We start from the raw sequence: 72,089 nt of genomic DNA, 5'->3' as shown, positions 1-72,089 counted from the left end.
CTCGCCTCTGCCCACCGCCGTCGAAGTCGCCCGACGCCGCCCGACGGACGCCACACCACCGTCGATGACCCTTGTCATTCCGGTAGAAGCTATGCTGGGATGCTAGTGTTACCGATCCTCCGTGCCCTAGATATCCTCACCACCCGATCTCCTTCGCCCTCTCCTTTCTCCTCTTCGGGTCGCCACCAACTAACACGGCCGACGCCAACCATCAGCTGCCAGCCGCCAACTGCCGTGAGACTTGACAGTAGAACACCGGTGCCCTTGGTTTTCAGCTACCTCGCCTGATTTCGTTGCCGACGCTGGAAGAAAATGAAATCAACAAGGGGATTAGGGCAATCCTATCCCCTTTGCTCGTGGAATCGGGAAGAGCCATCACCTCTTCTTCCCGACTACAGTCGTAGGCCACATCTCCCTCCACCTTTCTGCATCATCGCTGACCACCACACCCGACACTTTTCTTCTCCGATTATCCTCTGGTCAGTGCATACGCTTGTTGGTATGATTTGGGTACATGAATCAGATTATGTGAAATTGGTTTGAAATGCTTGTAGCTTTTGGATCAGCCACCCTTCTTCTGGCAACAGCTTCATAGTAGCTCCGATCAGCCTACCTCTATGAACCACCACCACTGTGTGTTGCTGCCATTGAAGCGACCACTATCGGCCAGAATCTGTCACCGAGTTAGGGTTATCATTAGCCCAGGTATTGCAGACACAAATCTGTGGTAAGGATATAGATTTAAGCTTGATTTGAATTTCAAGACTAATTAATGAATTCATAATGGTTACTGTTTTGATTTAGGGTTGATGTAGATTGAGGTTTGTGGTGGTTTGGGAATGTTTGTGGTCGCTGGGACAACTCTTGTAGTAGGCCGTCACTGTTTATAGTTGATCCACAACTTCAAACATCTTTTCGGATGTGAACTCCTTCGGCCATGAGCCGCTAGTGACTATCATTAAAATTTGGTGAGTACTGTTTGAAATGCTAGTTTAAATGTGTTAGAGTGTATACTAAAAGCCTAGCTTTTTGTATAAACATTTATTTAAAAATAAGAATCACATTGGTCAAATATCTACATTTATATGGTAAGTGTAGTTGTTCAATTAATTTATATTATAGATAACATGGTGTGTGGTGTCACACACAGAAGAGTATGTTATCAGTTCTTTATAAATTATAAACAGTTGCTCACGGCTAAGATGGAAAGGAACAAACTGTTGGAATAGTCGTAGTGTAATTAGGTATTAGTTTATCTTGACTAATAAATTACACTAGTACACTCTGAGTGTATTGAGTAGGGCCATTTAAGGTAAGCTCTTTTTGTACTGACTTAATAAAAGAACAAGATCTTAGTTATTATGGAAGTGTGTGCTCATAATCCTAATATAATAACAAGCACATATATTTAGTATTTATTTCTTTGACTTATCAAAGGGTGAGATTTAGCTCGATAAATTAAAATGCCTGATAAGTTGGGAAATGATATTACTTATAGTGTGTGTTGTTGATTATACAAGGAAACTGTGTCCTAGAAATCTAGGTTGATAACGCCCCCACGAGGAGTTCATAAGGATTGACATGTTAAACCCGGCAGATGGACTTAGTCCGACATGACGATAAGGTTGAGTGGTACTACTCTTGGACTAAGATATTAATTAAAATGAGTTGTCAGTAACTCAATTAATTAGTGGGCATTCAACATCTTAAACACAGGGATATTAACACACTCATAATAAGAAGGAGCCCAAAATGTAATTTGGAATTGATGCGGTAGTTCAATAATAATTCTTTAGTGGTATGAATTGTTATTGATGAAATTAAGTTGGGTGTTCGGGGCGAACACGGGAAGCTTAATTTCATCGGGAGACCAAAACCAATTCCTCCTCTCGGTCCCTATCGTAGCCTCTTATTTATAAAGTATTATATCCACATTTACCCACCTTCTTACCCATCCTAATGGGGCAGACCAAGTAAGCTTGGAACCCAAGCTTGGGTCGGCCAAAGAAGAAAGGATGAGTCAAGTTAGGGGTAGGCCAATGCTTGGAGCACAAGCATGGTGTGGCCGGCCCTAAGAAAAATAAAAGTATTTTTATTTTAAAAATTTTTCTTATGTGGATTCCATGGTTTTAAAAGAAAGTTTAAAATTTAAATCTTTCCTTTTATAGCTTTCTACAAAAGATTAAGAAGAAATTCGATATCTTTCTTTATTTGTAAATTGATAGGAAAATTTTAATTTTGATAAAACTTTCCTTTTTTGTAACCATGTTCATGATTTAAAAAGAGAGTTTTAAAATTAAATATTTCCTTTATAGTCTTCTACAAAAGATTAAGAGAAAGATTAGATATATTTCCTTATTTGTAGGTTGAAAGGAGATTTTAATTTTAGAGATAACTTTCCTTTTTGGAAATCAACCACATGTTTAAAAGAAAGTTTTTAATTTATAAAATTTCCTTTTATAACCAACCATGAAGGGAAAAATTGTTAGAGAAATTTTTATTTAAAATTTCTGGAAACAAATTAGGAAGTTTTAATTCTTGTGATTAAAATTTTCCTTATTTGGAGTTTTAGAGTGGCCGACCATATAGTTTAAGAAAAGGAATTTGATTTTAAATCAAATTAAATTTTCCTTTTCATGGCAAAGTAATAAGAAAGTTTTTATTTAAATTTTCCTTATTTTCCAAGACCAAGGATTATAAAAGAGGGGGTAGGGGTGCCTTCATGGTTAAGAACTCTATTCTATTTCTCTCCCTCTCTTCCTTGGTGGTGGTAAGCCATATTGCTTCTAGCTCTTCTCCTTTTCTCTTCCTCCTTTGTGGCCGGCGGCATCAACACAAGAGGAGTCCTTGGTGGTCGGTTCTAGCTAGGAGAAGAAGGAGAAAAAGGAGGCTTTGTTTCTAGCATCCCTTGGAGCTTGGTGGTGGTGGCCAGTGTTGGGACCGAAAAGTAGCTAGAGGGGGTGGGGGGGGTGAATAGCTCGGCGTGTTCTTCGTGTGCTTCGTTGTTGTTTCTTCAAAGATGTGCAACGAAAATACAAGAAACAACTACAACAATGCTAACAAATGGATTTTACTTGGTATCCACCTCACAAGAGGTGACTAGTTCAAGGATCCACGCACACACACACACCTCCACTAATAAACACTCCTTTTCGGTAACTACCGAAGGCGGAGAAGCCCGACAAGACTCTCAATACAGAAAGAAAGGAAAGGGAACAAAAGTATAAACAACGCTTACAATGAATACAAGAAACCCTAACCCTAGCTTTCTTCTTCTTGCTTTTGATCCGCCTCTTGACTTGGAAGAGCCTCCAAGAACCTTCAAGAACTGGCGATCTGGAGCTTAGAGAGAGATGTGGAGTTGCTGTCAAGGAGCTGAGATAAATCGGTGAAGCGCTTCCGAAGGAATCGAATGCCTGCGGCTTAAATCGACACTAACGGTCGGATCCCGATCGATTGGATTGCTCCCAATCGATCGGGAAGGCTTTGGATCGATCCAGAGCGCCTCTGTGCTCTCGGGAAATGCCTGGATCGATCCACGGATCGATCCAGGGCTTATCGCGACAAATCGCAGCTTCCCAATCGATCCACTGATAGATTGGGGCCTTTGGATCGATCGGTTGATCGATCCAGCAGGCTTCTATGCGCTCACGACTGCCTCCCAATCGATCCGCTGATCGATTGGGGCAAAAGCTTCTCGCGGGGACTCCCAATTGATCGGTCGATCGATTGGGCTCCAGCCAATCGATCGGCTGATCGATCCAACTGCTGGTTTTTGCCCAAAACCAAGTCCCAAGCCCCTCAAACCAACATCCGGTCAACCTTGACCTGTTGGTACATCATGCCTAGCATCTGGTCACCCTTGACCTGCTAGGACTTCCTCACCAAGTGTCCGGTCAATCCCTTTGACCCACTTGGACTTTTCCTCATCATGCCAAGTATCTGGTCACTCCCTTGACCTACTTGGATTTTTCTTCCTCGTGCCAAGTATCCGGTCAATCCCTTTGACCTACTTGGACTTTCACCAGATGTCTGGTCAACCTTGACCCATCTGGATTTCCCCATGCCTGGCTTCACTCACCAGGACTTCCTTTTTGCCTAGTTTCACTCACTAGGACTTCTCTTCTGCCTGGCTTCACTCACCAGGTCTTTCACCTAGCTTCACTCACTAGGATTTTATTCTGCCTGGCTTCACTCACCAGGACTTTCACCTAACTTCACTCACTAGGATTTTTCATCTGCCTGGCTTCACTCACCAAGACTTCCAAACGCCTAGCTTCACTCACTAGGACTTTCACCTGGCTTCACTCACCAGGATTTCCTTCTGCCTAGCTTCACTCACTAGGACTTTTCATCTGCCTAGCTTCACTCACTAGATCTTTCACCTGGCTTCACTCACCAGGATTTCCTTCTGCCTAGCTTCACTCACTAGGACTTTCCATCTGCCTAGCTTCACTCACTAGGTCTTTCACCTGACTTCACTCACTAGGATTTCCTTCTGCCTAACATCCCAATTAGGACTTCCCAGTCAAGTATCCGGTCAACCTTAACCTACTTGACTCTTCTACAACCAAACCTGATCAAGCCCTGATCAGTGGAGAATTGCACCAACAATCTCCCCACATGAACAACTGCACCTGCATTGTTCATGTGTTGTCTGCATGTATTGGCAAACATCGAAACCATGACCAAGACTCAAGCTTGGTCAACCAGGTCAACCTTGACCTAAGGGATATTGCTCCAACAATCTCCTCCTTTTTGATGTTTAGCAATACCTTTAAGTTAGGCTAGCCTCATAGCCTCAAACTTCTTTCTCATGCCACTAGGTAATGAGGGCATAAGTTACAACCTACATTCTCCCTCTAAGAAGGCAGACTCCCTCTTAGATAATGAAGGCCTAACTTAAACCCTATATTTCTCCCCCTATTGGCACACATCAACAAATTCACTTGTTGAAAAACTCTCCCCTTTGAGACTCTCCCCCTGAAGAGTTGCTCATCGTTGTTCACAACTTCACTCGTTGTGATCAACACGATAATGAAGGTCTCATACCCTTCATTTATCCTTAACCATACATTCTCCCCCAATGTAGACAAATGCCCAACCTTGAGCATTTATAACTTAAATAATGAAGATATCCACTCTCCATTGTAATCCAATGCTTAACCTTGAGCATTTTTACTAAAGAAGGTTAACCACCTTCCAAGGTATATGAAAAATAATTTTCATGTCCTTAAAGAGTACCTCCCCCTAAAGACATGGTCGTGAACTTCTATCATTGCACCAACAATGACTTGGAATCCCTAAACCTTTAGGAAACCCAAATTTAGAAGTTTGAGGTTCAAAAATTCAATATTGAAACCAAACCTCAACCTAAACTTCAATTTAGTCTTTCTCAACCAATCCATCCTTGTTTTCAACATGAAAACACCCTTTTTATGTATACAACTGTATTTTGAGGGGTTAGGAATGGTTTCCTAGACTAACTTTGGTTTGGAATGCTGAAATCAGGCTTTCCCAGCCAAAATCAGCTTCCTCAATCGATTGGAGTTAGGTCCCAATCGATTGAACCAGCTTGAATCGATCCACTGATCGATTCAGGAGGGCTGGATCGATCGGTGGATCGATCCAGGAAGCTTCTATTCGCGAGAAGCTTGCTCTAAATCGATCGCCCGATCGATTGAGACCCTTCAATCGATCGGGTGATCGATTGAGGTCAGATAGTTGCTGAAATTTCATTTCAGTCAACTTCAGAAACCCCTAGAAAATTCTACAAAATTCTAAAAATCATAAATATTCGTGTAGACATTATTTAGGGTATATATTATCATGAAAAAATAGTTTTCTAAGAAAATACTTCATATTTTCAAAGATTGACACAAACTAGAAAGCTTGCAAAAACTTTAGTGTTTTCTTCTAGTTTGTGCCTAACTATTCAATGGTGAGTACTATCAAAAGATAGTCTTCACCAAGGTTTTCCAAAAGCATTTTAAAATGATTTTCAAAACCAATATCCCAACATGTTCCTTGGGCTTAATGCACATGACTTGTACATTAGCTTTCCCAATGATGGGAAAACACATAACTATGTGTTTTGATGAACTTAAAACTCAAAAGAATGCACTAAATCAACATCTTGAGTTTTGTTCATCATCCTAACATCTCACTTGTTTCTAATGTGCACTAAAACACATACAAGTCACCTTATGGGTCTTTGTGAGATGTAAAATTTGGTTTTGCCCTAATCTAGGAATCATGCATATCTATCTAGGCATTTTGTTGCTATCGAACATTCACCTAGGATGTCACTTGTTAATGCTTGTTGATAAATGTCATTTGTCCTTAATTTTAAGGAAATAAATATGATGCATAATAATGTTATGGCATACATCAAAAAGAAATAATTTTCAAAAGAAAATTTCCTATAACTACATGATGTATGTATGACATGACATGGTATTTTTATATTTTTCATAGTAAGTCATGAATGCAAAATACAAATAAATAAATATGACGTCATGGCATATCAAGGGCAAACAAAGCATGGCAAATTCGCATAAATAAAATACCTAGATTACCTATCTAAGTGTCCTTAAACCTTAGCTAAGTTGAAACTAAACCTAGATTGCCCTCTAAACATTCCAAGAAAATGTCAAAACCTAAATTGACATTTCTAGTTCTCTTGATTAACTTATGCTAATTGAAATTAAGCTTATTCCTCAAATGTTGGCATATTTCATTTTCCCTCAAGAGTAGCACTAAGAAAATACCAAAATCTCAACTTGGTATTTCTTATGTTTTCCCAATATGTGTCATTTTAAGATAAAATCAATACTTCTCAAATTTGGCACATTTTACTCTTTCAAAGAGTAAATCATAAATCCATTTCATTTTCAAAAGTTAATAATAACCTTGAAAATACTCCTTGAGTGTCAATTTCTTCAAAGTTGGGTTAACTACCCTTCTTCTTAGAGTTGACACTCTCTAACCCATCTATGGGGTAGAGAAAATGCTCCTAGGAACCCAAAACCTATTGGTGCTCCTTGGATACTCTAGGTATTCACTAGGGATAACTTCCATAGATACCTTCCTAGTGACCTTGTTTGGCTTCTTAGAAGTCTTAGTCACATTTTCTAGATCAACTCTAGGGATTGCTTCCCTTGTGACCTTCTTTGTGACTTTCTTAGACTTCTTAGAAGCCTTAGTCACATTTGTTGCAAAAATACTCTTAGAGATAACCTCCCTAGTATTCTTGACTTGACCACTAGACTTAGGGTTTGTTCCATAACTATATGGAACTCTATGGTAAGTAGGTACATCCTTTTTGGTTTTAGGTTTGTATCTCAAACCTCTATGGCCCTTGGATGACCCTTGTTGTCCTAAACCTAGATTTTGCTCATTTGGCCCTTTAAGGATATTTTCCATCCTTTTTAGGGTCTTTTCTAGTTTGTCAAGTCTTGACCTCAAGACTTGATTTTCCATCACTAAGTCCTTAGTTTTTGGTTTTCCATTAATTCCATGAGCATTTTTATTTTTAGGCTTATAACTATGGTCTTTAGTGTTATTGCCTAAATTCTTATTTACCTATCTAAACCTAGGTTGAGAGATTTTAGCATGAAAAGCTACATGATTTTCCTTAACTTTATCATGCCTCCTATTTTCATGGTAAATAGCATTGAAATGATATAAATTAGAATTATCATGCTTTTTACCATTATTTAAGAGGATATGTTGGTGCGGGAAGCATCCGACGATCGAACCCAAGTTTTGATAATGGCAAAGGGTTCAAAGTTAAATCTTGTTGTTATCAAACATGTTGAATGAGTGTTTCAGGAAAGTCCTAACTGCGGTTAGGCAAAGGTGAAAACCCTAGGGGGTGGTAACCCTAGGTCCTAGGGGGCGGTAACCCTAGGTGGAGGAAAGTCCTAGCTGCGGTTAGGTAAAGGGAAAACCCTAGGGGGTGGTAACCCTAGGTCATAGGGGGTGGTAACCCTATGCGGAAAGTCTTGACAGGTCGATGGCTTCAGGCAAAAGTCCTAGGGGGTGGTAACCCTAGGTGGAAAGTCTTGGTGTCGCGAACCAGGTGAAAGACTGGACTAGCCGGGGAAGCGGATGTCCAGCAGAAAGTCCGGAAGCATCGAGTGCTGAGCAAAAGTCCAGTCGATCTGGAGGATCGACTGGCAACAGGTAAATCTCCTGAGTGGAGTAGGTGAGGACGCGTTCCCCGTAGAGGGAACAGTAGGCGTCGGGTCGACCTAGGGTTTCCGGTTGGAAATCCAAAGTCAGACTCGGACAGTCCGGAGACTGTCTATACTTCATTTATTATGTTTATTGTGCTAACTTTGTGCTGCAGGATAGTGTTTGGGACTAACGTATCTTGCAAGTGCAAAGGAGCAACCTAAAGCCTCGGATGAACAGTGTCCGAGGCACCTCCATGGAGCTTGGAGGCGCCTCGGGTGCAAAAGCTGAGCTGGCTTCGAAGCACCACTGGAGGTGCCTTGAAGCAGGCAGAAGGCGCCTTGGAAGGCGCCTTGAGAGGGCTATAAGGCGCCTTGAATGGATGAAATTCGACCAGGTCAGTTTTGATCCACGCGGAAGACCAGGCAGCATGGAGGCGCCTTGAACAGCCTTCAAGGCGCCTTGAACATCCTTTATAAGGGGGTTTCGACCAGCACTTCAAGGAATCAAGTTTGAGGCTTTCCTTCTTCAACGTGCTGCTAACAAAATCATTCCGAAGCGCTGCTACAACATTCCGACGACCCGGAGCTCTGCTTTCTTCTTCTTTAAGTTGTCGGTATAACTTTATTATACTTTCTTTGTAAGAAGCTTGTAATTCTTATCGAGATTATAGTTGTTGCCCACCGGAAGCGATCAAGGATCGCGGGCCTTCGAGTAGGAGTCGATCAAGGCTCCGAACGAAGTAAAAATCCTCCTGTCTCTGTGTGTTTGTTTTGTTTTATTCCGCTGCTTAATTACTCCGATAATTCTTACGTTTCCGATAATCGAACAAAATAGCCATGAGCGCTATTCACCCCCCTCTAGCGCGGTCTCAATCCAACAATTGGTATCAGAGCGGGGTCGCTTCGAATAGGTGAAACCACCATTCAAGCATTTCTTTTGTGGCTTTTTCGTCTTTATACGCCTTTCGTTTTTTCCCTCCAAAATTATTTTTAAAAAATTCATTTTCATCCTTTCACGGTTTATTAGTATTGATAAAATATTGAATTTGGCAAAATTTGAAATAATATTTTTTAAATATTTTTTAATAATATTTTATTATTTTTTTTTCTTTTTTTCTCGAAACTCGTAAATTTCTATTTCTATCCTTCTACCACACTACTAATCCAGGATTAAGTCCTGGGACAAGTTTTTTGCTCACTTTTTCGTGCAAGATTCAATGGCTCTCCAAGAAGGCTATAGCACCACTCGTCCACCGCTTTTCTCCAGCGAAGACTTCGTCTACTGGAAAGGCCGAATGGAGTCGTACCTACAAACCGAGTTCGATGTCTGGATGATCACCAAGACCGGGCTCGAAATACCAACTGACGGTGCCGGCATGCCACTACTGTACGAGAACTGGGACGCGAACCTTATCAAAAAGGTAGAAGCAAACGTAAAAGCAACGTATACACTACAATGCGGCTTAACGAATAAGGAGCTGAATCGCGCCGGCCCATTCTCAAGTGCCAGGGAGCTGTGGGAGAATCTGATTCAGTTACACGAAGGTACCCAAGTAAGTAAGCATAATTTAATAGACAATTTATTTGAATTAGATGAACAGTATGACACTATTCCGTTCGAGGAAGGTGTTACGTTATTTGCAGGAACAAGCAAGACGAAGAAAGCACTGAAGGCAACATGGTCCGAGTCATCAGATGAATCCGAATCGGACGAAGAAGAGCAAGCGAGCCTTCTCGCTCTACCAGTACTGGCACATGTTGTTGAAACCGAGTCCGAGTTCGAGTCTGATTCAGAAACCGAGAGCGAATCAGACACCGAGTCCGAGCGAAGCCACGGATCCGTATCCGTTTCTGAAGGACCCAAAACCACTGTAAGCTCTTTAATGTCTAGTATTGACTTAGAAAATTCGGAAAACTTAATTCCTTACCTGCTTATGAAATTGGCTAAATCCAACATCCGGGTCAAGTCGCTCCAAAAGGAGGTAACAGCCCTTAAGAGGCGATTGACTTGAGTGCTTTAACTGAACCAGCTCAAATTGGAAATTCAACCTAAGTCCAACAACTTGAGGAAGAAAATTCCAATTTGAAAACTCAAGTTAAAGAACTCAAGAACATGTTGGAACGATTTACTTTGGGTTCCAAGAATCTAGATCTGATTCTTGGAAAACAGCAAGCCGTTTACAACAAATCCGGACTTGGATTTAAAACTAAAATAAAATACAAATCGTATTTATCATTAGTAAATAGAAATAATAGAAAGGTAGTCCAAGCATGGGTACCTAAGTCCAACTTGGTCAATCAAGTTGGACTTGGTCAATATTGGGTCTCCAAGGATCAAGTCTATTACCTTGATAGACCTTATCGAGGCTATGATCCAGGGGGAGCAAAAAGAAAAACGATATTAATAAAACGAACATAATAAAAAAAATTCATCAAAAATCAAAATCAAATTAAATTCGAAATTAAATTATAAATTCAAAATTCAAAAATCAAAATCAAATTAAAAAAATTCAAAATTAAATTATAAAATTCAAAATTCAAAAATCAAAATCAAATTAAAAAAATTCAAAATTAAATTATAAATTCAAAATTCAAAAATCAAAATCAAATTAAATTCAAAATTAAATTATAAATTCAAAAATCAAAATCAAATTAAAAAAAATTCGAAATTAAATTATAAATTCAAAATTCAAAAATCAAAATCAAATTAAATTCGAAATTAAATTATAAATTCAAAATTCAAAAATCAAAATCAAATTAAATTCGAAATTAAATTATAAATTCAAAAATTCAAAAATCAAAATCAAATAAAATTCAAAATTAAATTAAATTCAAAATTAAATTAAATTCAGATAAAATTCAACTTAAATCAAATAGAATGAGGATCCAGAATAGCTGGCACCTCAGAAATTAATCTACCCGACTGGGTAACTGGACTGAATCTACCCGACAGGGTAACCGAACTTTACCTACCCGGCAGGGTAAATAGGTTTAGATTAAAAGGGGCTAGGTTTAACTTGACACACGGTACTGGTGAAGTCTTTGGATGATAGTACGTTAGGGAAGCTTGGGCATCGCATGTCTAGGAAGATATGACTTCGACCTGGTGCATTTGGCCAAGTGGAACTGACCGAAGCTACCCTTAAATGGATCCTAACTAGTTAGACCAAGGTTTAGTATTAAGCTCAATGGGTAGGACTATTTGGAAAACCTCGAAGGCATGGTTACTTTAATGAATTCCTTGTGACTCACCATAGCCCAGAAGTTTATCCAAAGAATGCTTACTTGTTGAACCCAAAGCTAAACCTGAATCTAACACAAAGTTAAACCTTACCCTAAAATTCAACCATAATTCATCTCACAACAATTATAGGGTTCCCTGATTGAAAATTTAGATCGGGTGAGATGACTAAGTAATTAAAATCAAACTGATAATTAATTCAAATCAAAATTAATTTAAAACCTATTTAAAAATCTTTTCAAAAATTACTTTCAAAATCATTTTAAAAATCTTTTCAAAATCAATTTCAAAATTATTTGAAAAATCTTTCAAAATCATTTTAAAAATCTTTTCAAAATCAGTTTCAAAATTATATGAAAAATCATTCAAAATCATTTTAAAAATCTTTTCAAAAATTAATTTCAAAATCATTTTAAAAATCTTTTAAAATTTTGTTTCAAAATTATTTGAAAAATCTTTCAAAATCATTTTAAAAATCTTTTCAAAAATTAATTTCAAAATCATTTTAAAAAATCTTTTAAAATTTTATTTCAAAATTATTTGAAAAATCTTTCAAAATCATTTTAAAATTTTTTCAAAACTTATTTTCAAAATCATTTTAAAAATCTTTTCAAAATTAATTTCAAAATCATTTTAAAAATCTTTTAAAATTTCATTTCAAAATTATTTGAAAAATCTTTCAAAATTATTTTTAAAGTATTTCCAAAATCAATTTCAAAATTATTTGAAAAATATTTCAAAATCATTTTAAAAATCTTTTAAAATTTCATTTCAAAATTATTTGAAAAATCTTTCAAAATCATTTTAAAAGTATTTTCAAAATCAATTTCAAAATTATTTGAAAAATATTTCAAAATCATTTTAAAAATCTTTTAAAATTTTATTTCAAAATTATTTGAAAAATCTTTCAAAATCATTTTAAAAGTATTTTCAAAATCAATTTCAAAATTATTTGAAAAATATTTCAAAATCATTTTAAAAATCTTTTAAAATTTTATTTCAAAATTATTTGAAAAATCTTTCAAAATCATTTTAAAATCATTTCAAAACTTATTTTCAAAATCTTTTCAAAACTTAATTTCAAAATCATTTTAAAAAATCTTTTCAAAATTAATTTCAAAATCATTTTAAAAATCTTTTAAAATTTCATTTCAAAATTATTTGAAAAATCTTTCAAAATCATTTTAAAAATCTTTTCAAAATCAATTTTAAAATTATTTGAAAAATCTTTCAAAATCATTTTAAAATCATTTCAAAACTTATTTTCAAAATCTTTTCAAAACTTATTTTCAAAATCTTTTCAAAAATTAATTTCAAAATCATTTTAAAAATATTTTCAAAATTAATTTCAAAATCATTTTAAAAATCTTTTAAAATTTCATTTCAAAATTATTCTGCTAATCGATCCAGAGAATCAGTCTTCCGGATCGCTAAAAAGTGTGCGGATTTGGTTAATCGATCAACGATTACCCAAATCGCATCATGGCCTCGTCGAGTCCTAGGCAGTCCTACCACAAAATCCTTAGTGATATGCTCCCACTTCCACTCTGGAATAGGGATCCTCTGAAGTAAACCAGCAGGTCTCTGGTGCTCAGCCTTCACCTGCTGACAGACAAGACATCTAGCTACAAATCTGCGATGTCTTTCTTCATGCCGTTCCACCAATAGGAACGTCTCAAATCGCGATACATACGAGTCCCACCTGGGTGGATAGCAAATCTAGAACGATGAGCCTCCTGAAGTAACTCCTCCATGACCGGGTGAGACTGAGGCACACACAATCTGCCTCGGAAATAAACAATACCCTCATCATCTCGTGTAAACTCGGTCTGCTGTCCAGAAGCTATCTGGCTACTGATCTCCGGCCTGGGCCTCTCGAATCCTCATCCTGATCGACGACTGAGCAACCATGGTAACAAGAATACCCTGTTCTGTCCGTCCCTGCTCCTCAAGGCCCAACTCGGAGAATCCCTGAATCAAGTCCGTGACTAAAACTCGGTGACAAGCTAAAGTCCCTCTGGACTTCCTGCTAAGTGCATCAGCAACCACATTAGCTTTACCCGGATGGTAGCTAATAGTACAATCATAATCCTTCAAGAACTCCATCCATCTCCTCTGTTGGAGATTGAGTTCCTTCTGTGTGAAAATATATTTAAGACTCTTATGATCAGTAAGAATCTCAAAAGTAATACCATAAAAATGATGTCGTAAAATCTTCAAAGCAAAGATAATAGCGGCTAGCTCTAAATCATGTACTGGGTAGTTCTTCTCATGCTCCTTCAACTGATGAGAAGCATAAGAGACTACCCTATCGTGCTGCATCAATACAGCGCCCAAGCCCTAAAGAGATGCGTCTGTATAAAGTATGAATCCGTCATCACCAGAAGGTAAAACCAAGACTGGTGCTGATACTAATCTCCGCTTCAGCTCCTGGAAGCTGGTCTCACAAGCCTCTGACCACGTGAATTTCACGCCTTTCCGGGTCAGACGTGTCAACGGCATAGCAATGCTGGAGAAACCCTCAACGAATCGTCGGTAATATCCAGCCAAGCCCAAGAAACTGCGAATCTCCTGGACTGACTTCGACTGCTCCCAACTGGAGATACCTCGGCTAGAAACCACATGTCCTAGAAAACCAACTGAGGGAAGCCAAAATGCATACTTGCTGAACTTCGCATACAGATGATGTCGTCGAAGAGTCTCCAAGACTATGCAAAGGTGCTGCGCATGCTCCTCCTCAGAACGCGAATAGATCAATATATCATCGATAAACACAATAACAAACTAATCTAGGTACTCCAGAAAGATACGGTTCATCAGATCCATAAATACTGCTGGAGCATTGGTAAGCCCAAATGGCATTACCAAAAACTCGTAATGTCCGTATCTGGTGCGGAATGTTGTCTTCTGAATATCAGAATCTCTGACTCTCAGCTGATGGTATCCAGACCGCAGATCAATCTTAGAATGCACTGATGTATCTCTAAGCTGATCAAATAAATCCTCAATCCGTGGCAAGGGGTACTTATTTCTGATAGTCACTGCATTCAGCTGCCTATAATCGATGCACAACCTCAGAGTACCATCCTTCTTCTTGACGAATAGTACTGGAGAACACTAAGGTGGCATACCGTGGGGTTCTCCACAAGGACATCGAAATGCTCCTGCCCGTGCATGCCATATGCAGCTTTTGCAGGAGGAGTTGTCCTCTGCTGACGCTGCGAAGATTGGGCTTTCGGCCCGCCTCGCTGAGTCCCGGATTGACCAAACTATCCTCCCGGAACAGAACTCCAGAAGATACATGCTGAGCCTTTAGCGAACAGTCTCGTCTCAAATGTCCAGGCAGTTTGCAATAATAGTAAACTGACTGTCCAGAGTGCATGTAGAGATGATGTGATCTCGGGATCCGCATCTGGTGCAAAAAGGGTTACCAGTGGACTGTTTCCGGTTCTGCTGAGCAGACCGGGAATGTCCTGCTGAAGATCGTCCAGACTTCTGGGGTCGGCCAAATGACCTAGAAGTACCCTGACCCGTCTGAGGGCGACCGCTCTACTGCTGTCCAGTAGTCTGTGGTTGTTAGGTCTGTCCGGAAGTCTGATCAGTCTGCTTCCTCTTCTTGTCTGCATTCACTCTCTGATGAGCAGAGTCAATCATAAGAGCTCTATCTAGTGCCTCTGTGTATGATGTCATACCAAGACCGACAATCTTCACCTGAAGATGTCCATCCAGTCCTTGGACAAACTGAAGCATACGAGATCTATCCTCGACAATTAACTCAGGACAGAATCTGGCCAACCAATTAAATTCGGCATTATACTCCATCACTGAGCGGTTATTCTATCGAAGACTCAGGAAATCCTGCTGACGTGTCATCTGATACGCTCGGGGAAAATACTGACTCTCGAATGCCTCCCTAAAGCTCGTCCAGGTAATATGCTACTCACCTATAATCGAGCGCTGCGTGTCCCACCAGATCTCTGCCTCATCTCGTACCTCAAGTACGCAGTAGTAGGCACGACTGGAGGGGTGCCGGGTATACGGAAGGTGATACCACTAGCGGTATAGTCGAGGTATGTACCTCGGAAGTCGGAACCGTCGGGATCTTATAATCCGACGTGCCTATAATATCCTGACGAGTCTGTCCCTAACGGACAAGCTCGACCCGAGTAGATCTCTCTAAAGACTCTATCTCAGGAGAATCTATCGGCCTCTTACGTGGACGACCACGTCTCGATACCGGAACACGTGTATGTGTCATATCTGTAAACAAAATGTTACCCAGATATCACTACAGGTATGAAAACTATATAATTACCAATTTACCTATTGCCGTCTGGAGATGTCCTGCCGCTGCTTAGCCCCCAATAGAACCTCGTCAAAATACCTCGAAATTCCGAAACGATAAATCGACAGAATCCGTACAAATCCGAAAATATCCGGATAAGCTCGCAAAACTCGTAAGAACCAGTATCCGATAAGCTCTGATACCAAATAAATTGGTATCAAATAAAATCCCGAAAATCCAGAATACCTAGCAAGTCTCGTGACCTACTCTGATACCAAATAAATTGGTATCAGATAAAATCCCAAAAATCCAGATACGCTAACAAACTCCAGGACACAAAAATCCGAAATCGGAGCCTAACTCTGATACCAAATAAATTGGTATCAGATAAAAAAGAAAATACAGAGCATCGTAACCCATGCTCTGATACCAAATAAATTGTCACGCCCCAGGTAGTCTCTGCCAGAAGAAATTTCGGCAACATCTCCCCTGTACGGCGGACAATATGAATCTCAGTATACATATATCTCTACCTCGGCCACACTCGGCCGGAACAATATACACAAATAGTAAACAATCCACGCAGTTATATTCAAAAAAGATGATATAGAAATCAACGAAGATATACGTACACATCCTACTCCACTACAACGAAGAAACGAAATCCACGAATGTAATGAAAATATCCGCAGCGGAAAACCAAAAGTAGTAAACCCAATGTTCGTCATAAAGTCCACAATACAAACCTACATCACAAGTATACGTATAAAAGCGAATACAGAAAACGATATCTAGAAATCCTCACGACCGAGGGGCTAGCGACTGGAATCTCTCCTGACGGCCTCAACCTAAAAAATAGTAACAACAGGGTGAGTTCAAAGAACTCAGCAGGTAATCCAATAGATATGTACAGCAACATATAACCACCAGTAACAATCCTACGGTACAGCATCCTAACAGTATACATATATAGTACAGTCTGCTAAGTATAACAGGTATGCATAACTAAATAAACTGCAGTAACCAACAATAAGCATGAAATACAATCTACTGCAAGAATATAAGAAGTGCATAACTGAAATAAACTGTACTCACCTGCGAGGCTTGGGCGAATGACTGTGGACATACACAGATAAAGATAGTCAGAGCAAATACGCATGTATCCTGTATGCATGTCAATCATATGCAGTCACCCAAGTGCACCATCCAATATGCAACAATCACAATAAATGCAATTTGTGCATATGATGCAATATGACATGGTCACCCCTGACGCCAGTCAGCATCTCACACACAATGGTGAGACCGCGTGGGTAGGGCTGTGACACCGTGCACTCTGCCGTCACTACCCCTGAAGAGTGGCCGAGTGGACGGGATGCACCGGAGTACACCTATCCTCCAACCTCAACTATAGGAGGGAGCGCGATGCTCTCATCTCCCGGTACGCAATGACGGGGAGGGACCCCGGTGTGCTACCACGCTGCCTATCACACTACCCATGAGTGGAGCCTCCAGCGGAGCACCACCGGGCAACCTACACACCTTGTGTGCTATGCCACTACCCATGCAGTGGTCACGTGGTGCGCAGGTCAATGTAGCCGGCCGACGAGCTCAACAATAATGGAGTCGTCAATCGCCCAGCATGCAATCATGCGATATGGTGCATGCGGCTATAATATGTCATACCTGAACATATCCTCCATATGTGTAGATGCCAAACAGACAAACACATAAATAACAATGAAAATAAACAGCATAAATCCAAAGACATCGCATATAACAATGATGTAAGTATCATGAATCCAAGAGCATGTATCACACATGTAACGCAACTAATACAGTAGAGTAGAGCACTATAGATATGCATCTCTATGAACATATATACACATGGCAAGAGATAGAATATCCAATCCTGAAGTAAAGCAACTAGCAGATGAAGCATGTGATAGGTATCAACTAGCTAAGACCAGGGAAGAAATAAATCTACCATCTATCACTAGTAATTATATATAAACTAAACATATCATAAGACAATATCAAAAGATAAGTCAAAGGGTACCCGCCTCAAAAAGAAGGTACAATCCAGTCCTAATCCGAAGCCGAGACGCCCGTCTCGAATCAGAGTCCTGCGTCAAACAACATATATATATTTTATTTAGCTAAATCCCAAGAATAGCCAAATAAAATCCCTAAACTAAATTAGGGCAAAACCCTAATTCATACAGCTCATCCTACCTAATTAAATCTAACGGTCAATTAGGGTTAATTATATAATCCCTAATCACCAATTAGATTAGAAATCTAACGGTTGACTAGGATTAATAACCTTAACCCTAATCATTCCATTAGATTAATCTAAACAATTACATCTACACACAATTTAGCAACTAGATACAACATGTATCAATTACTCCTACACATACCTCAATCAAGCTACTGTTGATGCTGGTTTGAGTGCTGCCGACAAGGAAACACTACAGCAAGAACAGAACATAACCTCTCAGTCCTAATGTAGCTGCTGTCCACCAACCCGATACCTCTGGTGAGCAAGGGAAAGGAAGAATCGGTCACCCAATCATCTCAATATCCTAAATCAACCTTAGAACAGAGTAGATCACACCATGGAAACCATAGATCAAAACAATACCCTAACCTCACCTCAACCAATTGTCTACACATGATCTACCTCCTGTTCCAATCAAAATTCAATTCAATCATAACCCTAATTCAATTTACACACGAACAGCAATTCAATACCTGTCCTGTTGATCCACAACACTAAGTAATGTTGCTGCTAGACAATGTTGCGGCTGTTGGAGTGTTGTCGAGACTAGAAAATTCATAGAACAACCACCTACTAGATTCTCCACTGATCGGATCAAGAAGAAATCAAGCAAGAAGATGACTGATCAAGAACACCACAGAATAGCACCTCATCATCTACTGGAAACAACCGGATCACACAATAAACCTTCAAGCCTCTGCTCGACAACTCCATTGATCTCATCACCTTCAACCGAAACCTAAACCAACCACAAGAAGATGACCAATCTGATCAGGGCAAGAATCCAGCACAAGAAGAGTCAATTCCAAAAGGAGAACCCTAATCCAGCTAAACCCTTGAATCAACAAGGATCCAGTGATGAATCGAGAGGCAATTCGGGAAGAGGGGTTTTCGGTTAAGGCTAGCTTACCCACGCCGGCGATCGAGTGGCACAAATCCGGACTAGGGCACCTCTCCAAGCTTCGGTGGACGATTGGTTGGGAGTCGATGCGAGATTTGGTCCTTCACCGTGCCCTAGTCACAGCACCTTCGGCGATCGGCCGCAAGATCCGCCGAACAACAACTCCTCGGCCGAATACAGCTTGGATCCCTCCGATTCTGTTGAGCTCCGGCGACTTCCTCCTCAAACAACACCGATGATCGCCGAAGGTCCGTCGGGTTCGACTCGTCCGCGAGAGAACAGAGAGAGGGAGAGGGGAGGTCGCGTCGGGGAAGAGAGGAATAAAGGGTCGGGATCGACGTTTGGGGGAAATAAAAAGAAAAGGAAAATGTTTTATAAATAAAACATTTCCTCCATTAAACGGGTATCCCAAACAGGTTTAATCCGAACCTGAAATTGATCCCCTCAAAACCTGTCTTACGAGCTCCGAAAAATTCTCAGAAAATTTCTAAAAATTTCGGAAAAATTCTATAAGGCTATTTTCCAAATAACCTTATTAATTAAATTTTTCCGAGATCTCACACTTAGGCTCCAAATATTTCACTAACAAAATCTATACATATAGTGTAACTAGCTTTTTCAACTTAGTTAAAGACTATCAAAAGGTTCCACCGTCTAGTGGTTTCCAAAGAGCTAACATCATCCATTCACTTAGCTAAAAGTAAGAAATGAAAAACTGTTAAGTGTTTTCAAAATCTTGTTATCCATCTTTAAAAATCAACTGCCTATTTTTGCTTATTTTTTGATATATGGCAAAGGGGGAGAGTAGGAAATTCAAAATCAAAAGTAAAAAGTGTTTTATTAAGGGGGAGAGTAGGTAATTCAAAAATAAAACTTTATTTAAAAAGGAACCCCTGTATTAAGGGGGAGCTTCACAAAAGTTTAAGTGTTAGCTTAAGTTAGGCGTTTGAATTTACATACTTAAGCTTGCTCACTTAAAACTTTTTAATATACTTATGCATTTGTTTTACTTAAATTTGAATTTGGGTTGCCATAATCAAAAAGGGGGAGATTGTTGGTGCGGGAAGCATCCGACGATCGAACCCAAGTTTTGATAATGGCAAAGGGTTCAAAGTTAAGTCTTGTTGTTATCTAACATGTTGAATGAGTGTTTCAGGAAAGTCCTAACTGCGGTTAGGCAAAGGTGAAAACCCTAGGGGGTGGTAACCCTAGGTCCTAGGGGGCGGTAACCCTAGGTGGAGGAAAGTCCTAGCTGCGGTTAGGCAAAGGGAAAACCCTAGGGGGTGGTAACCCTAGGTCATAGGGGGTGGTAACCCTATGCGGAAAGTCTTGGCAGGTCGATGGCTTCAGGCAAAAGTCCTAGGGGGTGGCAACCCTAGGTGGAAAGTCCTGGTGTCGCGAACCAGGTGAAAGAATGGACTAGCCGGGGAAGCGGATGTCCAGCAGAAAGTCTGGAAGCATCGAGTGCTGAGCAAAAGTCCAGTCGATCTGGAGGATCGACTGGCAACAGGTAAATCTCCTGAGTGGAGTAGGTGAGGACGCGTTCCCCGTAGAGGGAACAGTAGGCGTCGGGTCGACCTAGGGTTTCCGGTTGGAAATCCAAAGTCAGACTCGAACAGTCCGGAGACTGTCTATACTTCATTTATCATGTTTATTGTGCTAACTTTGTGCTGTAGGATAGTGTTTGGGACTAACGTATCTTGCAGGTGCAAAGGAGCAACCCAAAGCCTCGGATGAACAGTGTCCGAGGCGCCTCCATGGAGCTTGGAGGCGCCTCGGGTGCAAAAGCTGAGCTGGCCGCGAAGCAGGGCTGGGAAGGCGCCTTGAGATGGCTATAAGGTGCCTTTAATGGATGAAATTCGACCAGGTCAGTTTTGATCCACGCGGAAGACCAGGCAGCATGGAGGCGCCTTGAACACCCTTTATAAGGGGGTTTCGACCAGCACTTCAAGGAATCAAGTTTGAGGCTTTCCTTCTTCAACGTGCTGCTAACAAAATCATTCCGAAGCGCTGCTACAACATTCCGACGACCCGGAGCTCTGCTTTCTTCTTCTTTAAGTTGTCGGTATAACTTTATTATACTTTCTTTGTAAGAAGCTTGTAATTCTTATCGAGATTATAGTTGTTGCCCACCGGAAACGATCAAGGATCGCGGGCCTTCGAGTAGGAGTCGATCAAGGCTCCGAACGAAGTAAAAATCCTCCTGTCTCTGTGTGCTTGTTTTGTTTTATTCCGCTGCTTAATTACTCCGATAATTCTTACGTTTCCGATAATCGAACAAAATAGCCACGAGCGCTATTCCCCCCCCCCCCCCCTCTAGCGCAGTCTCGATCCAACAGGATAGGCTCAATGAATGATACCTTTCTTTTTACCTTGGAGGCTCCCCCTTGAATTGAGCTTCCTCCTTGAGCCTTGACCACCTTCTTCCCCTTAGGGCATTGACTTCGGTAATGCCCTCTTTGTTGGCACAAGAAGCACACAATGTGCTCCTTGCTCTTCTTTGTTCCGGGGATGGTCTCCTTGGGCTTCTCCTTGCCCTTGGGTGCCACTTGGCCCTTTTTCTTGGCCAAGTTGGGACACTTTCTCTTGTAGTGCCCATTCTCCCTACACTCAAAACATATAATATGATTTTTATTATTAATTGAGATATTTTTACCTTCACATGTAGGGATGTCACTTGGTCCTCCATGTGATGTGGATGTAGAGGCTTCCTCTTGATCCGATAGTGATGCTCCTCCATTTGATTTAGCTGGATTGGTGGAGGTGGAAGCTTCTTCATCCTCTTCTTCTTTTGACCCGGATGTGGAGGCTTCTTCTTCTCCTTGATCCGGTGTCACCGAAATTTGCTCCCCCTCAATCCTAGAGGTGGAGGCTTCATCATCTTGTACATGGAACAAAGAGTATGCTCCCTCCTTGTTCCCTTCATTGCATTCCCTTAAAGATGAAGCTTTTTCTTGGACTTCTTCTTCGGAAGTTGAGCATCTCTCAACTTCGGAGTCCTCCTCTTGGTCTTTCTCCAATGAGTCGCCCTCTTTGGATTCCTCTTGATTCGGTACAGTAGAGGGTTCTTCATGGAGCTTAGCCAACTTGCTCCAAAGCTCCTTGGCATCTTCATATTGTCCAATTTTGCATAGAATTGTGCTAGGCAATAAATTAACCAATAATTTGGTTACCTTGTCATTTGCTTCGCACCTTTGGACTTGCTCCGGGCTCCATTTGCTTTTCTTGAGAACTTTGCCCTCTGAATTCGTTGGAGCTTCGAAGCCTTCCATAAGAGCAAACTATTGCTCTATCTCCACCATTAAGAAGTTTTCAATCCTTGATTTCCAAAGATCGAAGCTTGTAGATGTGTACGTGTTGGGTCTTTCGGGCCGCGAAAACTGCTTTTCGTGTCGCGGAAACCCCGAATCACCCAAAGCCGTAGATCCGTGCAAGGAAAAATCGAATGAACTTACGAGTACGAGTTTCAAAATTTTAGATCTACACTAGATGAGAGTTATACCTTCGAAGCGAGCCCTTTCACGTTCCCGCTCGTCCAAGGAGTTGCCGGATCTCGAGAGTGTCAACGTAGACACAACTCTAATGATATCCACACGAACAAGGAGTGTCTCTCACACTCAAATGATGGAGAAGAGAGCCCCAAGTGTGCTATCACTTTCTAGAGCTCTCGGATGGGATTGGAAAGGAAGAAAAAGAGAGAGTACAAAAGAAACTCATACACTCAAGTAGTAGTATCCCTCCTTTGTGACCTTCACTCTTCCTTTGCTCTTGGAATTCACTCAACCACCTTCTCCTCTCTTGGAAGTTCACGGCAACAGCAGCAAGGAGGAGGAAGAAAGCTAGGAAGAAGATGGAATAATTACCACACATCAATTGCCACAAAATAAAAACTCCTTTGCATTAGTGTGGCCGGCCACAACATTGTAACCTCCCCATTAATGTGGCCGGCCACATTAAAGCCAAGGGGAGAGTGTAACCCCCATGAGGTGGCATGTCTCATGAGGTGGAGGTGATGTGGCAAGGATGAGTCATCCTAATAATGTGGCAATATATCAAGTCAAACATGATGTTTCAACTTCTACTTGGTCAAGTCAAACTTGACCGATTGTCTTCCTTGTTGAGTTAAATTCAACCTTTGATTCAAGTCAATTTTAATTTAATGAATCTCAATTCATTAATATAAATTAACTCAATGAATCAAATCTAAATTAGACTCATTCAACAATTGAATCTAATTGAGTCTAACTCAATAAGTCTAATTTGAATCCAATCTTTGGTGCATCATATGAACCTAATCCAATTGGTTCATCATATGAACCTAATCTCCATCCACTTGTTCTTTGTGTGTGACCCAATAGGTTCTTGTAACGTTGGCAATGCCCTAAACCCATTTAGGAGCATAAGTAATGAGTGGTATCTAGCAACACATCATTACTACCCAAGTTACAAGAAATGTCGAGATCCAACATCACCTTGTGACTACTAATTGTGACTCCTCACAATATGTGACATTGTCCTTCTATCCTAGACATCTAGATTGATCAATGTGAGGCATAGACCGTGTCATCCTCTAATCAATCTAAATCTTGAACTCCAAGTAGACTCACTCGATCAAATGAGCTCAACATCTATTGTTGACTCATTTGGGCATGGCCATGCACTTCGTGGTCTAACTCTATCAAGAATATTGATGTCGCTCCCGTCATATGAGAGGGATAGATCCCATCTACATCACTCACATCCCTCTGCATAATTTGTTACATACCCAGTAATCGCCTTTATAGTCCACCCTGTTACGGGTGACGTTTGACGAAACCAAAGTACATAACTCCTTATGTAGGGATCCATGGTGACTTCAGGTCAAAGGACTAATAGTCATACTAATAGCCACATGAGAAAGTATATGACACTCATATAACGATCCATGATACTTTCTCATGGCGGGTCATTCAGTATACATTCTCTAATGCATACTCATGTGTCAGCTTGATATCTCTATATCCATGACTTGTGAGATCAAGTCATCGAGCTGACCTACATGCTAGTCTTATTGTATTAACATTGTCCCTGAATGTTAATACTCGACTAGGAATGATTTAGAGTAGTGTTCCCTATATCATCTCACTATAGATTCAACTAATCGATTGATATAGGTATGAACCTTCTACTCAAGGACGCTATTATACTTAGTCTATTTGACACTAATACAAATAAGTATAATAACCAAACAAATGCCTTTATTAATATACAAGAATATGATACAATGAGTCTATACAATCATCAAATGATTGGCTCTAGGGCTCTAACTAACAATACGGTGGAGCTACCCTTGTGTCAAATCCAAGTCCATCTTGGAATTGCATCTTGAAGTTAAGCTTCTTGAATTCTTTGACTTTGATGAATTTGCTCCAACTTCTTCACCCTCTAGCTTTGCTTGTTTTGTTTGCCCCTTCCGGCGATGATTCCGGTGAAGAGCGACCTCGCTCTGATACCACTTGTTGGGACCGAAAAGTAGCTAGAGGGGGGGTGAATAGCTCGACGCGTTCTTCGTGTGCTTCGTTGTTGTTTCTTCAAAGATGTGCAGCGGAAATACAAGAAACAACTACAACAATGCTAACAAATGGATTTTACTTGGTATCCACCTCACAAGAGGTGACTAGTCCAAGGTTCCACGCACACACACACACCTCCACTAATAAACACTCCTTTTCAGTAACTACCGAAGGCGGAGAAGCCCTACAAGACTCTCAATACAGAAAGAAAGGAAAGGGAACAAAAGTATAAGCAACGCTTACAATGAATACAAGAAACCCTAACCCTAGCTTTCTTCTTCTTGCTTTTGATCCGCCTCTTGACTTGGAAGTGCTGGTTGCTACTCGGAAAACCTAGAGGTTCCACTGTACAAAAATTTTATACAAAGATCTGAACCTTTTCCTAGCTACCATGTGTTCTTTTAAATTAAATTTTGGATCGCCTGCGGAACTTAACACGTTTGATCCAAAACTTAATCTATTCGTTCTTTTAGGTTTTGACTTGGGTCTCCTGCGGAACTTAACACGTTCGACCCAAATCACCTTAAGTTATTAATTCCATTAAATATTAATTTCCATAATTGGTTCCCAGTACTGACGTGGCGAGGCACACGGCCTTCTTGGATATGGGAGCAACCACCACCGACTAGACAAAACCTTTTATGGAAAGATAATATTTAATTTCCTAAAATAACTTTAGGTTAACCGAAAAGAACAATCAAATCACAAGGAAAAGAAAAACAAAAGAACACTATATCGAAAACAAATTCGAAACTCTAGAATCGTATGCCTCTTGTATTTGGTATTATTTCCAAAAATAACTAGTATGATGCGGAAAGAAAAATTACTAGTTATACCTTTTAGAAAGACCTCTTGATCTTCTACCGTATTCATCTTCTAACCTCGGACGTTGTGTGGGCAACGATCTTCCGAGATGAGAACCACCTAGCACCTTCTTCTTCCTTACAAGTTTCGGCCATCAAAACTTCTCCTAGGATGAAGAGGTTCGGCCACCACCACCATGCTCCAAGGGATGCTAGAAAAGAGGCTTCTTTTCTCTCCTTCTTCTCCTTCTTAGTTCCGGCCACCGAAGCTATCTCCACCATGAGAAAATTTCGGCCACACAAAGGAGAGGAAAGGAAAGAAAGGGCCGGCCACACCCAAGGAAGAAAAGAGGGAGAAAAATAATAGAGTTGTTCACCTTGAAGCCTCCTCTACCCCCTCTTTTATAATCCTTGGTCTTGGCAAATAAGGAAATTTTAATAAAAACTTCCTTAATTCTTTTGCCATTGAAATGGAAAATTTATTTAATTAAAATAATTTTCTCTTTTCAAATTATAATGGCCGGTCACTCTTCTCCCCAAAACAAGGAGAGTTTTAATTAAAACTTCCTAATTTGTTTCTAGAAATTTATAAAAATTTCTCCAATAATTTTAATCCCTTCATGATTGGTTAATAAAAAGAAATTTTATAAATTAAAATCTTTCTTTTAAACATGTGGATAATTTCCAAAAAGAAAAGTTATCTCTAAAAATTAAAATCTCCTTTCAATCTACACATAAGGAAAGATATTAAATCTTTTCTTAATTTTTTTGTAGAAACTAATAAAAGAGAATTTTTAATTTTTAAACTTTCTTTTAAATCATGAATATAATTAAAAGGAAAGTTTTTACCAAAATTAAAATCAACCTTTTAATCTACAAATAAGGAAAGAGATTTTAACTCTTCTCTTAATCTTTTGTAGAATCTTATAAAAGGAAGGATTTAAATTTTTAAACTCTCTTTTAAATTATATTATCCACATAAGAAAAATTTTAAAATTTAAAATTCCTTTTTATTTAATAGGGCCGGCCACATGAATTCACCCATGAACATACCCATGGCCGGCCCTAGCTTGGTCTCCAAGCTAGCTTGGCCGGCCCCTATAGGATGGGTAAGAAGGTGGGTATAGGTGGGTATAGTACTCTATAATTAAGAGGCTACGATAGGGACCGAGAGGAGGAATTGGTTTTGGTCTCCCGATAAAATTAAGCATCCCGTGTTCGTCCCGAACACACAACTTAATTTCATCAATAATAATTCATTCAACTAAAGAACTATTATTGAACTACCGCACCGATCCCAAATTATATTTTGGGCTCCTTCTTATTATGAGTGTGTTAGTCTCCCTGTGTTTAAGATAACAAATGTCCACTAATTAAGTAAGTTACTGACAACTCACTTAATTAATATCTAGCTCCAAAAGTAGTACCACTCAACTTCATCGTCATGTCGGACTAAGTCCACCTGCAGGGTTTAACATGACAATCCTTATGAGCTCCTATTGGGGACATTCTCAACCTAGATCACTAGGACACAGTTTCCTTCTATAATCAACAACACACACTATAAGTGATATCATTTCCCAACTTATCTGGTTTATTGATTTATCGAACTAAATCTCACCCATTGATAAATTAAAGAAATAAATATCAAATATATGTGCTTGTTATTATATTAGGATCAAGAGCACACACTTCCATAATAACTGAGGTCTTTGTTCCTTCATAAAGTCAGTATAAAAGAAACGACCTCAAATGGTCCTACTCAATACACTCTAAGTGTACTAGTGTAATTATATAGTTAAGATAAACTAATACCTAATTACACTACGACCTTCCAATGGTTTGTTCCTTTCCATCTTGGTCGTGAGCTACTGTTTATAATTTATAAGGAACTGATAACATGATCTTCTGTGTGTGACACCACACACCATGTTATCTACAATATAAATTAATTGAGCAACTACATTTATCATAAATGTAAACATTTGACCAATGTGATTCTTATTTCTAGATAAATATTTATACCAAAAGCTAGGCTTTTAATATACACTCTAACAATCTCCCACTTATACTAAAAGACTAAGCTGCCATATCTGCTGCCATACATCTGATTCCCATGCCTTTCAAAAAAACTCTTGCCTTAAGGACCTTAGGTTATCATCTGATGCAATCTAGGCGGCAACAGCTTCTCCTCGTTATACAATTTCTCGTATTGGGTAGTACTTGCGCTCTATTGTGTTTACTTGCCTTATAGACTCATGGTTTCTTCGAGTTTGTTACTGCACTATTATTATTACAATAAATTGTAATAATCTTTGGACAAACTAGAAATCATATCTAAGTCTATCTTGAGGTAATTAAGTCATTCAGCTTTTATGGCTACCTCAGAGGCTTGCCATATACTCAGCTTCTATGGTGGAGTCCAGAAAAACACCTATGCTTATCACTCTTCCATAGTTATGACTTTTCCTTCTAAAGTAAACACAAAACCCCGAGGTCGACTTATTATTGTCCCTATCCGATTGGAAGTCAAAATCCGTGTAACCCACAGGGACCAAATTAACTGCCTTGTAAGCTAGCATAAAATCTCTAGCGCCTCTAAGGTACTTTAATATATGCTTTACTGCAGTCCAATGTCCTTGTCTAGGGTTACTTCGATATCTGCTAACTATTCCCTTGGCAAAACAGATTTATGATCTCGTGCATAGCATATATTAGGCTTCTGATAGCCGAAGCATAAAGAACTGTCTTTATTTCCTTTATCTCCTTTGATGTCTATAGAGACATATCTTTAGATAAAGTTACTCCATCCTAAAAAAGTAAGAAACCTTTCTTGGAGTTTTGCATGTTTAAAACGAGCAAGGATTTTTCCGATGTATGAAGCTTGGAATAAGTAAAATATTCTTTTCTTGTGATCCCTTATTACTTTGATCTCAAGAATATACATTCTCCCAAGTCCTTTATATCGAATTGTTTAGACAACCATACCCTTACTTCTGACAACATTTTGATATTGTTTCCAACTACCAAAAATGTTATCTACGTATAGTACAAGAAATACCACCAGCTTCCATCACACCTTTTGTATACACAAGACTTATCCAGTTACTAAATGAATCCAAAGGTCTGGATTACTTTGATAAACTGGATGTTCCAAGACCTTGAAGCTTTGTATCAGTCCATAGACTGATTGAGCTTACACACAAGATGCTCTTAGCCCTTTGTAATGAACCCTTATGGTTGCTTTATATGGATGCTTTCTTCAAGACTTCTATTAAGGAATGTTGTCTTGACATCCACTTACCAAATAGATAAAAGAATCCGGATAGACTTAAGCATGGCTACCAGTGAAAAAGTTTCCTTTTTCATCTAGCCTTGCTTTGAAAGTTTCTACCTTCCTGTCTATCCCTCTTTTCCTATTATAGACCTTTTTATACCCAAAGGCTTTTACACCATTTGTGTTAGGACCAAAAGTAGCTAGAGGGGGGGTGAATAGCTCGTCGCGTTCGCTCGGTGCTTGGCGTTGCTTGTATCTTCAAAGATACGCAGCGGAAAATACAGAAACAATCACACAACGCTAACACGGTTGGTTTACTTGGTATCCACCTCAAAGAGGTGACTAATCCAAGGATCCACACCAACACACACACCCTCCACTAAATAAAACTCTCCTTTATGGTAACTACCAAGGGCGGAGAAGCCCTACAAGACTCAATACAAGAAGAGAGGGAAAGGATACAAGAAATACAAGCTTACAAGCTTACAATGAGTATAAACCCTAACTCTAGCTTCTCTTCTTGGCTTTGATCCGCCTCTTGACTTGGAAAACTTCCAAGATCCTTCAAGAACTGGCGATCTGAGCTTTGTGAGTGCTGTGGAGGAGCTGGTGAGAAATCTAGAGTGAATCGGAGAAGAGATGCCGAAGGAAATGAACGCCTGCGGCCTTTATCGACGCCAACGGTCGGATCCCGATCGATTCGAATGTTCCCAATCGATCGGGGAGGCTTTGGATCGACTCACGGATCGATCCAGAGTGCCTCTGTGCTCTGGGAAAAATGCCTGGATCAATCAGCCGATCGATCCAGCGCTTATCGCGCGAAGCAGCCGCGTCCCAATCGATCCACTGATCGATTGGAACATCTGGATCGATCCAGAGGCTCTTTGTTCGCTTAGGAGAAGCCTGGATCGATCCACTGATCGATCCAGCTCCTGGATCGATCCACTGATCGATCCAACACTTGGTTTTTACCCAAAACCAAGTTCCAAGCCTCTCAAACCAACATCCGGTCAACCTTGACCTGTTGGTACATCATGCCTAGCATCTGGTCACTCCTTTGACCTGCTAGGACTTCCCACCAAGTGTCTGGTCAATCCCTTTGACCCACTTAAACTTTTCTATTCATGCCAAGTATCTGGTCACTCCCTTGACCTACTTGGACTTCCATCAGATGTCTGGTCAATCCCTTTGACCTATCTGTATTTCCTCGTGCCAAGTATCCAGTCAATCCTTTGACCTACTTGGACTTCCCAACACCAGATGTCCGATCATCCTTGATCCATCTGGATTTTCCCTTGCCTGGCTTCACTCACCAGGACTTTCACCTAGCTTCACTCACTAGGGTTTTCCATCTGCCTAGCTTCACTCACTAGGGCTTTCACCTGGCTTCACTCACCAGGACTTTCACCTAGCTTCACTCACTAGGGTTTTCCTTCTGCCTGGCTTCACTCACCAGGACTTTCACCTAGCTTCACTCACTAGGGTTTTCACCTGGTTTCACTCACCAGGACTTTCACCTAGCTTCACTCACTAGGACTTTCACCTAGCTTCACTCACTAGGGTTTTCCTTCTGCCTGGCTTCACTCACCAGGACTTCCCTGTCAAGTATCCGGTCAACCTTGACCTACTTGACTCTTCTTCAATCAATTTCTTATTGTCAAACATCTAAACTCAAACCAAGACTCAGCTTGGTCACCCAGGTCAACCTTGACCGAGGGCGTCGATAATCTCCCACTTTGATGTTTGACAATACCACAATAACACTTACAATACCACATGTAAGTTAGGCTAATCCTATAGCCTCAATCTTCATGCCACTAGGTAATGAACATATAAATTAAGCTCTTCATTCTCCCCCTACGAGGGCACACTCCCTCTAGGTAATGAAAGCCTAACTTACACCCATTCATAGGTCCTTTCATTCTCCCCCTATTGGCACACATCAACCCATCTTTGGGCACACATCAACCCATGCCCCAATTTTGGGTACACATCAACAAATCCATTTGTTGACGACTCTCCCCCTGAAAAGTTACTCATCATTGTTCACAACATCACTCGTTGTGATCAACACGATAATGAAGGTCTCATACCCTTCATTTATCCTTAACTTCTCCCTCAATGTAGACAAATACCCAACCTTGAGCATTATCTAACCACTTGAGTTCCCACTTGAAATAATGAGGATATCCACTCCCCATTTCAAGTTCAAAAGCTCATACATGAGCATTTTCTTTAAAGAAGGTTAACCACCTTCCAAGGTTCATGAAAAGTAATTTTTCATGTCTTTAAAGAGTCCCTCCCCTTAAAGACATGGTGGTAACTTCTGTCATTGTACCAACAATGACTTGGAATCCCTAAACCTTTAGGAAACCCAAATTTAGAAGTTTTGAGGTTCAAATACTCAAAATTTGAAACAAACCTCAACCTAAACTTCAATGAAGCCTTCCTTAACCAATCCATCCTTGTTTTCACATGAAAACACCCTTTGTATGTATACAAATGTATTTTAGGGGTTTGGAATGGTTACCTAGACTCAAAGAGGTTCAAAGATGCTGAAATCAAGCCTTCCCAGCCAAAATCAGCAACTTGGATCGATTGGAGTTGGGTTCCAATCGATTGAACCTTTCTGAATCGATCCACTGATCGATTCAGACTACCTGGATCGATCGGCTGATCGATCCAGCGAGCTTCTGCTCGCGGGAGACTTGCCTTCTGAATCGATCCACGGATCGATTCGGGCACTCCAATCGATCCATGGATCGATCGGAGCTCTGATAGTTGCTGAAATTCCATTTCAGTCAACTTCAGAAACCCCTAGAAAATTCTACAAAAATCCAAAAATCATGAAATTTCATGTAGACATTATTTAGGGCATACTTAATCATGGAAAAATAGCTTTCTATGAAAATACATCATATTTTCAAAGATTGACACAAACTTGAAAACTTGCTAAAACTTTAGCGTTTTTCTTCAAGTTTGTGTCTAACTATTCAATGGTGATTACTATCAACAGATAGCCTTCACCAAGGTTTTCCAAAAGTCTTTTAAAATAATTTTCAAAACCAATATCCCATCACATTCTTTGGGCTTAATGCACATGACTTGTACATTAGCTTTCCCAATGATGGGAAAACACATAACTATGTGTTTTGATGAACCTAAAACTCAAAAGAATGCACTAAATCAACATCTTGAGTTTTGTTCATCTTCCTAACATCTCACTTGTATCTAATGTACACTAAAACACGGACAAGTCACCTTATAGTCCTTGTGAGATGTGGGATTTTGATTTTCGCCCTAATCTAGGGATCATGCATATCTATCTAGGCATTTTAGAAATATTAGACATCCACCTAGGATGTCACTTGTCAATAAGTGTTGTTAAATGCCATTTATCCTTAATTACAAGGAATTAAATTTAACGCATGATTATGTTATGGCATACATCAAAATAAAATAATTTTCAAAAGAAAAATATTCTATAACTACATGATGTATGAATGTCATAACATGGTATTTTTGGATTTTTCATAATAAAACATGAATGCAAAACTAGACATGATGTCATGGCATATGATGGGCAAACAATCATGGCAAGATTTAGCATACATAAAATATACCTAGATTAACTATCTAAGTATCCTTAAAGTCTTAGCTAAACTTACAACTTAAACCTAGATTGCCCTAAAGTGCTTCAAGAGAATGCCAAAGCCTAAATTGGCATTTCTAATTTTCTTGATTTAATGTATGCCAATTGAAAATAAACATGTCCTCAAATGTTGGCATATTCCATTTTTCCTCAAGAGTGATTACATAAATCAAGGCCCGGATTGCCTTAAATTTCCAAGAGAATACCAAAATCCCAACTTGGTATTTCTCAAGGTTTTCCCAATTTGTGCCATTTTAAGATAAAATCAATTTTTCACCATTAGACACATTTTACTCTTTCAAGGAGTAATCAATAGGTCCATTTCATTTTCAAAGGTTAACTAAAACCTTGAAAATGCTCCTTGAGTGTCAATTTCCTCAAAGTTGGGTTAACTACCCTTCTAATCGGAGTTGACACTCTCTAACCCATCTATGGGGTAGAGAAGATGCTCCTAGGAACCCAACACCTATTGGTGCTCCTTGGATGCTCTAGGTACTCACTAGGGATAACTTCCCTAGATACCTTCCTAGTGACCTTGTTGGGCTTCTTAGAAGCCTTGGTCACATTTTCTAGGTCAACTCTAGGGATAGCCTCCCTTGTGACCTTGTTAGTGACTTTTTTAGACTTCTTAGAAGTCTTAGTCACTTTGGTTGCAAAGATACTTCTAGGGATATCTTCCCTTGTATCTTTAACTTGACCTCTAGACTTAGGGTTTGTTCCATAGCTATATGGAACCCTTTGATAACTAGGCACATCCTTTTTAGCTTTGGGTTTGTATCCCAAACCTCTATAGCCATTGGATGACCTTTGTGCTCCTAGCCCTAGGTATTGCTCATTTTGCCCTTTAAGGATATTCTCCATCCTTTTTAGGGTCTTTTCTAGTTTGTCAAGTCTTGACCTCAAGACTTGATTTTCTATCATTAAATCCTTAGGTTTTGGTCCATGAGCATTTTTGATCTTGGGCATGTGTCTATTTTCCTTAGTGTTCCCGCCCAAGTGTCTATCTACCTTCCTAACCTTAGGTTGGGTAGTTTTGGCATGTAGGGCCACATGTTTTTCCTTAAAGCCCTCATGCTTTCTATTCTTATGATAAATTGCATTAAAATGATAAAAGTTAGAACTATCATGCTTTTCACCATAATGTAAGGGGGTAGACTCAATAAAAGATACCTTCTTCTTTACCTTGGAGGCTCCCCCTTGACTAGTGCCTCCTTGAGCCTTGACCACCTTCTTCCCCTTGGGGCATTGACTTCGGTAATGCCCCTTTTGATTGCAAGAGAAGCATATAATATGCTCCTTGCTCTTCTTTGTGTTGGGGATGACCTCCTTGGGCTTCGCCTTGCCCTTTTGTGCCACTTGGCCCTTCTTCTTGGCCAATTTAGGGCACTTGCTCTTGTAGTGCCCATGTTCCCTACACTCAAAGCATATAATATGATTTTTATTTTTAATTGAAATATTTATACCTTTGCTTGTAGGGGTGACATCTTTTCCTTTGGATCCGGAGGTAGAAGCTTCCTCTTGATCCGATCTTGATTCTCCTCCATTTGATTTTTCTTGACTCGTGGAGGTATAAGCTTCTTCAATCTCTTCATCTCTTGACCCGGATGTAAAAGCTTCTCCTTCTTCTTGATTCGGTGTCACCAAGGATTGCTCCCCCTCAATCCTAGAGGTGGAGGCTTCATCATCTTGAATATGAAACAAGGAGTATGCTCCCTCCTTGTTCCCTTCGTTGCATTCCCTTGAGGATGAAGCTTCTTGGATTTCCTCTTCTTCGGAGGTTGAGCATCTCTCAACCTCGGAGCCCTCCTCTTGGTCTTGCTCCAAAGAGTCACCCTCTCTGGATACTTCTTGCTCTTGTACAGTGGAGGGGATCTCTTCATGAAGCTTGGCCAATTTGCTCCATAATTCCTTTGCATCTTCAAATTCTCCAATTTTGCAAAGGCTGGTGCTTGGCAATAAATTTACCAAGAGCTTGGTCACTTTATCATTGGCCTCGCACCTTTGGACTTGCTCTTGGCTCCACTTGCTCCTCTTGAGAACTTTGCCCTTTGAATTTCTTGGAGCCTCGAAGCCTTCCATTAGAGAAAACCATTGCTCTATCTCCATCATAAGAAAATTTTCAATTCTTGATTTCCAAGAATCAAAACTCGTGGAAGTGTATGGTGGAGCCACCCTTGTGTCAAATCCAAGTCCATCTTGGAATTGCATCTTGAAGTTGAGCTTTTTGATATCTTTAACTTTGACAATTTTTGCTTCAACTTCTTCACCCTCTAGCTTTTCTTGTTATGCTTAACCCTTCCGGCGATGATTCCGGTGAAGAGCGGCCTCGCTCTGATACCACTTGTTAGGACCAAAAGTAGCTAGAGGGGGGGTGAATAGCTCGTCGCGTTCGCTCGGTGCTTGGCGTTGCTTGTTTCTTCAAAGATACGCAGCGGAAAATACAGAAACAATCACACAACGCTAACACGGTTGGTTTACTTGGTATCCACCTCACAAGAGGTGACTAATCCAAGGATCCACACCAACACACACACCCTCCACTAAATAAAACTCTCCTTTATGGTAACTACCAAGGGCGGAGAAGCCCTACAAGACTCAATACAAGAAGAGAGGGAAAGGATACAAGAAATACAAGCTTACAAGCTTACAATGAGTATAAACCCTAACCCTAGCTTCTCTTCTTGGCTTTGATCCGCCTCTTGACTTGGAAAACTTCCAAGATCCTTCAAGAACTGGCGATCTGAGCTTTGTGAGTGCTGGAGGAGGCGAGAAATCTGGAGTGAATCGAGAAGAGATCCGAAGGAAATGAACGCTGCGGCCTTTATCGACGCCAACGATCGGATCCCGATCGATTCGAATGTTCCAATCAATCGGGAGGCTTTGGATCGACTCACGGATCGATCCGAGTGCCTCTGTGCTCTAACGCCGGATCGATCACCGATCGATCCAAGCTGCTGAAGGGCCCCCAATCGATCCATCGATCGATTGGAACATCCGGATCGATCCATGGATCGATCCGAGCTCTGCTCGCTTGGAAGCCGGATCGATCCACTAATCGATCCACTCCGGATCGATCCATCGATCGATCCAACACTTGGGTTTTGCCCAAAACCAAGTTCCAAGCCTCTCAAACCAACATCCGGTCAACCTTGACCTGTTGGTACATCATGCCTAGCATCTGGTCACTCCTTTGACCTGCTAGGACTTCCCACCAAGTGTCTGGTCAATCCCTTTGACCCACTTAGACTTTTCTATTCATGCCAAGTATCTGGTCACTCCCTTGACCTACTTGGACTTCCATCAGATGTCTGGTCAATCCCTTTGACCTATCTGTATTTCCTCGTGCCAAGTATCCAGTCAATCCTTTGACCTACTTGGACTTCCCAACACCAGATGTCCGATCATCCTTGATCCATCTGGATTTTCCCTTGCCTGGCTTCACTCACCAGGACTTTCACCTAGCTTCACTCACTAGGGTTTTCCATCTGCCTAGCTTCACTCACTAGGGCTTTCACCTGGCTTCACTCACCAGGACTTTCACCTGGCTTCACTCACCAGGACTTTCACCTAGCTTCACTCACTAGGGTTTTCCTTCTGCCTGGCATCACTCACCAGGACTTTCACCTAGCTTCACTCACTAAGGTTTTCACCTGGTTTCACTCACCAGGACTTTCACCTAGCTTCACTCACTAGGACTTTCACCTAGCTTCACTCACTAGGATTTTCCTTCTGCCTGGCTTCACTCACCAGGACTTCCCTGTCAAGTATCCGGTCAACCTTGACCTACTTGACTCTTCTTCAATCAATTTCTTATTGTCAAACATCTAAACTCAAACCAAGACTCAGCTTGGTCACCCAGGTCAACCTTGACCTGAGGGATGTTGCACCAACAATTTGGTGGTTCTACAAGCTTCCAGATTTTATTAGAATACATATATTCTAATTCTGTTATTCATTACTCTTTGCCAAGATATTGCATTTTTATCTTGGAGTGTTTCGTCATATGTCCGGAGATCAGGTTCATGTCCTCCAGGGATCGAGTCTAAAAACTCTCCCAAAACATGAATCTTTTTAGGTTGCCTAACAACCCTCCCACTACGACAAGGCACTTTCTGCAATTGTGTATCATTTGTGATACGTGTTGCAGTTTCCTTGTGGTATCTCATCTTGTACAATTGGTACTAGATTAGACATGTCTTTTATTATTTCCTTAAGAACAAGTTTTCTTATGGGCACATGGTTTATTACATAGTCCTTTTTCTAAAATTGGTCATTGATGATAACAATGACCTTCTGATTTTTAAGACTATAAACCTACTTTCATTTCTCTAGGATAACCCACAAACAAGTGAATTCCTGTCCAACTTATCATTGTCTCTCTTCTGCATATGTGTTGGACTACCCGAATCCGAATATGCTTCGAAATAGGCTTACGCCTATTCAGCAATTCTATATGAGTAGAGAGTTCTGACTTTAGAAGGTACTATATTCACTCCCGTTTCCAGAGTATATCCTTAAAATGATTTTGATAATATTCTTAATAACTCATCAATCTACTTATTTCCATAAGAGTCCTATACCTTCCTTTTCCTACACCATTCTGTTGGGGTGTACCAGGTGCAGTTAGTTGGGATTGAATCTCTACTTCTGATAAGTGACTCCTAAATTCTTCCAAGAGGTACTTGCCACTACGATCTTACCGTAGTGTCTTGATACTTTTACTTTGTCGTTTCTCCACATCAGCCTCGTACTCTTTGAACTAATCAAAGCACTTAGACTTGCGGCACATCAAGTAAATATATCCGTATCTCAAATAGTTGTCTATAAAATAGATGAAATATTTGAAACAACCTCTTGCCTGGATGCTCATAGGATCACACAAATCAGAATGAACCAATTCCAATATATCTTTGACTCCATACCCCTTAGACTTAAAAGCTTCTTGGTTATTTTTCCTTCCAAGTAAGACTCGTAGGTTGGAAAGATTTCCACTACTAATGAACCCAAAAGTTCATCAGCTACCAATGAAACCTACTCAAGTTAATATAACCTAGCCTTAGAAGCCAAAGATATAATTGGTTCATTTTCGAAGGTTACTTTCTCTTAAAGTTAGAAGATGTGTTACTAATTTCCATTTGTTGCATCATGAGAGTTATTGGTTCCTTCCAATTTGTTGGTTCACTCACTAGGATTTTCCATCTACCTGGCTTCACTCACCAGGACTTCCAAACGCCTAGCTTCACTCACTAGGACTTTCACCTGGCTTCATTCACCAGGATTTCCTTCTCCCTAGCTTCACTCACTAGGATTTTCCATTTGCCTAGCTTCACTCACTCGGTCTTTCACCTGGCTTTACTTACCAGGATTTCCTTCTGCCTAGCTTCACTCACTAGGACTTTCCATCTGCCTAGCTTCACTCACTAGGTCTTTCACCTGACTTCACTCACCAGGATTTCCTTCTGCATAACATCCCAGTTAGGACTTCCCAGTCAAGTATCCGGTCAACCTTGACCTACTTGACTCTTCTACAACCAAACCTGATCAAGCCCTGATCAGTGGAGAATTGCACCAACAATCTCCCCACATAAACAACTGCACCTGCATTGTTCATGTGTTGTCTGCATGTATTGGCAAACATCGAAACCATGACCAAGACTCAAGCTTGGTCAACCTTGACCTAAGGGATATTGCTCCAACAATCGGACCTCTACATCTCTTGGAGAATTGGTGGTGGCCGAATCTAGTTTGGAGAAGAAGGAGCTTGGTGGTTCTCGTCTTGAAAGATCGTTGTCCACACAACGTCCGAGATTAGAAAAGAAATACGGTGAAGATCAAGAGCTTATTTGCTTACAAAGAAAGGTATAACTAGTAATTGCTTTCCGCATCATACTAGTTTTTCTTTGTATGAATTCCAAACACAAGAGGCATATGATTCTAGAGTTTCATATGTTGGACCCCGTGATAGTTTTGATGTGATCAACCAAGTTGGTTAGGTTCTGCTATGTTTGATCCCTGTGTCTGAGTGTACAGGAGCTTAGGAGCACAGGAAGTCGAGCGGAAGACGCAGCTAGTGAGAAGGACGGCACGGGAAGGGAGCCGACGGGTTCGGTGCGTCCAAAGGACGAGAGAGCTGCGGAAGAGTACTCCGGTGGGCGTGAAGAGTGTGCGCGACGTTCGAGGGATGTTAAGCCGGGACGGAAGGCTGCTCGAGGAGAAGGCCAGGAATTGGGTTCGGGTGAGCCCTATTCCGGTTGGCCGCAATCACCCAAAAGAATGGAGCGTCGGAAGCTGAAGAAACCAAGCTGAAAAATGGAGCTGCCAGCTTGGAGGCACCTCCAGCAGGCTTGGAGGCGCCTCCATCTTGAACGCGTCTTCAACCCTGTTGAAGGCGCCTTCAACAGGTCAGATTTGACCGTTTACGCTGCGGATAAAGTTTTATCCGCTGACCGAGTTGGAGGCGCCTTGAACGTTGTTGGAGGCACCTTGGACCCTCGGGATAGACTTTCCAGGAGCTATAAAAAGACCCCTGGAGCTAGGAATTCAACAACAACTCAAGCAATCAATCTGTAAGCAATTCCTAGCAGTAGTTCTGAGCAATTAGAGTGTAAAAGGATTCTTCGCCTTCAGAGAAGGAGAATTTTCTTAGTGCACTTTTCACTGCCCTAGATTAACAACTCTCTTAGTTGTAACCAGGTTAAATTTCTGTTTCTGCTTCTATTTTCTGTCTCTACTATTTTTTCTACTGCATTTATTCTGAGTTGAAATCCGAGGAGGGTAGTTTCATTTTTGTGTGCATCAATTCACCCCCCTCTTGCCGGTCTCCGCTGCACCAACAAGTGGTATCTGAGCCTGATCACCTCAGAAGGACTAACCGCCAACTGAAGCACTACGATCAAGACGATGGCCGGAGCGAACATCCATCCCCCGAAGTTCGACAGAGACTTCGCCACCTGGAAGCGCAAAATGGAGGTATTTTTTAAAACCGAATTTGACATTCTGTTAATAATGAAATATGGCTATGCAATTCCGAAAGATAAGGAGGAAAATACCTGGACGAAAAAGGAGCAAGCAGATTTCGTCGCCAACGGAAAGGCTGAGTTCCACCTACTCAGCGTTCTACCGCCGCAGGAGGTAAATCGGATCGGAAGCTACGACTCCGCGAAAGATCTCTGGGAAAAATTCCTGGAGCTTCATGAAGGTACTTCCGAAGCGAAGCTAGCGAAGCGCGACATCCTCCGGAACCAGCTAACGAACCTCCGGATGAACCAAGGCGAGAAGGTAATGCAACTCCAAGTGAGAATCAAGGAGCTGATAATGCAACTAACGAACCTTGGAGAAGAGGAAACCAACCGGGATTCTATCCGATACGCGCTCAATTCCTTCCCGAGAACTCCAGAGTGGGCCTCCTTAGTAGATGCGTATTACATCTCTAAGGACCTCGAGGTAAGTACTTTAGAATAATTATTTTCCACTTTTGAACTTCACGAATCTCGAGTTTCAGAACCCAACGGAGCAGAGAAGACAAGTCAGAACATTGCCTTAAAGGCAAAGATGAACAGTTCTGACTCCGAAGCCTCAGTCGACGAATCCGAAGCAGCACTACTGGTAAGACGCTTCAATAAGTTTTTCAGTACTAATAAATTTAAATCGCAGAGGCATCATCGAAAGAAGAGGATGGTTCGCTGCTACAACTGCAACGAAGAGGGGCACATCAAAGATGACTGCCCAAAGCTAAAGAGAAAGGAGAAAGAAAGGGTAAAGTCAAAATACAAGAAGCCAGAACCCTCCAAGCACAAGAACATGAAGGCTACCTGGTCAGATTCGTCAACCTCTGAGTCAGACATCGAAGAATTCTCGGGGTTAGCGCTAATGGCGAACCATCAGCCGAAAGAAGACTCAAGCTCAGAGATGAGCATCGATGAAGGGGGAGGAACATCAGAAGGAGAAAGCAGCAGTGAAGGGGGAGCGTCACCAGATCAGGTAAGTAAGGTACGCAATCTAACCCCTTCCCAGTCTTTTCGGTTTATTAAATCGCTTTCTAAAGATTTATTCGAATTAGAAAAAGAAAATAAAGAATTAAAAATGAAATTAACAAAAGCATGTCCACTTGAAATGTACGATCATATAAAATCAGAAAATGATAAATTAACATTAGAAATTGAAAAATTGAAATATGATGCATGATTAAATAAATTTCCTAAATCAAAATTAAGAACTTATGGAAAATTAAACTGGTACATTAGAAACCATCAGGGTCAACTTAGAAAAGTGCCCAAAATTTATGTACCCCCTAAATATATGATTAATCCAGTAGGAAGGAACCTCTATTGAGTTCCAAAATCTGTGCTAATTTAATCTCTTTTAAGTTAAAAGCTTTAAAGTAAGAAAATTAAACATTGAAATTCTTTATGGAAGCTTTGTCTAATGAAGTGGTTGTTGCTCCAATAACCAAGAAGGCCTAGTGTCTCGCCACAACCTGGAAGCTAAAATATTGAAAGAAAATGTTTAATTAACTTTCTGAAAAAACATGAAAAACAAGAATTAAATAATGTTTTGAAAGTTTAACAAACAATTTTTTAGAATTTCTTTGAAAATTCTTACTTAGATTTTTTTTTTTTTTTTAAAAAAAAACAGTTTAACTTAGAATTTTTTTAACTTGAAATTTTTTTTGGAACTATTCAAGAAAACTTCATTTGACTTAGACTGTTTTTTTTGTGGAACATTTAAAACTTTTACTTAGTATTTTTTTTTTACTAAGAATTTTTTTTAAAAATTCAATTTAACTTCGATATTTTTTGTCAAAAAATTCATTTTTACTTAGAAAATTTTCAAAAACTTCAATTTTATTTAAATTTTTTTTCTTACTTCAAGACCCCATTTTTGCTGTAATCAAAGGGGGAGAGTAAGGTGCAAGTTTAGGGGAAGTAAGGAGAATTAGGAAAATGAAAATTTTACCTATTTTTTTGAAGATGTGTTGCAATTTTATTCATTTCAAAATTATGTTTAAATATGTTAGTTTAGTAATTTTTTCTTTAAAATTACTATTTATGTCTATTTTTACCCTAACTTGAACTTGGGTTGATGCACATCAAAAAGGGGGAGATTGTTGGACCCCGTGATAGTTTTGATGTGATCAACCAAGTTGGTTAGGTCCTACTGTGTTTGATCCCTGTGTCTGAGTGTGCAGGAGCTTAGGAGCACAGGAAGTCGAGCGGAAGACGCAGCTAGCGAGAAGGACGACACGGGAAGGGAGCCGACGGACTCGGTGCGTCCGAAGGACGAGAGAGCTGCGGAAGAGTACTCCGATGGGCGTGAAGAGCGTGCGCGACGTTTGAAGGATGTTAAGCCGGAACGGAAGGCTACTCGAGAAGAAGGTCGGGAATTGGGTTCGGGTGAGCCCTATTCCGGTTAGCCGCAATCACCCAAAAGAACGGAGCATCGGAAGCTGAAGAAACCAAGCTGAAAAATGGAGCTGCCAGCTTGGAGGCGCCTCCAGCAGGCTTGGAGGCACCTCCATCTTGAAGGCGCCTTCAACCCTGTTAAAGGCGCCTTCAACAGGTCAGATTTGACCGTTTACGCTGCGGATAAAGTTTTATCCGCTGACCAAGCTGGAGGCGCCTTGAACGTTGTTGGAGGCGCCTTGGACCCTCGGGATAGACTTTCCAGGAGCTATAAAAAGGCCCCTGGAGCTAGGAATTCAACAAGAACTCAAGAAATCAATCTGTAAACAATTCCTAGCAGTAGTTCTGAGTAATTAGAGTGTAAAAGGCTTCTCCGCCTTTAGAGAAGGAGAATTTTCTTAGTGCGCTTTTCACTACCCTGGATTAACAACCCTCTTGGTTGTAACCAGGTTAAATTTCTGTTTCTGCTTCTATTTTCTATCTCTACTATTTTTTTCTACTTCATTTATTCTGAGTTGAAATCCGAGGAGGGTAGTTTCATTTTTGTCTACAGCAATTCACCCCCCTCTTGCCGGTCTCTGCTGCACCAACATCATATTTGTTTCGATGTTGTGTTTTTTTTTTTGTTTTGTTTTTCGGATTTGTGATTTGATTGTTCTTTTCGGTTAAACCTAATGTTATTTTAGGAAATTAAATATTGAATTTCTATTAAAGGATTTGTCGAGGCAGTGGTGGATGATCCCATATCCAAGAAGGCCTAGTGCCTCGCCATGTTTGACCTGGGAGCCGATTTTAGAAATAAATATTTAATCAACTTTATAACATAGGTGGATTTGGATCGATAGTGTTAAGTTCCGCTTACAATCCAAATCTAAACTATTAAGAACAGATAAGTTAAATTTGGAATCAATAATGTTAAGTTTCGTTTGCAATACCTAATTTAATTTCTAAAGAACACAATAGGATGTTTAGGAAAGGTTCGACACTTGTACAAAATTTTTGTATAATGGAACCGGTACGATCTTCCTAGGACCAACCAACAAAATGGAGTTATTTATGGTATGATTTAATATATGAAAAAGAATTTGGATTAATCCCTGGAAATAATTAATTGATATGAGGTGAGATTTGATGTTATTTCCAGTTATGGTTTGGTTGATTAGTGGATTGGTTAATTTAGAGGAGCACATGAATGTTATCGGAATCATTAGATTGATATTGCGATTAGTGGTGATGGGTTGGATTTATACAGTTTTCTTGTTGGCGGTATTGAATGGATTGTAATTAAGGATTCATGGTTGAGAGTAATCGACGTTAATCATTGATTAAAGATAATTAATAATCGATTTGAATAGGGTTCCTCTATGGGATTGGATCTTTTGATTTAGCTGGTTGTTGCTTATCTGATTAGCTAAATTGTACAATATATGATTTGTAGGACGTTGACTGGGACGAGTGTTTCGATGTGGGGATTATTTATCACGATCATCAGATAAAGGAGGATATTTCTTGCTTTATCTCTTTAGTATATATCGATCTTAGTGCATGAGCTATCTTGGGATAGAAACTGTTTTTACCTTGACTCCACTCTTATTTTTCCTGCGTTTGATACTTCCACTCAATCTTTGAGCTACTCGGTTCTGTATCTATACAGTCTCTCGTTGCCATCTATGATATTTAGCAAATTCCAGACACCAGATACTAGATATTAGATACTGGATATATAAATATCAGATACCATGTTTACTTGCTTTGACTTCTATTTATTCATGTTTTTTATTGAGCATGCTGGTTTCATATAGCATACCTATTTCTATTTATATATATACGATGACTGCTGTATTTTTCACATCATGTCATTGCATGCATGCCGGCGACCATGTCTCCCTTGTAGTTGAGAGGGTCATTGGCCTGGGTCGCACGCTCGGCCACTCATGGGTAGTGGTAGCTGGAACATGCCACTTGTCCTGTCGTGCCACCCACTCACACACTCATGGGTAGTGATAGCTGGAGTCGCGGGCAGCAGGAGCCCCCGTCGTAGATGTAGCTATTCAGCTACTATGCAACTGTCCCCTCGGCCACTCGAGAGTAGTGGTAGCTGGAGTGGTGTATAGTCTGTCATTATCCCGGCCTCTCGACCATACAGGGGTCATGGTACAGGGGGTGGGCGGGAGTGACCATCCGTTCATACGCTGTTATTATTAGATCTGCTGATGCTGTTGCTTACTTATGCTGCTATTGCTTATTTATGCTGATATGCTCACATAGGTTGAGATATACACCTGAGGTATGGGTTAAGACACTAGTTTGCCTATTGGTAATATGTATATACCTCATGTAGTTATGAGCAGTACTGTAGCAGGTCTTTGCTACACCTGACCTTCTATTACTAGCTTAGGATATGGTTTCAGGTATGGACACTTATTATGATATCCCAGTATCTGCTATTTTCCCTACGAGACTATATACCTTTGTATCTCTAGTTCTTTACTATACTCATGTACTATCTGTCTATTACCCGCTGAGTCTTTATACTTACCACCCCATAAATTGGTTATTTCGCCAGGTAGCAGGTAAAGGATTTATGGAGTCGCCTGGAGATCCTGTCCGCCAGTCCCATATCACACCGAGCTTCCCGTACCGTTCTATACGCTTTATTTTGGTTTTGTACTTATTCGTGTACTTGTATCTTTTATATGGAGTTTGACTTTGTAGTATTTTGTATTTGGTTTGATGCAGTGGTTGTCGTGTCAAGTTGAGCTGGCTCGCAGTTGGTTGTGATAGGATCGAAAAGAATTTAGATATCTCCACAATAGCATGATATTGTCCACTTTGGGCCTAGACCCTCATGGCTTTGCTCTTGGGCTCTCCCCAAAAGGCCTCATACTAATGGAGATATCTTTTCTCTTATAAACCCATGATCTTTCCCATGTGTTTCCAATATGGGACTATGTTTGCAACCTTGCAACCCCAACAATCCCCCCCCCTCAAACAAAGGACCATAGGCTTCCTACGTTCGATCCTCAACCCACCAGGTCTTCCTGCCCCTCGGTCCACCCGACCTACTAGGACTTCCTGCCTGGTGTCTGGTCCTCTTGATCCGAACATAGGAGGCCCCACTTTCTTTGTTCGAGGTCAATATTATACCCACATGGCTCAATCAGACCATAGCTCTTGTGCACAGTTGGCGATTAAACCTTCTGGCAGTCTGAACTCTAATACCAATTGATAGGATCAAAAAGAATTTAGATATCTCCACAATAGCATGATATTGTCCACTTTGGGCCTAGACCCTCATGGCTTTGCTCTTGGGCTCTCCCCAAAAGGCCTCATGCTAATGGAGATATCTTTTCTCTTATAAACCCATGATCTTTCCCATGTGTTTCCAATATGGGACTATGTTTGCAACCTTGCAACCCCAACAGGTTGTATTGTGGTTTTGTGATCGTTATTTGTGATTTCCGGTGTGTTTTACTTTCAACCATGTGGGATGTTTAATATATATATATATATATATATATATATATATATATATATATATATATATATATATATATATAACTGCGTGGTTGTGTTTATTCTTATTCCAACCGAGTGGGTTGATTATATAACTGCGTGGCGGTGTATATATTCCAGCCGTATGTGGCTGATGTATTTTGTATGTATGTATGTTTCATATTGTCATCGGTACAAGGGAGATGTTGTCGGATTTTTGTCTGGCAGGGACTCCTCTGGAGGCGTGACAAAGACATACCTGATTAAGTCACGATTCTCTATCTGGTGGCCTATCACATGAAGTCCATTAAGGATGTCTTTGATTCTCACATGAAGTTGACTTGCTATTTCTCCTTCCTGCATTTTAATATTAAACAGTTTATTTAAAAGAAGGGCACGCTTAGTTACCTTGGCGTCGCTCGTTCCTTCATGTAGTTCGACCAGCTTGTCCCATAACTCCTTCGTATTTTGGTGCGGTCCCACTCGGTTCATCTCTTCCCTCGTCAGCCCGCATTGTAGTGTGTTGAGAGCTTTGAAGTCTGTCAAAGATTTCTTTTTCATATCCGGAGTCCACTGTTCCGGGTCCAGTGGATTTCCAGAGTTGTCGACCGACACCTTGTAGCCTCTAGTGACGCTGAACCACTAGTCGAAGTCGGTCTTCAAGTAGACCTCCATTCGCTTCTTCAAGTAAGGGAAGTCATCCTCGTTGAGTAGAGGGGGACGGACTGTGCTGAAGCCTTTGATTTGAGACATTTTTTACCTTGCACAGACATAAAAAAAAACATGGAATCCCAAGACTTGGTCTTGGATTAGTAGTGCGGTATTTAAACAAACAGTATCTAAAACTGGATTGGTGTTGCACCGTTCAGCTTAATTGCTACGAAATTTTTTCCCAAAAAAGGTAATAATAATAGTTTGGATTATATCATAAAATTGAAAATCGGGAAAAAAAATTAAAGATAAATCTCACCCCCTTGTTTGATTGGTGGTTGCACCAAATCAAAGCGGTACCTGCTCTAATACCACTTACTGGATCGTAAAAGTCGATAGAGGGGGGGGTGAATATCAATCGAAAGATTTTAAGCGAGTACGCAGCGGAAAAACGAAATCATAACGCTAACAAGAACCGTTTTACTTGGTTCGGAGCCTTTGTCGACTCCTATTCCAAGGTTCGCACTCGTCAAGTGCTTTCGTTGGGCAATCCACTAGCAATTCGAAAAGTTATTACAAAATGAAAGTACGGGAATGCTAAAAAATGAAATACCGACAACAATTAAGGAAAAGAGGAAACAATGTGTTGTCGGAGAAGCTTCGTAGCGTCGTAGGAGCACAGCACAGCAGAGCAAGTGTTGGATAGCGTTGTAGTGAATTGTACTTTACTTCAGGGCTCACCCTCCTTATATAGGAGGCTCCGGGAGTCGGATCCCTTTCGGGCGCCTGGAGTGTGGCGTAGCCCATCCAACCATAGAGCTCCACGTGGTGACGCGGTGAGGAGATAAAATTTGCACTCTGGGCGCTCGGACCTCCGGACGCCTGGATCCCTTCCGAGCGCCCGGACCACATTTTCCAGCAGCTTCAACTCCCTGCAAGAAAATGTAAGTCTGAAGCATAATATAAATTATATTACCCAGCAAAACAAAGTGTTAACACAGTTATAATAATCAAACGGAGTATTAATTAGATTCCATCCCACCGAGACCGGAATCTAGTTAAGATCTCAACTTAGAGTTCCGAAATGGTTCTAAGTTGGATCAGCGCCTAAGTTCCCTTCCCGGGAACGTGTTCTCATAATCACTCCCCTCCAGTGACTTACCTTAACTTACCTGTCAGACGCCCGGTCAGCCCTTCGACCCATCTGGACTTCGTACCAGACGTCCGATCAACCCTTTGACCTGGTTGGACTTCATGCCAGACGTCCGGTCAGTCCTTCGACCCATCTGGACTTCGTGCCAACTATCCGGTCGGCCCGTCGACCTAGCTGGGCTCTGTGCCAGCTATCCGATTGGCCCATCGACCTAGCTGGGCTTCTCCTGTACATTTGGTCAAAGCGTTAGATCACAATGAAACTAACTTAACCTACTTTGTCATTCATCAAAACCTGAGTTAGACCGTTAGTGCTAACCGCACCAATAGAAGCTTCCGCCGTACAATCTTCTGGTTGTCCATGCTCGGTGTCGGCGACACCAACTCCCAAAAGGATGTCGAAGGATATCAGAGAGAGTATACTGCTAGGCCGAGCGGGTTGGTCGCTCGGTCGGCATCCTGCTGCTCTTGTGCCCCTCCCCGGCCAGAACCCTGCTGTTCCTCAGTGTGTGTCTGCTCGACCGAAGGTCCACTTTGTCACTACTGAGGCTTGCTGCCAGGCCGAGCGGGGTAGCCGCTCGACCGAAGTTGAACTCTGCCCTATCAAGTTCTGATGTCCGGCCGAGCGGGGTAGCTGCTTGGCTCAGTTTCTGCACATTGTTTCCCTTGAGCGTCGGTCGTTTGACTTCTCCCTGTGTCGAAGGAAGCGGCGGATCGGGACCTTCTCCCTTTGGTCGAGGCATGGTCACCTAATCGGCCGTGGACATCCGAGCGTTGACCGTCTTGGCTTTGACCTCCACCGTGGTCGCGGGGTGGGACCCCTCATCATAGTGCATTAGAGTAAAGTTAATGTTTTAATTTAACTAAATTAGGGTACTAATCTTGAGTTAAATTTTAAATAAGGTTAGTCTAAATAATTAAATTTTAATTATTTACTTATTATTAATTGCTTAATTGAGTTTAAAGTTTAAGTTAATTGAATTTTGATAGTTTGCTAATAAAGATTTAAGTTTTAAGTTAAGTATTTTTTTAAAGGGTTTTTAAAATAATTTTTTATAGGATTTTTAAGAGAATTTTTAAAATTATATATATATATATATATATATAAGTATTTTTTAATAGGATTTTTTAAATAATTTTTTAAAAAAAAATTTAAAAGATTTTTACAATAATAATCTTTAAAATAATTTTTTAAAAAATAATTTATATATGATACGTTAATTGAAATATATTTAATTTAATTTTGATTTTGGTGTTAAATTAATATTAGTATTTTATTTAATTTAAATTAATTTAATCTATATTTAATTTAATATAATTAATTTTAATTTTAATTTTAATTTAATTTAGTTTTAGTTTTAATTTAATTTAGTTTTAATTTAAATTAAATTTAGTTTTAATTTAAATTAATTTTATTTAAATTAAATTTTATTTAAATTAAATTTTATTTTAATTTATTTTTATTTAATTTACATCTGATTTAATTTATTTTTATTTTATTTTATTTAAATTTGATTTAATTTAGTTTAAATAATTAGATTTAATTTAAATTTTATTTTATTTTATTTGATTGAAATTTGATTTAATTTAATTTAACTTAATTTTAATTTGATTTAATTTATATTTAATTTATTTTATTTTATTTAAATTTGATTTAATTTAATTTAATTTGATTTAATTTAATTTAAATTTGATTTAATTTAATTTAATTAATATTAATTTAATTTAATTTTTATTTAATTTAATTTTATGTTAATTTTAATTTAATTTTAATTTATGATCCTTAGTCATCTCACTTGATCTATGTTTTCAATCAAGGTATCCTATAATTTTATGAAATTAGCTTAGGTTGAATTTTAGGGTCGGGTTTAACATTATTTTAGATTCAAGGTTAGCTTTGAGTTCAACAAATATGCTTTATTCGGATAAACTTCTTGGCTATGGTGAGTCACGTGAACATCATTAGAATAACCATGCCTTCGAGATTTTCCAAATAATCTTTATCTACTGAACTTAATAACAAAGCTTTGGTATAACTAGTTAGGATTCGTAAGCGGTAGCTTCAGTTAGTTCTACTAAGCCAAATATACCAGGTCGAAATCATATCTTCCTAGACATGCATAAACAAAGTTTCCCTAATCTACTATGATTCAAAACTTCACCAGTACCGTTGATCAAGTTATACTTTTGTCCCTTTTTGACTAATCCTAATTACCCAGCCGAGTAAATTATTATTTTGGAAGTGTCAACTAATTTGAATCTTTCTCCTGAATTATTGAATTTTTAGTTTTATGTGGATTTAGTTTGGTTCTTCAAGCTTTAGGAACCCTTCCTTTAAGTTTAATTAAGTTTTAGTTAAGGTTTAATTAATTGTAGTTTAGGTTGAATTTATATTTTTAATTTTGAATTAATTAAATTGATTAAATTATCCTTCTTCAAAGGAGTATACTTAATATTTAAATTTTCTTTCAATTTTAATTTTATTAATTATTAATTATTAATTTTGAATTTGGTATATTATATTTATTTAGGATGTTATCTTTAATACTTGATTTTAAATTTGTTAAATTTAGTTTTATTTTTATCAAAGTGTTTGATTTTATCCTTATATTTTCTTTGTCTTTTAAGTTTTAATTTATTAGATTAGTTTTATCTATATTCTTATCTTTAAGATTTAAGATTTAATTTTTTGTTAATTAAATTATCTTAGTTTTAGATAGGATTTTCTAGATTGATATTATCTAGATTATCAAATATTTTATCAAGATATTTATTAATTTTATCTAGATGTATTTCTTCATTTTTAAGTTTTGAATTTACCTTAATATTTGAATTAATTAATTTACATGAATTGATTTGATCAATGTTCTGTTTGACCAAGTTAAGATTAATATCAATTTAATCAAAATCTTTATTAACTTGATTAGAATCTAGATTATTTTGTAGTTTTAAATTTAAATCATTGAAATATAGGTTATCATGGACCCTATTTGGGATAATTTTATATTTCTCTAACTTATCATGCAGATTATTTAAACTACTACTGACAGGGGTATTTTGATACATTATACTAACCTCAAGCGAATCCCCTAATTCAGTTGGCTTCTCCATTGGATTTGATTCGAGTCTGGATTCACTTTTGATTTGTTCCTCTATCTTCACTGGCTCCTCATGAAGCTTGGTTAGGCGGGTCCAAAACTTACGAGCATCTTTGACCTTTCATATCCTGCTTGTAATTTTGTTAGGTAATAAGTCTGAAATTAATTTTATTATCTTTTGGTTTGCTTATGTATTTTGGGTTGATCGCCTCAGTGTCATGCTGCTATCGAAGTCATTCATAAGGATGAAATTTTCCATCTGCATCCTTCATAGATTGAATTCATGCCTCTTTTACATCTCACATGGTGGTGGTTCATGGATGCTCCGTTCTTCTTAATGAGACATTGGTATACTAGAAAAAATTATAGACGAGAAGTAATTTCCAAGACTTTGTTTTAGAATAAGTAGTGTGGGAGATAGAAAATAAAGGTGTTTCACTAATTTTAAAAAAATAATAAAATAATAATAAAAATATTATGACAGATTTTGTCAAAAGGGTTATTTCACCAATTCTAACTAATGGTGAAAAAATGATAGTGAATTTTTGTCACGCCCTAGAGGAGTCCCTTTCAGACAAAAATCCGGCAGCATTTCCCCTATACGGGTGACAATCTGAAGCAATAAATACACATATACCATCTATATAAACATAAACAACATATAGAAGCAATAAATACATCTATATAACCATCAGCCCACACGGCTGGAACATACATAAAGAAAAAACAACATAACCACGCAGTTAGTATACGCAGCCTACCCGGCTGGACATAAAACAACCACGCAGTTAATATTTAGCCCACACGGCTGTATCAAAAACGCAGCGGAAAAACGAAGAGAAAACCCACAATCCACAACTAAAATTTACTAGCCAAAATAGGCTTACACAACCACAAGAACATGAAAGCAAAACACTATAAATCAAACTCCAAACACAGACCAATGCATACAATACCAAAACGTTGTATACTAAAAATACAAATAAAGCGGAAATAAAACCGATATAACACAGGGTCCAGGATTGGCAGCTGGCATCTCTCCAAGCATCCGTGACTCATCTACCTATTACCTGACGAAAGAAAAATCATTTTGTGGGGTGGTGAGTATTGGAACTCAGCGGGTATAGGAAAGATAGTGCATGAACATAAAATAAACAAATAGAGAATGCCAAAAGGAATACAGTCTCATAAGGGAAGTAGCAGATACTAAAATAAAACCATAATCAATGCTCATACCTGAAACCATATCCTAGGCTAGGTAATAGAAGGTTAGGAGTAGAACTAATCTGCTACAGTACTGCTCATAATTACAGAGGTAATGCGTAAGATATATAAACATTTCCAATAAATAACCCAAGGTCTAACCACCTACAATGATAATATATCTCAACATAAGGCAACATATCAGCATAAGTGAACAACAGCAAAAAACAACGACAGCATAAATATACCACAGCAGCATAAGTAAGCAATAACAACATATGTAAACAACAGCAGCCACAGCAAGTATAATAACAGCGTATGCACGGATGGTCACCCCGCCCACCTCTCTCCACCACGGCCCCTGTATGGTCGAGAGGCCGGATCGATGACAACTGTACCACCCAAAAGCCGCCACTACTCTCGAGTGACCGGATGGACAGGTGCTGAGTAGCTAACTAACTACATAGCGAAAGGGGGTCCCTGCTGCTCGCAACTCCAGCTACCACTACCCACAAGTGGCCGAGTGCGGCACGACGGGATAAGCGGCATCAACTCCAGCTACCACTCTCTCGAGTGGCCGAGGATGCAGCCCTGGTCACGACTCTCTCGACCGTAAGGGAGAATCGGTCGTTGACATGCATGCCATGATATGATGCGCCAAATGCAACAGTCATCATACAAATATAAGCAGAAAATTAGGTATGCTACATGAAGCCAGCATGTTCAATATAATACATAAATAAACAATAATCAAAGCATACAACTATGGTATCTAGTATCTGCTACATATTATGAACAACAATGAGAGACTGTATAGATATGGAAATGAATTTCTCAAAGATCACATGGAAGTATCAAGCGCAGGAAAATAAGAGTGGAGTCAAGGTAAAAATAATTTCTTATCCAAAATAGTTCATGCACCAAGGTCAAAGTACTAAAAGAAACAAAGTAAGAAGTACCTGCCTTTAATATGTAGTCTGAACCAAATCATGCCCCGTCACGTCAAGCGTCTAAATCAACGTCCTGCACCAGCGCACACAAATTAGATATCTTCATATGAATCAAATAGCTAATACCAACTCTTAAATCATATCTAACCTAATCCTAGAACAATTGGCAGGCTACCCTAATCTGTCCCAGAAATTTAGCTAACATGAGGTAGCGTTCACATCACCCAATTTCTGTCCCAACAGTTCACTATCAAAAGGGTGAACACATAAACCTGGCACAAGAAAACTCAAAGCAACAACACTGAATCTGATAAAAGAGAATTCAATGCTAGCACAAGAAACCAGCACATCACCAGGACAACTCAATTCCATTCTAATCATCCCAAGATAACAAGTCCAAAACCATCACCGAGGGCCAAAACAAAACATATTGGATTCACCCTTCACACATTAGATCAGTCCACTAACTCAGAGCCAACTCAAAACCCATGAACCCTCTCAAATCGACTTCTATTCATACACAAACTTATCCTGGAAATTGAGGACACTATGAAAGACCACGAAATTAAAATCCATAGCTACTCCAGAAACATAACGATCTCGAAGGAAAATCCATAACATCCCAACTCCGTCCAATGTTTTAGAAGCAAACAGGAAGCAGCAAGAAGATTAGAAATCAAAGCATATACCTCAACAACCTATCCAAGCTTTTCAGGAACCAAGGAAAGGAACAAAACACCAACTAGCCCAGTCGAATCCTTCATGATCTTGATCCAAAATCTCAACGTATCTAGACCTCTCCAGCAACACCAAACAGCATTGGAAGAACCCTGCTGGATCAGTTAGGGCACGACTCGGGAGGAGAGGGGTCGGCGTCGATGTGGGTTGCTCACGGCAAATGGCAGTGTCCACCGTAGAGGAGAGTTCGAGTGAGAGGAGGTGCGGCGATGAGAGACAGATCTAGGCCACGGCGAGCTGGGGCTTGCAGCTTGTCGGCGTCAGAGCGGGGAAGAGGATCAGCTAGGGCACGAGATGGCAGTTATGATTCGCAAAGAAGACCCGCTGGTGGTTGCTGTGGTGCCGAGTTGAGGCAGAGGAGAGGGAGATCGTCGGCTGTTGTGGTGCTCGCGTGGAAGAAGCAACCGATGCTGCGACAGGGACGGTGATCGATCGACGGCGGATCGGAAGCTAGGGCACTAGCGTCGCGAGCTCAACAAGGATGAGGAAGAGGCTCGGTGTTGCTCAGGCGGAAGAGAAGAAGAAAAGAGTCGGTGATGGTGAGATGAGGAGAGGAGTTCGAGCGACGATGAAGAGAAATCGGGGAAGGAGGTGTCGGGTGTGTGCGGCTCGGGGAAGAAGGGGTTTCGGCGGTGAAGAGAGGGGAGGTTAAGGTTTTATTTATAACTTAGGTTTTGATTAATTCAACTATACGTTAATCAAATTGATCAACTCTCACCTTTGGATATTCCAAACAGACTTTTCTCGGACCCATGAATGCATCCCCTTTAAGTACACCATACATGCTTCGATTAAATCTCAGAAAATTTCTAAAAATTCCAATAAGATTATTTCCTCAAATAACCTTATTATTTAATTATTAATTGTTCAGTATTTTACAATTTTTCAAAAAAAAAATTGGAGTGAAAACAAACAAAAGACGTAAGAATAATTTTTTATCAAAAACGATATATAATTTTTCTTTCAAGAAAAAGGATTCCCTTTACTTGATTGGTGGTTGCACCAATTCAGAATGATACCGGTTCTGATACCACTTATTGGATTGATACGCACATGAGAGGGGGGGGTCAATCACGTGGTTTTCAAAAACTTGTTTTATCGTTTGAAAAAACACGAGTATGCACAACGAAAAACACGTACTAAGTTGAAAGTAAAACGACACAAAAAATACAGGCGGTTTACTTGGTTCGGAGCCTTCGACGACTCCTACTCCAAGACCCAGGTCCCGCGAACCTATCGATGGATAATCCACTAAAAAGCCTCGGTACCTCCGGAAGAGAAAATCAAGTACAGAAAGACAGAACAAGTGCAATACATTGCACTTGTTCTTTTGCAGTAATTAACTACGAGTAAATAATTCCGTTACCAACACTTTTGACGTAAATGAGCTCGTGTGTCGGTCTGTCGGCCGCGATCTAAAATCTTTGGAGCAGTAGTCGGGTGCAATAGTTTCACAGCAAAGTCGTAGCAAGAGCTCGGAGCAGTCGAAAAGCCTTTTTGGATGCGTACCTCATATAAATGTAGTTTGTGAAGGTTTGGGCGAACATTCTTATAAAGGGCTCGGAGGGCGCCTTCCATAGCCATTGAAGGCGCCTCTAACCCTAGAAATATGATCCCGATCATCCCAACTCTTATCCGCAATGAAGTCCAAAGTTCATCCTGCGTAAGACGTCTTCCAAAGCCCTGAAGGTACCTTCCATGAACAGTATGAAGGCACCTTCCATCAGCATTGAGGGCATCTTCGGGTACTGTTCATCCGAAGGCTTTTTTGCTCTTTTGTCCTGCAAAAAGATGTTAGTCTAAAACTAAAACATCTACACTGCAAAACAAAGTTAGCACAGTTATAATAATAAGTAGTAATTGGTTCCTGTCCTCCTAGGATCAGGAACTAGTCAAGGTCTCAGATTAGGGATCCGAAATGGACCTAACTTAGATCGACGCCTACTGTCCCCTCAACCGGGACGCGTCCTCACTTAGTCACTCTCCACCAATGACTTACCTTACTTACCAGTTTGTCAGTTGTCCGGTCCGTAGACCAAACTGGACTTCCTGCCAGATATCCGGTCGATCGTCGACCTATCTGGACTTCTTGCCAGATATCCGATCAACCCGTCGACCTATCTGGACTTCTCACTAGATATTCGGTCGACCCGTTGACCTATCTTATTAACTCCTGCACACTTGGTAAAATTGTTAGATCACAACAATACCTAACTTAACTTACTTTGTTATTCATCAAAATCTTAATTAGACCGTTAGTACAAACTACACCAACACTTCTACCTCACCTTGACCTCGCCTCCCATGTCATCCCGAGGTTTTCATTTAACATCCCATATTACTAAGCTTTATTTAAGGGTGATCTTTTGACCATCACCTTCTTTTTTTTATTTGGACCTTCACTTCACCTTGATCTTACTTTCCACGGTAATCGGAGTTCTCATTTAACATCCCATATCAATATAGTTATCCAATATCATTCTAGAAAGAAGAAACAAATGCTATGTCGTGTCTGCTGAATACATCGTTATGAATTCATGTACATATTACATGAATAGAAATAGAAGCTCATTAGAACAGATGAAGAAAAAGTGAATACAATTGTAATTATCTCAAAGTAAGATAACTATTAAAATCCTTGGTCCATAAAAAATGAATCTAAGAATAGATTATTTGTAATTATGGTCAGATCGTGGCCGTGATCCGGTCATAATTTGTTACAATCCTTCTCTAAGTTTACCGTCCTCTTATGTTATAGTTTGGGTTGGGACAGATGGTCGGAGGCCATCGGCGGCGGGCAAGTGGCTAAGCTATCGAGCACCAAGTGAGAGACGACCTCCAACCACCTGTCCCGACTCAAACTATAATATGAGGGGACGGTGAATCCAGAGAAAGATCGTAACCAATTACGATCATGTTGTCACTACGATCTAACCGTAATTACAAATAATTTATCCTTAGTCTTTTTTTTTTTTTTAATCAGAGGATCTGGTCTCCTAGCATCTTGGCTTCAAGATCTTCATGAGCTCAAGGCAAATCAGAATTTGAGAATAGGAATCTTTCAAGAGCAATTATCCATTTATATTTTAAGTAAATTTTAACTTTATTCAGTGTGCGAATTTTCACCTTGTTATATTTTAATGTAACTGGCTTGAAGTGTAATCTTCTATAACTTCTTGTCGGAGCTTTGAATCATATACTTTCATTCAAATCTATTCCTACAGAATGTGTTTGTTTTCCACTCAGAGAGGAATGTTTTGTGATATGTTTCGCATTTTTTTGACACTGTTTACTGATTATGATAGCTCTTTGAATATTTGACTTCAATCACTAATAAAGAAGTCCTGTTTTTGGTATTGAGAAGCTAAAGCAACATGCTTTATTAATTTGCTTTTGTGACATTGATTGGAACATAATCATGCTCATTAATCTGACTTTGGCACATCTATCTGCAATTAAAATCAATATAAATCTGGATGGATAAATTCTTAAAACAAAAGAAACTCATTTAAACAAATGGAATGGTCAATACTGAAAGAAAGCATCTGAAAAGGATTCCTCATGTTTTATAAGTGGTGGAATACTTGACTGAGTGAGCGTTCATCTCTGCTAGAATATCTATTAACTACTCATGGATTTGAGCACATAAACTCTATTTTATTTTATTTTTATTTTCACGATAAAAATAAACCCTCATCTTTTGAGAAAGTTCTTCAAATTTGTCACATAGCTTTGTCACCTCCTCACTCTTTTTAAGCTATGGGTGAGTCTCATGGCATCTCCATCACTCCCTAAGCTCCTCTCTTTTAGTGTCTTTAGTTCAAAGGCTCGCAGCTATGAGCGAAAAGAAACCTTATTTTGTAGCCGTCTTCATACAATTGGCATACACTGGCTACTTCATGACATCAAAAGCTGCCTTCGACAAAGGAATGAGCACATTCGTCTTCATCTTCTACAGGCATATTGCTGCTTCTCTGCTACTTGCATCACTTGCTGTCATTTTCCAGAGGTACTCCTCGCAATCCAAATGCTGTTGTTTATCCTAAAGTAAAGGATCAGTTCTTAGTTGTTGATCGTTTGATTTCTGATTGCAGAAAGAGTTCTACTCCTCTGACGTTCACAATATCCCTGAAATTGTTCCTGCATGCAATAATTGGGCAAGTTCTTTGGTATCAGGTCAGGTCAATTTGAGTGTTCTAAGACTGTTGGTTAATGGCGGACACAACTTGTTGGCTTTTCAGGATTCCTTTGAGCTTAAATCTGTATAACACGGGCTTGAAGTATACTTCGGCTTCAGTTGCTTCAGCAATTGCAAATTGCAGTCCAGTGTTCACCTTCTCCATTGCAGTGCTCTTTCGGTTAGTGGCTTATTCTTCCTCATTGCAAATCTTTCTGTTCTCTTATCAGTTTCTTTACATTCCAGGAGAGAGATTTTTAGGACCAAGAGGCTCTCAGGAATCAGCAAGGTTCTTGGAATAACACTCTGTTTGATTGGGGTTTTGATCGTGGCTCTCTACAAAGGTCCTCACTGGAGCCTCCATCACCACCTCTTCGGCCACAACCAAAGACACAGAAACCAGGAGCCTGTCCTCCCTGATAAACGTTGGATCGAAGGCACCCTCTTAATGATCACTTCCGCCATGGCCACATCTCTGTGGCTAGTTCTACAGGTGATCCAAATGCTTCCATCACTGAGCAAAAATATGCCACTCATTGAATGGCCATCATTTTTACAGGGATTTCTGTTGAAGGAGTACCCCCCAAAGCTTCTCTTCACAACAATTGAGTGCCTCTTTGGCACATTGCAGTCACTGGTTGTTGCGTTGGTGTTTGAGAGAGATAGTTCCAAGTGGAAACTGCACTTAGATATGGGCTTCCTAGCCATCTTGTACTGTGTAGGTTTATTAATTCCACTCTATCGAAAGAGAGAGAGAGACAAGTATTCATTCATATTTGTCAGTGCATTGCAGGGATTTATTGTCACAGGAGTCGCCTTCTACTTACAAACTTGGTGTCTAGAGAAGAAGGGACCCGTTTTCTTGTCCATCTTCACACCTCTCAGTCTCGTTTTCACTTTGATCATTTCAACTTTGGCAGGAGAGGTGGTTCATTTAGGAAGGTAGAGGAGTTCACTAGTCAAGTTCGATATTTGAAGCAGATTAATTGACTGTTGATGCTTTAAATTTCAGTATATTAGGTGCAATTCTAATGGCTGGAGGCCTGTATGGTGTGCTATGGGGAAAGAGTATGGAAAGCTTACCTGGTGAGGTCACAATTGAAGATGGAAAATCATGCAGGCAAGAGAAGGAAGCAACATGAATGTACTCGAACAACCTACTGCTTGTTTCTTTGGGAGCTTGAGAGAGAGCTTCCAAGGGATTCCTTTTCACCAAAAACATAGGAACTTGTGATGAGACATTAAGATTGTCCCAGTGGTATTTGATGATGAAATCCATTTGGAGAAAAGTAGTATATGGAACCAAAAATAACTGATTACAGTGATAAAAGTAGACATTGGATCTTTTGATCTTATTCATATCCTTCTTTCCTTCATAATGATAGCATTTATTTTGAATTGATTACTTAACAATTATTATTGTCAAAAAAGTATAATAATAAAACTAACAATAATGCAATAATGAAAATAGAAAAATACTTAAATCTTCAAAGATCCAATGTCTGCATCTATATTGATTTTGACAATCATACGAAGAACATAATCTTGATATTTTCCTTCGATATCAATATCTTTGATGATTTTGACAATTAAGAAGATATGCTATAATTTTCACGTGGCTTTCTCCATAATAACCCCCCAATCAGTTGGGCATTCAATGATGAATCATGAATGTAGGATGAACTCAGGTTATTTGGCAATGAGAAAGTGCTGGGTTTTTTTTTTCTCAAAACTGAGGAAAACGCGGTTGGATACAATGAATCGTGGCTCTTTATTTGTTGCACTGTTGGATTCAAACCTTGTGCCGTTTCAAATATACCAGTACTCCAATGCTTGCTGCTGCAAGAGTTCCCACCAAAATCCCAGCTCTGGTAGACTTCCATTCGTTTCTTTTTATCAGTGCAAGGCCTGATGTTGAACTTGTTGCTGCTTTATTGGTCTCTAGGTCATCAATGTGCAACCTCAAAACCTGAGTAATATGGCAAAGAAACAAGTAAGCGTGCATCCCATAGACCAGTAGAATTCAATTGTGAGATATAAATTGGGTATCAACGATGGGTTAAGCTCATTAATTAAGTTCAAGATCTAAGAACAGGAAGCCTGGATCTAAGATTCTTAAGCATTTTAGAGAACTCAGAAATTCCACTACAAAAATGCTATTAGAATATCAATTTTCATTAAATTGTTGTTTTATAGTCAGTCATTCCTTAATTCATTTAAAGGATATGCTTACTCTACTCCGTCATCCAAAGAATATTTAATACACATGTTACAGATCAGAAATTCCTCTAGTGGTGCATTTGGTACCGTTTAAAGTCCTGCCTAAGCAATCGGGGTCAGATCATTGAGCAATCAGGGCCAGCCTGATGGCATTTTGTTCTATTACTAGTGCTCGTATTTTAACTAGGTATCAATTACCTTCCATCCTATTGATTTGGCATGATTCATAGCTTCAACAAGGTCATCATCCGTGGCTAGAAGAACTTTATCACCTTCACTGTCTTCGTACTGTAATGTGTAGTAGACATAGAGACCCAGGCTCAATCCTTATAAAAAATACACAATGAAGTACTAAGATCTCAATTTACCAAGAGTTTGATTTTGCATTTCTCTCCATCAATTGCTATTCTCTGACCTACAGCAGACACAAGTTCAAATAGAGTCTTTGTACCTATTATGAATATGAAAATAACATGATCACGTATTAGATATTCATAAGTATAATAAACTCAATTCTGAAAAAAGAACTTCGATCTCTATTATACTAACCACAACAAAATCTGTGTATACGACCCTTTTTGTCTGTTAACTTGAAGACAATTGAATTTCCAATGGGAGGAGGGGGATACAGCATCTCTGTCTCAGCACCCTCTGACGTTATCGAGGAAGACAATCCACTGCCAAAAATAGCTTTTGACAAAATCCTCTAGCTAGAAAATAAAAGTTGACAAAGAAACAAGAAGACACCTTCGAGTGTCATATTCTTCATGTCCTGGCTCCACATGAGGGGAGTAGTCCGATGACTTCTGTGTCACAATGTTTGCCATGCCATTAAACACTCCAGCATTTTCTTCAACCTGCAAAAGTAGATGTTTGAAGAAAAATCTAAACATAGTGTCCTGTGTATAAATGAAGACAAATATTCAAGTAACAGTTAGCACCCTGGTGTACAATAAGCATATAACTGTTTTAAAAAATTGTAGCGCTGAAAATAATCTCAGTCACCTTATGAAATTTAATCAATGTAGACAATTATGTTTTATCACACATAAGAGATGTAAATCTTACCATCAAACCAGCAGCTCGGGTTAGGTGTACAACATCCAAACAAGCAAGAACAAGACCTTCTGTAAAATAATAAGCATAAGATAACCAATGTGATGGAGCTCATCATTGTCAAAGTAGGAAATTACCTCTATCTATGACTGGAAGATGTGAAAAATTTTGATCACGTATTACATGCAATGCCTCAAGAACTGTCATTTCCAAGGTAGCGCAAAAAGGGTTGACAGTCATGACCTTCACATGTTCAAAAAACAGCTCAAGTAAACATACATATATGTTAGGAGTTGGAAGATACTCATAGAAATTCAAATGTAGAAATAAATAAACATTCAAGACAACTTGTAATCTCAAGTTACAAAATGGAATGAGCACTGTGCTGCAATTCAATTTTGTCAAAGTGGTGTCAGGTTCAATACTATTCCGCTGCAAGCGAGAAATGGAAAAACAGCCAGTGTACAAGGGCCAAGCTTATGATGTGTTCAACTTATTTAGTAATACTAGTTAATATTGTCGTATTTATATGCCAATACTACAAAATATGAGTATGATGTCTGATATCTTTATATTTGACACACTTGGCAAGCTAACAGCTGTTTTTACAATGATGCAGATTTTCAAGAACAAGGATGATTAACCTTACCTGGCATAGTTAAGTTCCATGTGGAGGTCCCAATATTCGATCCCATATATTACAGGGCAAATTTTGTCTGTCATATGTCCACACATACAACCACAATTTGCAAATCATTTTACGCATTTGATGTGTCAAGCAAGATTACTTCTGCCACTTTTAACTAAAATGACAGCCTTTGCTACAGTAGTAAATTCAGAAGAGGCCAACTAGTTTAGCTGGTAAGGGTCATGGAAGTTGTTGTCAAACTTTTAGTTTTGAAACTAGCATTCATAAAAAAAATGGGGCTTGAGAACTTCTATAAAAAAAAGTTTTAATTTCACAAGAAAAATAAAGAATATGATGTCTTAACCAAATGTTGGCTTGAGAACTTCTATAAGCTACTACTTTCTAACCAAATGTATAAAAAATACAGAAAATTCAGAATTTCAATTGAAAGTGGAAACCAAAGCAAGATTCTAAGATATTTAATCAGTTTAGACTATGAATATGATGTCTTAAGCTAATATATGATATATACACATAAGTGGACCTGCAAAGGGACAAGGAAATTTTTTTGCTTTTGACAGTTCACAGTTTGCAACTATAAATTATTTGGAGATGGAACTGCACAAAGCAGTTCTCAATGATGATGCTATAATTTACTTTTATATTTTGACTCTTATTAAAGGAATGGTATTCCTTTGATAAATAGTGCTAAATGAATTTAGGATACCTTTTTTACTAAAATCAATTCTGGAGAAAGGTGTTGAGCAACAACACGTCTGAGCACATCTTTTGAACTGCAATATTGCAATTGAGTAGCTATTGACAATCAATTATACAGTGGAGACTTAAAAGTACCAATATGTAATAGTATATCAAAGGAATCATCAAATTCAAAAGGTAAATACGTTAGGATCCCTCTAGGCCTGTTTGCATTTGCGACAATGACTGATCTAACTTGAAATTCAAGCATCTTTTTTGCTGCAATATACACAGAATCTGAAGGAGACACTACCACGGCTCTGAATGTAAAAGATAGAGAAAATTAGAGAATACTTTTCAATATAAAATTTGTTGTAAATGGGTAGATAACAATTATTCGAAAAAGACAATCTTACTTTGTGTTCTCTGATATGATAGTTGACAGAAAAGGCTTAAACATCCTTTCTTGGAGAACTTCAGTGAAAGAAAAAGGAGCTGCAGCACCAACAAGTTCAAAGTAAAAATATATTATAGGAAAGATTCACCATAGTAGTCTATAAAAATAGTCTTTAAGGTGGTTGAAGTTCTACATTTTCACTTTCACCAATCAAACAATTGATTCTACTAATTTGAATAACATATAAAGGTGATTAAATGGCTTATCGATGCATAATTACCAGAAAGGATGTTTAAAGGAAGATTCTTCTCTAAATAACATTAGTTAGTTTAATGATCGTTGCACTGCCCATCATGTTAAGAAGTTGGCAACAGAGAGAAAAAAAAATTATGTTATAAAGATTAAGGATGACAGTATCCATTTTAATGTTATGAATACCTTTAAAATTTCCACTGATGATTAAAACAACTGATGATTTGACTCAATTCAATGCAATTTGAAATAAATATTATTTCATACAATTGTAAGGAAAACAAGAAAGTCCATTCGGAATCAAATCTAACACATTAAAGTAAACTTAACCTATTAAATGTAACTGAATGGATCAAAACTTAAATCCAAATCATAATAAAATGTTCAGATGAACATCAATTTGACAATCTTGATATTGTGTGACTAAGAAGGATATGCACACGAATAACACATATTGTAACAAATTTATCTACAATCCAAATCTCAAATTACCAACCTGAGAATTTGCCTTGCCTTTGGCTATCAAATCCTTCAATAGCAGCTGCTATAGCATAACCTTGTTCCACAGTCCTTTCCAGTCTTGATATGGCATCATACAAGCACTTATTAATATTCAACATTGCAGTAACTTCACCATTTTCTACAACTGGAAGGTGCCTAAATTTTCCTATAGAAACATGATAATAGAAAGAGACCGATATCATAAGCAAATAAGTCGTGTGGTTTGAGAAAAAAAAAATGGATGTATTCAGTAGGGTCCATTAACTTGTTATCAAGTAAATATGATTCTTAAGAACAAAAATAAAATAAAATTTTAAATCTACACAAATTTAGTATATAATACAGTATCTTTTGTACATTATAACATATGTTCCAGAAAAGGTGACCATCAAGAAGAGTGATTTTTATAAAACATTTGCTTGCTTTAACTCTTGTTTGTGGAACATGCAACAATACCTAAGTTGCCACTTTGATTAAAAAAAAAAAAACTAATGTATGAGACTTATCAGCAACCTAAATTACGAAGTGCATTATAGAAAAGCATGCCACACTATCATGGAGAGGGATCAAACCTAACAGTGCAAAAATCGATCAGATCCAATTAGATCTCAAAAAGATTAAATTTTGGTCCAGATAGCTGATTAAGTTCGAGTAAATAATAATTTTTAAAGAGAAGATACCATTTGACTATTACTATTAATGTTGATCCTCAAAAGTTCATTAAATTTAAAGTAACTATCATGGCTGGGTAAATTTTTGATTTTTTTTTTTAAAAAAATAATATTGTAATGACTTTATAATTGAACTAAACAAAACCCCTCAATTAAATTCCACATCTAAAATCTTAGTGGTTTATCAAAATTGAATGACAACAAACTCGTGAGATCAAAGTAATAACATTATAGGTCGTGTTGCATCTTTTGTAAAAAAACTCCCTTGGTACTTGCTAATATCTCACCAATACTTCCATAGGAATTAGAAGATGGAGGAAACCACACTGAACATTGAATACGAAGGATAAAAATCCAACCTTGAACCATCATTTGAAGTGCCTCAGAGGCTAGAGTATCAGCCATGACAAACACTGGGCTTCTTGTCATTATCTTCGTTATGATAGTCTGCTCTGGGCACAAACCCACGGCGACAATCTTTGTCACTACATCCTAGTCAGTGAAACGCAGTAAGAAATCAGATCGAAATTTTGATATCAAATAAATAACGTGTCGAGAAAAACGCAAAACCATAGCGGTGACAATCCCAGAGAGAAACCCCTCGGCATCCGCCAGAAGAACAGCATCCAGCTTGCGAGATGCCATCCTCCTGCAGGCATCGTAAACCGTCGTCTCCTGGGAGAGGATCAAAGATTTCGACAACCTCAACTTCTTCACCGCCACCGCCCTCCTGTCACAACGCGGCTGTAATAAAAATTGCAGAATGAATGATCACAAAGAAGTCGATTCTTACGAGGATCCGTTAGAAGTGGTGGGATCGGAAGAGCTCCCGATGGGAGTGGCAGCGTCACTGCCATTCTCCACCGGAATCACTCGGTGGGAGGCAAGATAGTCCCTTCTCGAAGCCGGAGGCATGACATGGGTGGCCATAGGGGAACCAAAGAGAAACCCTAGAAATTTGGGCGGAGTAAATCGATGAAGAGGAAGAGAACGAAGGTACGAGGAGCGGAAGTGGAGGCGGAAGAGCTACGCACGAAGGCGGGGATGGGTTTTTTTGGGTCGCCTCCGTCTCCTGTTTAAAATTAATGCTTATTATTGAAATGAGATAATTAATTGAACGTGGGATATTAAAATGAGCGTTTTGGGGAAACGAATTCGAACAACATCCTCAAATTCGGGCGAATGAGTCCAGATTTAAACCATTTCAAATTCAAGTGATTCTCTAGATAATTGTAAGATTTTTTAATTATTTTTTAAAAAACAATCACATGTGTCGTACTGTGATATTTCTGTGGAAAAAATAGTTTTAAAATAATAAGATAGCCTGACCAATCAGTCTAGCTGATCGGAACTATGGTATGATTGGAAGGAATAGATGCTCGGACCGATTGAACTCTTTCATTTAAACAGATAGGCTGAATAAGGGACAGGTCCCCAATGACATTCTATATGTCTGATCGGCCAAGGGACTATCGACCGGGTTATAGGGAAGGCTCTGTCAGTTTGATGGGTAAACGGGTAGTGGGCTCCAGCCCAACGACCTCATATTCCTTTTTAACATTTTATGCCACGAAGTGTTGGTACTAGAAGCACTAGCTAATCAAACTTGTATTTTGATATTTGGCAAAAGTTCCAAGTTAAATTGTATTATGATCTAACAAGTCTAATTGAGTATGCAGAAAAGTCCTAAATAATCTTAGATAAGGTGAAAGTCCTAATTGAGGCTAGGCAAAGAAGCCCTAGTGGACACTAGGCAGGTGGGAAGTCTTAATTGTGACTAGGCAATGAAGTTCTGGTCCGTGGGATTGGGCAAAGTCTTGGTAGGTTGAGCACGTCGGGCAAAATCCTAGGGTCGAGGACACTAGGTGAAAGTCATAGGAGTCGCAGACACTAGGCGGAAAATACTAGGGTCGAGGACACTAGGTGAAAGTCCTGAAGTCTCGGATGCTGAACAAAAGTCCAAATGGTCTAGAGGACTAATTTGGCAAAAGGTAATCTCTTCTGAGAGAAGTAAGTGAGGACGCGTTCCCCGTAGCGGGAACAGTAGGCGTCACTCCGACCTAGAATTTCAACAAAACTCAAAATCAGAATTGGACATCCCAAGACTATCAAATATTATTTTGCTTTACATATTATCTATTGGACTAACTCTCTTTTGTAGAAAGACAAAAGTTGAAAAAGGCAGTCTAGGCATTGGGACGTCTGGGTGCTTGAGATGGGACCGAATGGGTGACCTCAGGAGCTGAGGTGGCACACGTTGATTCACCGACCCACGTCACCAGTCCAGGCACCCAGACTGGGCCGAGCGTCCGGAGATGGATAAAATTTGCTGGATGAAGTTTCAATGAGAGCACATCACGTCAGCCCAGTGAGAATGCTCGGAGAAGAGTCCAAGCGCGCGGATGAGGCTATAAAAGGAGGGGCCGACCAGCACCTTTAGAACAACAATCCAAACGACTTTCGCTCTTGTGCGTTGCTTAGAAAAGCCCTCGATGACATTGTAACGCTGCTCGGACGACCTAGCACAAGAATCTTTAGATATGTAGTTATCAGTATACTTTACTTTATAGCCATTTTAATATTGTAATTTCACACTTGTACTTATTCGGAATTGATAGTGAATTGTCCAACGAAAGCGATCAACGATCGTAGACCTTGGAATAGGAGTCGTCATAGACTCTAAACCAAGTAAAACAAACTTGTTAGTGATTATTTGTTTTCTGTCTCTTTCTTTCTGTTACATTTATTTTGATTGATTGTTTTTTCAAAAAGCGTAAAAAAATCACGAGCACTATTAACCCCCCCCCCCCTTCTAGCATGATCTACATGAACGACAGTGAATATTCTATATGCAAATTGTATATCAGAAGCTTCCCTTCTTCCAAACGCAAAGATTGCGGGTCCATTTTAGAAATGGTATCAGAGCATCTTTATGATCTATCATTTTTTGGACATGCTATGAGATTCGTGCATAGGCAAACAGTAAAACTATAAATGGGGGTCTCCTTCTACATGTAGAGGTACACAATATTATGCATTTTTATACACTCATAGCTATTGTTCCTCTACTTGACTCGATCACTGACTTGAGCGTCGGAGGACATACGCCGAGGATCCCTACCTTGGCCCAGTCACTAACACTCCTTGTGACACGCAAGACCGCTTGGAGCCGCTTTTACTGAATCAGAGTCTTCAAGAAGTCAACATCTGAGCCATATATCAAGCCTTCTGTCTCCGTCGATTTCAAAGAAGATCATATTTGGTGTCGTTTGTGGGAACTTCGCCTGCATCTGAAACGTGAGGATAGACGAGACTAGACAACTCACCATTGTGAGACTGTCGTAGGAAGATTTAGAATTGTTGATATCCACCCGAGTGGTTAGAATAGTGCAGTAGCAACAAGCAGCAACTGAAGGTCATCTTCCGAACGAGCCCGTCGTGTCTGCGATCAATCATCAGACCGAGCAAGGTGCATGAGTGGAAGGCTCGACTGGGTTCCAGCTGATTCAGCCTCCCCCGGCTGCCTTCCCGCAAGTACCTGTACATCCGACCAGCCTCTTGACCATGCCCCCATCCCCGATAGCATATCACCGGGTGTTGTTTCGCACGCCCTTTAACGATATGAGCCGAGTTGAGTGGCCTCAAGGATTGTCCTCTAACAATGCACTCGCTTAGGACCATTGAAAAGGAAAATCCCATTGACTAGTAGCTCCCCCAAGCAAGCGAGCATGTCGTTCTATCATGAAATCTTGGAGGATAAACTGCCAGCTCATTTTTGGCCTCTCTCGATCGGAGAATACAGAGGAGCGACTGACTCGGAGGACCACTTACTCAAATTTAAAAACACGGCTATCCTCCATCAGTATATGGATGAGATCAAGTGCCGAGTGTTTCTCACAACTCTGTCTGGCTCGGCACAGAGGAGATTCAACTGAATCTCGACTGAGTCCATTTGCTATTTCAAAGACTTTCGCAAAGCTTTTCTACATTACTTTGCCCGCAACCATCGTTATCATAAGACAACATTAAGCCTTTTTTTTCTCTCAAGCAAGGGCCCAATGAGCTACTGAGGGCATACATCAAAAAATTTAACCAAATGACCATAAATGTTCCCTCAGTCACCCTAGAGATTTTAGTGAGTGTCTTTTCTCAAGGGCTCACAGATGACAAGTTCTTCCAATCGCTTGATAAGAAACCTTTAAGGGATTTCGATCATATGCTCGGGCGAGCTACCAAATACATCAATGCCGAAGAAACTCAATCTGCCCAGAAGAAGGAGGTGGCTCCTTCTGCTCCAGCCACTGTGCCTGAGCTTCGAGTGCATCCCCCTACTTTTTCGCCTAAGGGGACCCGACCGAGCCATCAACCACAACATAATGAGCCAAGACCGCTGGTGGTTCAACATGTGGAAGTTGAGCGAACACACTTCCCCAAGCCTCGACAATGGACTCTTTTATACCTACCACCGCTCAAGAACTCATAATATAGAAGATTGCTACCATTTTAATTAAGAGCAATGTCGACCAGCTAATTAGGGGTTTCGCCAGCGATCCCCTTCTCCTAACCGTTAACATCATCGCCAAACCTAGGTCAAAGCCTTGCGAGGGTCGATCAAAACCAACAAAGGCCTTAACAAAGAAATAATCGAGCGCTGGCTCGAGCAGCTGCAGAACAGTCGTGTCGACCCACCCGAGGGGAAGAAAATCGTAGCAATGTCACTCAGGGCGACATTGGTATGATAGCAGGCTACCCAATCGATAGTGATTCCAATCGGGATAGAAAATCACACACAAAATATAATTTATAGCATGAGAGAAATTGTGATTGGATTACAACTAGTGATTATCTCTACGTATGCAATTATGAATGTATTAGAATTTCCCTAGTCGTCGAATTGATGCATTCGAGCATCATTAATTTTATAAAACTAGCACGGGTTATACTCTTTGGTTCGCCAAGCAGCTGTTTTCTCACTAGCTGGAGGCATTGCAATGTCAAGAGTTTTTTCTAACTAGTTCATTAGAGTGGCTCGCTGTAAGACTTCATATGGTTATCTATATATATAGATATATATGTAAAGCTCTTACCGCAGCTCAAGTGCAAGTTTCTTCCGACTTGAAGTATATAAGTTATCTTAGTCATGAAGACTTATACTTTGATATCTTAAGAAAACACCTTATTAAGGTGTGGACCCGAGATAATTGGGTATAAGTTAAAATATCCGAAGATGTTTGGATAGCCCATAGAGGATTCACCGCTCCTTGCGAGGAAATGTATACCCTATGACCACTCGTTAGGATTATTACTCAAAGTCTTTAGCCAAAGCATCACATGTTAAGAGTGTGAGACTCTTAGACACATGTACAAGTAATTTGAATTCGTAGAACAAGGAAGTATTACTTGGGCTAGGTGTGATGTAATCAGTCTAGTGGGGACAGACACATAGACCATGTCATAAACCAAGTGGACATAAGACGAGTAAAAGGAACAAGACACAACTCGCTGTAGCTGCTAAAGGGTTTAGAATTAGTTTTAAGATCAACTATGATTTTTTCACTAATTGGGGATCATGATGTACTATTAGGTGTGATAACGAGTATTTTTTTACATTATTTTGGCTCTTGTATTTGATATTTTTATTTTCTCGTATGCTTAATTCCTTATTAATATTATGTTTTATGAGTAGAAATATATTTTGGGCTTAATCATAAATTTCCTTAAATTTTGGTATTATTTCATGATTTTGTAGGGAATTAAAGAAGAGTCATGGATTAGAATCGAGTCGAAACGAATTTGGTTTGATTTGGAGGTCAAATAGAGCTGAATTAATATGAATCGTTGATCCAGATATGGAGAAATCTTGTTCCTTCACTCAGATCTAGTCATCTAGCCCTACATTCAGATCTAGAGCCACATGGACCGTTTGATCAAATCAGTGTCAATTTAATTTCAAGCGATCTAGGTCACTCATCTCGTGATCCGACGGCCAGATCTTCATCTATCTTCCTTATCAAATCCGACAGCCCAAATTAAAGGAGAGAAAACCTTACCCTTATTCTCTCCACGCGACGGATAAGGAAGGGGGACCTCTCTGTTCGCGATTTCCAGCGACTAGGGCACGCGAAGATCTCCCCGCGCCACCTCCTCCTTCTTTCTTCTTTCACCGGTCGGCGGTACTCTTCCCTTACCTTTACTGTCGCCGGTCGGCCATCAATCTGTTAGAGTGTATACTAAAAGCCTAGCTTTTGGTATAAATATTTATCTAGAAATAAGAATCACATTGGTCAAATATCTACATTTATGATAAATGTAGTTGTTCAATTAATTTATATTGTAGATAACATGGTGTGTGGTGTCACACACAGAGGATCATGTTATCAGTACCTTATAAATTATAAACAGTAGCTCACGACCATAATGGAAAGGAACAAATCATTGGAAGGTCGTAGTGTAATTAGGTATTAGTTTATCTTAACTATATAATTACACTAGTACACTTAGAGTGTATTGAGTAGGACCATTAGAGGTCGTTTCTTTTATACTGACTTTATAAAGAAACAAAGACCTCAGTTATTATGGAAGTGTGTGCTCTTAATCCTAATATAATAACAAGCACATATATTTGATATTTATTTCTTTAATTTATCAATGGGTGAGATTTAGTTCGATGAATCAATAAGCCCGATAAGTTGGGAAATGATATCACTTATAGTGTGTGTTGTTGATTATAGAAAGCTGTGTCCTAGTGATCTAGGTTGAGAATGTCCCAAGAGGAGCTCATAAGGATTGTCATGTTAAACCCTGCGGTGGACTTAGTCCGACATGGCGATGAAGTTGAGTGGTACTACTCTTGAGCTAGATATTAATTAAGTGAGTTGTCGGTAACTTACTTAATTAGTGGACATTGTTATCTTAAACAGGGAGACTAACACACTCATAATAAGAAGGAGCCCAAAATGTAATTTGGGATTGGTGCGATAGTTCAATAATAGTTCTCTAGTGGAATGAATTATTATTGATAAAATTAAGTTGTGTGTTCGAAGCGAACAATTTTATCGGAGACCAAAACCAATTCCTCCTCTCGGTCCTATCGTAGCCTCTAGTATATAGAGATTTATACCCACCGCATACCCACCTTCTTACCCATCCAATGGGGTCGGCCAAGATAGCTTGGAACCCAAGCTAGGGCCGGCCAAGACCAAGTGGATGAGCCATGAAGGTGGTCGGCCAAAGCTTGGGTCCCAAGCTTAGGTGGCCGCCACTAGAATATTAAAAGGATTTTTATTAAAATTATTTCTTATGTGGATATCATGATTTTAAAGAGAGTTAAAAATTAAAATTTCCTTTTATAACTTTCTACAAAAGATTAAGAGAAGAGATTAATCTCTTTCCTTATTTGTAGTTTAAAAGGATGGTTTTAATTTTGGTAAAACTTTCCTTATTTGAAAATCATCTACATGATTAAAGAGAGTTTAAAATTTGAAATCTTTCCTTATTTGTTGATTAAAGGAGGATTTTAAATTTTAAGAAAACTTTCCTTTTAAACATGTTCATGATTTAAAGAGAGTTTAAAATTAAATATTCTCTTTTATAAGTTTCTACAAAAGATTAAGAAAAGATTTGATATCTTTCCTTATTTGTGGATTGAAAGAGATTTTAATTTTTAGAGATAACTTTCTTTTTATCCACATGTTTAAAAGAAAGATTTTAATTTATTAAATTTCCTTTTTATAAACCAATCATGAAGGGATAAAATTATTGGAGAATTTTTTATAAATTTCCGGAAACAAATTAGGAAGTTTTAATTCTTGTTTAATTAAAACTCTCCTTGATTTGAGGAAATAAGTGGCCGGCCATGTTTTAGTGAGAAGAAAAATTATTTTAATTAAAATAAATTTTTCCTTTTCATGGCAAAAGAATTAAGGAAGTTTTTATTAAAATTTCCTTATTTGCCAAGACCAAGAATTATAAAAGAGGAGGTAGAGGAGCCTTCATGGGTGAACAACCTCTATTATTTTCTCCCTCTTTTCTTCCTTGGTGTGGCCGGCCTCCTTCCTTTCTCTTCTCTCCATCTTGTGGCCGGACCTCTCTTCCTCTTTGAAGATCAAGTGGTGGCCGGATTTTAGCTTGGAGAAGAAGGAGAGAAAGCTTACATCCCTTGGAGCTTGATTGGTGGAAAAAGATCTTCATCTCTTGGAAGCATAGTGCTTGGCCGAAACTTGAAGAAAGGAGAAGAAGGTGCTTTGGTGGTTTCTCATCTCGGAAGATCGTTGCCCACACAACGTCCGAGGTTAGAAGAGGAATACGGTAGAAGATCAAGAGGTCTTTCTAAAAGGTATAACTAGTAATTTTTCTTTCCGCATCATACTAGTTATTTTGGAAATAATACCAAATACAAGGGCATGCGATTCTAGTATTTCGATTATGTTTTTCGATGTTGTGTTCTTTTGTTTTATTTTCCTTGTGATTTGATTGTTCTTTTCGGTTAACCTAAAGTTATTTTAGGAAATTAAATATTAGCTTTCCATAAAGGTTTTGTCTAGTCGGTGGTGGTTGCTCCCATATCCAAGAAGGTCATGTGCCTCGCCACGTCAATCTGGGAACCAATTATGGAAATTAATATTT

The 72,089-nt window shown here is 39.4% G+C and overlaps 2 protein-coding genes and 1 long non-coding RNA gene across 4 annotated transcripts; 1 reads left to right on the top strand and 2 right to left on the bottom strand.

The window, feature by feature from the left end:
• Nucleotides 1-50,803: 50,803 nt before the first annotated feature.
• Nucleotides 50,804-53,497, bottom strand: LOC122000449. The gene is made up of 3 exons (XR_006117134.1): nucleotides 52,815-53,497; nucleotides 52,135-52,198; nucleotides 50,804-51,042 (listed from the first exon to the last, which is right to left on the bottom strand). It is a non-coding gene; the product is annotated as an uncharacterized LOC122000449 (long non-coding RNA).
• Nucleotides 53,498-56,580: 3,083 nt separating this feature from the next.
• On the top strand, nucleotides 56,581-58,356 carry LOC122000448 (WAT1-related protein At5g64700-like). Of its 2 annotated transcripts, none has more exons than XM_042554844.1 (7): nucleotides 56,581-56,872; nucleotides 56,958-57,020; nucleotides 57,105-57,221; nucleotides 57,287-57,533; nucleotides 57,600-57,758; nucleotides 57,824-57,982; nucleotides 58,053-58,356. In XM_042554844.1, the coding sequence occupies exons 1-7, from the start codon at nucleotides 56,700-56,702 to the stop codon at nucleotides 58,128-58,130; spliced, it is 996 nt and encodes a 331-aa protein (XP_042410778.1). In that variant the 5' UTR covers nucleotides 56,581-56,699; the 3' UTR covers nucleotides 58,131-58,356. The 2 variants fall into 2 exon arrangements, with proteins under 2 accessions (XP_042410778.1, XP_042410777.1); XM_042554843.1 differs by having other exon boundaries at nucleotides 56,582-56,872; nucleotides 57,834-57,982.
• Nucleotides 58,357-58,499: 143 nt separating this feature from the next.
• LOC122002352 (CBS domain-containing protein CBSCBSPB3-like) lies at nucleotides 58,500-64,541 on the bottom strand. The gene is made up of 14 exons (XM_042557491.1): nucleotides 64,258-64,541; nucleotides 64,035-64,194; nucleotides 63,824-63,956; nucleotides 62,789-62,959; nucleotides 62,060-62,138; nucleotides 61,850-61,963; nucleotides 61,672-61,738; nucleotides 60,454-60,559; nucleotides 60,329-60,387; nucleotides 60,008-60,117; nucleotides 59,810-59,937; nucleotides 59,629-59,711; nucleotides 59,459-59,548; nucleotides 58,500-59,009 (listed from the first exon to the last, which is right to left on the bottom strand). Exons 1-14 carry the CDS (start codon nucleotides 64,392-64,394, stop codon nucleotides 58,833-58,835), a joined length of 1,614 nt encoding a protein of 537 aa, XP_042413425.1. The 5' UTR covers nucleotides 64,395-64,541; the 3' UTR covers nucleotides 58,500-58,832.
• Nucleotides 64,542-72,089: the final 7,548 nt, after the last annotated feature.

The sequence above is a fragment of the Zingiber officinale genome, chromosome 7A (genome assembly GCF_018446385.1).
Source record: "Zingiber officinale cultivar Zhangliang chromosome 7A, Zo_v1.1, whole genome shotgun sequence".
NCBI lineage: Eukaryota > Viridiplantae > Streptophyta > Magnoliopsida > Zingiberales > Zingiberaceae > Zingiber > Zingiber officinale.
This window is presented reverse-complemented; position numbering and strand designations above follow the sequence as displayed.

Coding starts and splice junctions, on each gene's coding strand:
- LOC122002352 (XM_042557491.1), bottom strand. CDS start 64,394: ATGGCCACCCATGTCATGCCTCCGGCTTCGAGAAGGGACTATCTTGCC. Junction 64,195..64,257: donor ACCACTTCTAACGGATCCTC/GTAAGAATCGAC, acceptor GCGTTGTGACAG/GAGGGCGGTGGCGGTGAAGA. Junction 59,010..59,458: donor CCAAATCAATAGGATGGAAG/GTAATTGATACC, acceptor CATATTACTCAG/GTTTTGAGGTTGCACATTGA.
- LOC122000448 (XM_042554843.1), top strand. CDS start 56,700: ATGAGCGAAAAGAAACCTTATTTTGTAGCCGTCTTCATACAATTGGCA. Junction 56,873..56,957: donor CTTGCTGTCATTTTCCAGAG/GTACTCCTCGCA, acceptor TTCTGATTGCAG/AAAGAGTTCTACTCCTCTGA. Junction 57,534..57,599: donor CTCTGTGGCTAGTTCTACAG/GTGATCCAAATG, acceptor TCATTTTTACAG/GGATTTCTGTTGAAGGAGTA.